The following is a 72089-nucleotide window of genomic DNA, read 5'->3' as shown; positions in this document are numbered from 1 at the left end:
AATGGCAAAACCCAAAGGGCAAAGAATACTTCCACATTGTAATTGGTAATCAGTCCTGAAAAATAGTGTCAAGTGTATGGAAATGGCTGTCACTAAAGGCTGTCATATCTTTAATGTATCTAAATGCAGGAATGGGTTCAAGGCGTTTTTGAAAATGTGACCTGCAATATTTGGGAACAGACCTTTGAAAGAATCTCTATTTTGTTTTTGCTGGTCTTGGTAATGACTTTCAAAAAGAAAAAATTAATTCCACCTACGAACTTGAACTTAATCAGCTGTCTCCCTGCTGGGCATCATAAATGAAAGTGTTTTCATAATGAGAAAACAGATCAAAACATGTTTCACATCTGGCGAGTGCAAATACAAAGAAAACAGTCATTAGAGCTAACAGTAATCTTCTGGGTAAGAAATTTCTTCTTGATGAGGGTAAGTAAGCTTGAAAGTTCACATTTTAAAACTGAAGTGGGCAAATGAAGTGAGAAAAGAGTGGAAGCTGCAACATCTTCTTCCTCTGAGGGTGCCAGGACATACAGAGCTGGCCCCTGACCAGGGCTGAGCTGGCAGCTGGCACAGCACGGAAGGCAATCAACCTCCTTTCTTCCCCTAACCTGAAGTTGTTTAGCAGCCAAACCAACCTACTCACAAGGCAAAGGCAGCCTGGAGAAGGTGTTCTGGCTTAGGGGCAAGAAAACATGTCTGATGCACCCCATTCCCATTCTTTCATTCACATGTCTCCTCTACACATCCCTTTATCAGCCTCAACACGCTCCCTGCGCAGAAGGAAATGTAAGGGCAGCTCTGCCGTGCGAGCAAACTCTCCTTTCAGCCTCCTGTACCCACACAGTTACTGACATGCCTCTTTGAAACATCACAGAAGCACACAGGGATCTTTGGTGAATTTTGAAGAACCCACGCTCATGGATATCTTGGTTTCTCCCTGGCAAAGTTGACTGAACTCTAGGATTTTCTGATTCCTCACCCAACAAATCCAGACTGAATGTTAGGTTTCTTTCTTAGCTCATATTTCCAGAAGTACTTATGCTAATTTACGTCTGCCTATATGTTGAGCCTGGGTGCTTTCAGATGCTGGCTAAAGAACCAAAGCACACGCTTCCTTTCTTCACAGCCCAGCTCCCTACTCTGAAGTTAATTCAGAGCTGACTGAAAGGAAGTCACTGTCCTGCCAGTGCTATTTCAAGTTTAAGGGTGTTCAGGATTTAAACCCAGACCTGAATCCAAACTTCATAAATATCTTCTATCCTTTTTATTGGCTAAATCATAATCTTGGATTCAAAAACCCACAACAATTTCACATTATTCCAAAGGGATTTTATTGAAACATTACAAAACTAGCTCTTGGTATATTTTGGCAAACAGAATAAAGTGGAAGTTCAACCAGTGAATAATTTGTTGTGGGATAGAGAAAGCGGGATGCTGGCAAACAACTCCTTCAGAAATCTTGAAATGTAAAATGGGATTTCTATTGCAACAGGTGTGGGGGGGTGGAAAATTAGGTCAGGCACGTTTTTCTCCTGTGTGCAATCACGGCTGACAAGCATATGTCTCCCAGAAGACTAAGGGAGCCAGATATTGCTCCACTATTGATCTGAGTCTCAGGACTGCTACAGAATTAGTTATTGCCTCGACCACTTTTAGGTCATGGTTCACTTTTAGGCATTGTTCCAGGTTTCTATGGACATATCTGCACTGAAAACACCAATAGAAATGGGAATTACAAACCAGTGGTTTCTCTGGAAATAACTGCATAGAACATAATATAATGCTCTTATCTTTTTTCTACTTCTGTCTGAAGGTTTTATGTCCTTTCTTCATAATGTTGATTCCTAGTTTGTAAAGAACATCCATGCAATTTTCCAATATTTTTATTCTGGTTTAAGTTCATATATTCAATGACCTTATTACAAGCAAAGGCAATAGCTAACAACTGAATATTTTCTTCCATTTAATGGGTTCTTATGTAATTTCCTGCTTCTCATTTTTCACACTATTTCAAAGTATTCTGATGCAGTAACAGTTGTATTTAGCTCAGTTTTTACTATCTCTGTGCCTTCCTAATCTAACACCTGACCTGCCAACAGACCAATTAAGAAAATGATAAAAAATGAGGAATTAAAGGGGAAAAAAGTAGATATGTATATAGTTATCAACTATATTGTAGGGCTCATACTGAACATTTTTATTTCTATTGCTATTCTACCTTGATCTACATTATTACTATTTAACCTAAATGCATCCCATAAGTGTGAGGAAAAAACCCATAGAACCAAGGCAAAAAATAAAACAGCTGGTAAGTGATACCATCTAGTATTATTTTGCCTTCTAGAAGACTGTCTCTCTTGGCTGTAAGGATTAGCTACAGAGAACAGCTCATGTATATAGTTTGAAATATCTAAAGCTAGATGAAATTTAAATTATATTTCCAAAAGCAGCTGAAGGCTCTAATACAGCTCTTCTTCAAAGTAAAAGCTAAATGATCCCACATACTCAGTGAGGAAACACCTAGAGCTACTCAATGGGAAAAATAGTTCAAGTGAGGGTCAGAACCATCCCCAGCTGCTGGGACTTCAAACAATTAATTCATCTTTTGAGGTGCGGTGCCTGACAGCATGAGGGGGAATGGGGGAAGGACGAAGCTTCTTGTTGGTACACTGGCTCAGTGCACCTTCAGCAAACCTGTGGGTAGCTGACCTGCCAAACAACAGGGCTTCAGTCCAAGGACCCTGACAAACTTGAGGCTGGGCCCACTGAAAACCCATGGGGTTCAACAAGGAGAAACAGCAACTTCTGCACCTGTGGCAGAATAAACCCATACTTTAGTTGAGCCCCTGGTGGAAAACACGTGGGGTTTTAATGAATGCAAGGCTGAAACTGGGACAACAGCGAACTCTCATCACAGATAAGGAAAACTAAAACTTCAGGAAGTCATGGCTGGAAGATCATGGGTATTTATGATTGCCCTTTACTCAGTGCCAGTGAGGCTATGCTTGGCATAATCTGTCCAATTTTGTGCTCCCTCCAGTTCAAAAAGTGTGTGAAGAAACTGAATAGGGTCCAGCAAAGAGCTCTCAAGGTAATCATGTGCAGGCTACTAGATATGAAGTAAATGTCATCCTCAGAGATCTTGGAGACTCCACCAGAAAAAAAAACAAAACATGGTTGATGATCTACTGTTGTCATTTGCCCTGCTCCACATAGGAGGTTGTACTTGATGTACTCCTTCCAGGGGTCCCTTCCAACCAACATTTCTGTAATGCTATGATACTGTGACTTTATTTGCCTATGATGCAGGTAGCCTGAACCTTAGGACTTTGATGGCCTCAGGGTATTTGATGACACAGCTCCTAGTTTTTTTTCAAGGAAGTGCTGTTACCCTACTTTCCAAAAAACCCATTGGACCTTGATCAACATGTAACCCCCTTCCGGGAGCACAGAGGCTGGGGTGGGGGGCTGGGGGTGGGGGGGGAAGTGGTAGGGAGGAGAAAAGAGAGAGAGAGTGACAGAACAAGAAGGCACCAAAGCCATACTCCAGTTCTGTGTTTTCAAGGCCTAGATTCATGGGATGAAATGCAAATGGAGAACCTGGAAGAGGAATCTAAACCAGCTGATACCCTGTCCCATTGCAGCTTGGACTGTTCTTCAAAGTGAGCAGTATTAATCACTGCCTGACACTTTCATGACTAAACTCCAATATAAGCATAATTTAAAGTGTATGAAAATATCCCCAAGTTGCTAGTCAGTGGGGGATTGGGGGGTGAAAAAGCTTAAAGGCTGGTGATAGATATATCCTCAGTGGAAAGAATGGAACACTGTAGTTAAAGAGGAAGATGTAATTTTTACATTTGTATTTGTAACGATGGTGGAGATTAGAAAGTGTGAGGCATTGTGACAGATGAGAGAAAGAATAATGAACAGAGAAGACTGGAGGGAAAGAGGCAAAAACAGGTTGGTAAAACTGAAGAAAAAGTGGGATTAAAAAAAAAGACTAAAATTTCAGTGTCATTGGTAGGGAAAGTAGAAGAGAGTGACAATAAGAAAAGGAGAAAAGTTGAGACATCTCCTGGATCTGGACAGATTCTTTAAAAGATAAATCAGGGTTCTTTGCAGAAACAGGGGAAAGCACAAGATGCTTTCTATAACGGAGGTTAAAGGCAGGGAGGTGTGAAGGACCTCAGATATCATCCTGCCAAGAGGCAATGCTTGACTGAAGAATGGCAGAGTAAAAACAGGTGAGAATGAAGTTAGAGTTATGTAATTCTACATGGTCATGAGATATTTTTTTTTTCCAAAGGTGTACATCAACACAAGAACAGAAGCAAAGAAAGAAAATGTTTGAAGATGAGCCAGCAATGGAGATTAGTGAAACAGACAGTGTAAGAGAAGAGATGGGCAGGCAGAAATCATGCCAAAATGGGGAGGAAAAAAAAGCCCAAAAGCATCTTGACAATGAAATCAGCAGAGGAAAGAAAAAGGAGCAGAAGACAGAGGCATTTAAATCCTGGAGAGTGCTCAGATTGCCTGAACGTTATTCCAGACCAATGACCTGAAGGTAGGTTCATTCCCCTGTTCAATCAGTCTTTAACTGTTTTGCTAAATCTGCCAGGACAGAGATCTGCTTCACTCTAACTGAAGTACTGGGATGAAAGCAAAGTGAGGCACAGACAGACGACAGTCCTCCAAAACTACCTATTTCTCTGATCTAAATTGCTGAAAGCAGTCTGGTTTTGAAAACGTTTCTTAAGACGTCTGAAAATCAGACACCGCTGCAACTACAGTGTAGTGTAAACATTCCCAAGATATTTATTAATTATTCAGCTCTAGATTTTCAAGTCTAGCCCCAACACCAGAACTTGTATTACCATAAAACCCAAGTATAAGTGTTAATATAATGGTAATTTGCATACGCTGCTTCTATCTTTGCCAATTAGATCTCTTCTAATCTAATTGGATGAAACTACATATCAACCAATATCTCATTACAGCAACTTCAGCTGTGCCTCCATTTTACACACATTACAGTGATGTGATAACCAACAGCCTTAGAGGGAAGACAGTTGGTATCCTGTCACTAATCCCATGATGCATACTGTAAAAGCATTAATTTGAAATTAGTGAAAGAAGAAAGAAACCACCAAAGTGTTAAAAGATCTTTTATTTTTCATGGTATTAATTATAACTTAATCATTGGCCATAAAATCGGAACTCGAGATGGACAAAACTCCTAATTCCCTAAGTGCAGAGCCAGCATTCCAGTGCCAACCATTGCACATATTCATCTCACCGCATTCCACCCAGAAGTGGAATCCGGTCACTTTACCAAAAATCTTAATTTCAAGTGAAATATATGTATATTTTTTAATATTAAGTTTTAACTGTTCACAACCACAAACTCCCAGATGGTAAGCAGTTGCAAATAGAAAAGGGAAAACTTGCAAGGCATGGAAAAAATGCTCTCTGGTGGAGCTAAAAAAATTATAGGAACTGGCTTGCCTTCGCTATACTTCTTCCAAGATGTGAAAAGAAGCCAATGGATGGCTGCTTGCCATTTGTCATAATGAATTTCAAATATGTCTCCTCATTACCTTTTTTCATTCACTTTCTTTATTCCCCTTTATCTTCTTATCTTTAGCAGCAAAAATCTCTATTTCTTCTAAAGAACTATTATTGCAGAAAGATTTTCCAGGTTTTAGTATGTTGTTGGAATATTATAAACTTGGACCTAGCTCAGGGCTCTGTCATAGCTATGCAGCGCATGCTGACATAAACAGGGCAGAGTCTGGCCCTTTCATTCAAAGGGCCTAAACAGTCTGAACTGTGAGTGTTAAAGATACTGTCACTGTCAGATTATTGAAAACCAGCTCTTTAGCACCAGTCTTCAAAGCTGTATTTGTTTTTGTTATCCAAAGTTTTGACATAGCAAACTTAGAAGACTCTTGCTAAATATAATATTTATATTGTTGTTTAGAAATTATTTATTCTATTCAGGTGCCTGAACAGGGGAGTCTACAGGCCTCCGAGATACTATACAGCATCCCTCCCACAGATTCCAGATGCATTTCCAAAAGGGCACAGGTAGCTCTTATCACTCCTACGTCACATCTGCCAGGCCCTTCTGGGTATCTCGGGTACCCTAAAGAATCTCAGCTGGCACAAGACCTTTATGCTTAGCTAAATGAACTGTGCCCTGATCACATCTCTCCACTGAGTTTTGAAAGCTACTCAGTTGATCGGACATCAGTGTTTTTTTTACCCTGCAGTTGCAAAGCTTCTATGACTATAACCAGTAACAACAAAATCTTGCCTTCCACCACCATGTTTTTAATTCATAATACAATATTACAGGAAGTTAGTGATCGGTTGTTTGAGACTTTCTTTTATAATTCTAATATGGATCCTTTTTCTCCCTCTGTGAAAAGTCAGTTTTCTGAGCTCTTAAAGAGTACAATTCTCTTGTTTTAAAGAGAGCCAAACTGGTTCGACCTGTGTTGACCTTGTGTAAATAGTATCTGGACTGATCATCTGGAATCCCACAATGAAGAGCTCCAAAGGTGAGTAGCAAAACTCCTATATGCAAAAGACTTCACAGAATTATTGTACAGGAACTTTTTAATAAGTAAATTATTACATGGACACACTTAAAGTTCGTTCCAGCCCTTACAGCAAGTGGATTGAATTCTGCACATGCCCTTGTGCAAACAGGATAAAGCTCCCTTTTCTCACCCTATAGGGCAAAGGATATTGGATCTTAAGGCCGTAATAACTCCGTGCATAGAAAACTTATTACAAGCCCTGGGCTGGGGCCAGACATACACATATTTTAGGGAACTCATTCATTTGGAGAGAAAAGAAGGAATGATATCCCTCTCAGATTGAAGTTATAGTTTCTGGGGTTTTTGTTTTCTTTTTCTTTTAATGAATAGCAGCTGTTCAAATGTGCTCAGAAGGTAGAACGCTGAATAAGCTCCAGTGGATGGGATTATTGGGCAAGGATCCGGGGAGAAGGCCAAAGGGGAGCTATAAACAAATATTTAGATAACACAGGTCCCATTGTTGTCAGTAAGGGATGATGGCTCAGCAATTTTGAAAATCAGCAAAGCTTTATTCAGGTGTCTGGGTATGAATTAGGGGTCAAATCTGAGGAACTATACACAGTCCAGAGATAACCGACATAGCTGTTGAAAAAGTAATACAGCTGTATTAATCTGACTTCTCACCTGGGCTATGAGTTCCTGATGATAATAATTCTGATTGCATGGCACTGTTGTAGATATATCCTTCATTTTAAAAAGGAAAACAAAAACCCACACTATTATCCAGGTATTAGTGGTATGTGTGTTTCCAAGGTTTCCTTTTTTTCTGAAAATCCATCTCAAAAATATTGGTGCAGCAGAATGAAGCCCTTTTATCTGATATCAGTGTTGGTCTTCTAAAGTGCATGTCACAACAACCTAATTTTAAATTGGAATGTATTCTCTTGATACTGAAAGGACTTCTCAATAGCTCAGAAAACAATACAGACTGGCTAAAGAGATCTTATTAAGTCTTATTACATTAACACCAGTACTGTGTCTACAATTTTAACCCAAACTTCTCATGCAGCCATCTTTGATGCTATTTACTGACTTCTGTGTATGTGCACGAGTACCCTCTACTGGTGATAAATTTATTCTGGTGCTCAGTGAGGAGGCAGAGGCAAACTGTTAGTAGATGTCTGAATGATGAATACTTCTTTTCTTTTTCCCTTTCTTCTGTTTTCATCAAGAGGTTGTGATCTCTATTCCAGTTACTTGGTAACGTGAGGTGGTTTCTATCTGTCCTACAGTTCATTCAAACTGTACGTAAAACCATGAAGAGTGGAATCGACAGCAACCAGCACGGCTGGAAAAGACATAAAATACTGCACAGATAATCACAGTGAAAATGCAGCATATATAACAGCTCTTTGCTCTCTACATGTTTGCTGTCATCTGTTGTGCTGTTTTCAAGAATGTCAAATGTGAATTGATTGGTAACGTCTTTCCTTGGGGAAGTGAAGCTATGTTTAATGTCTATGGTTCTTATAATTCCGTAGAAGCATCAGTGGTGCCCTGGCAATAGTAAATTCAATTTGAGTTTAATTCCAGTTGAAGAACAAATTAATAGTAACAAAACAAACAATTCCACAAAGAAAATATGGCTAAACTTAGCACTGTGGACAACAAAGCACTGAATTTCTCAAAACGCAGACAGAGCAACTGGCCATATAAGTAATCTAATTTTCCACTTGGAAAAGTCTGGCAAAGTTGTAGTAGATCATGTAATCATTGGATGCCATCAAAAAACCCACCTCTCAATAGTTTAAATGATAATTTTGATCTTAAATACTCCTACATGCATACCCCCCAAAAGTTTCTAGTTAAAGTAAGTGGAATAGAACTTAGTTTAAATTATTTAACTTTAACAATAAAGTTCAAACTACAGTTTACAGAGAATGGAAAAGGAAGAGATTATTACTATCCTGAGACTGAAATGTCCATGCTAATATTTCTGTTTTGACCACTGAATAGAATACTGCACTACAGTAATATTTAACATAGTACAATACTGTGCACAGATCCTACAGTTTCCCATGGCTGAGAATCTCTAAAAATGATAATTCCTTCTTTAGCAATGGCACACAATGACAAAATTTTAAAGCAGGAGGCTGACATGGCTTTTCAGTACCAATGCCAGAGGCTTCTTAGAGTTCACAGCCAGAGCCATGTCACCAGGTTCAGCTCAGCCTAATAAGGCTAAAACACCAAAAAACTGCTGTAGGTGGAGGCAGAGCTAGGCTGGGATGTTGTTTTGTTTGGGTTTGGGGTTTTTTTAGCTTAATTGTTGGGTGTTTATAGGCTGCTGTTTTGTATGAAGGAAATAAATTCAGAAACTTTTCTGGTTTGGATTGCTTTTATTGAGCACATTTTCTATACAATACCAAAGCCCTTAAAGAGTTTTTCTCTATTATGCCTAAACTTGATTACCCATGGACTTCGTCTCCCTTTGTTTTCATACTTGGCCTTGTTACAAAGGATCAAAATTTTATACACCAAGCAAACCTTTGAACAGTAAAAGTAAATTAAGAGACAAAACAACATATTCTGAATGCTTTCTATTTCAATTGTAAAATGAGAAGAATGAGCTTTCCAAAAGAAGAAAAAAAAATAGATCTTTTTTCTTCTGAAAAATACTAAATGGTTTCTAACATCTCTTCTTATCCAACTAAATCAAAATTATCATAATTGATTTCCTCAGCCTAGTTCTTTAAGAAAGTAAGATCTAAATAATCCCCATCTGCATGTCCATCTGACTGTGCCCTGTCTTTCCCTTTTCTTCCCCTCTCCCCTTATCCAGTAACCTATGAAATTCTAAAGCTATTTTAAAAATATCTTAGAGAGGGGTGGAGAATCCAAGATATATTATGTTCTTATATTTGCCATGAAAATAAGATAGTAAGAAGATTAGAGATCTCCATCCAGGTTCCCCCTTAGAGAAAAGGGGAGGCACAGCAGAGGTAGTGGCTGGTTGGCCAGTCAGGACCATGCATCTCAAAACTACTGACTTGGCATGCTGCCTCTTGCTCAGCTAGAGAGAAGAAAAATGTGTTTAGGGGTTATGGTATGAAGCTGAAAGTATTGTGGGGGTGGTTGCTGGGATCACACAAGGAAGTGGAACTTGGTATTGCAAGCTCTAGGACAAGTAGGAGGAATGGCTAGTAAGAGAAGATAATGGTCCCAGAGGGAACCAGGCTTCCTTAGTTCTGCTTCTCAGGCAGTCATCTCTAAGCATGTGCAGGAAAAGAAGGTCATTAGGAGTAGTCAACATGCATTCACCAAGGGGAAATCACGCCTGACCAGCCTAATAGCCTTCTACGATGGAATGACTGGCTGGGTAGATGAGGGGAGAGAGGGGAATGTTGTCTACTTTGACCTCAGCAAGGCTTTTGATACTGTGTCCCATAACATCCTCACAGGTAAGCTCAGGAAGTGTGTGTTAGATGAGTAGACAGTGGGGTGGATCGAGAACTGGCTGAATGGCAGAGCTCAGAGGGTTGTGGTCAGGCGCGCAGAGTCCAGCTGGAGGCCTGTAGCCAGTGGTGTTCCCCAGCGGGCAGCACTGGGTCCAGTCCTGTTCAACTTACTCATCTATGACCCGGATGAAGGGACAGAGCAAGTCTGCTGCTGACACAAAATTGGGAGGAGTGGCTGACACACCAGGAGGCTGCGCTGCCACTCAGTGAGACCTGGAGAGGTTGAACAGTTGAGTGGAGAGGAACTCAATGAAGTTCAACAAAGGCAAGTGTAAGGCCTTGCACCTGGGAAGGAACAACCCCAGGCATCAGTACAGGCTGGGGGCTGACCTGCTGGAAAGCAGCTCTGGGGAGAAGGACCTGGGAGTTCTGGTGGGCAGCATGTTGCCCATGAGCCAGCAGGGTGCCCTTGGGGCCAAGAAGGCCACTGGGATCCTGGGGGGCATTAGAAATACCATGGGCAGCAGATTGATCCTCTACAGCAGTGGGGATCCTCTACCTCTGCTCTGCCCTGGTTAGGCTGCATCTGGAGTTCTGTGTCTAGTGCTGGGCTCCCCAGTTCAAGAGAAACAGGGAACTGCTGGAGATTTTCCAGTGGAGGGCTACAAAGATGCTTAGGGGACTATACCATCTCCCTGATGAGGAAAGGCTGGGAGAGCTGGGCCTGTTCAGCCTGTAGAAGAGAAGACTGAGAGGGGATCTTATCAGTATCTACAAATATTTTAAGGGCAAGTGTCAAAAGAGGATGGGGCCAGGCTCTTTCCAGCGGTGCCCATGACAGGACAAAGGGCAATGGGCATAAACTGCAACACAGAAATACCATCTGAATATGAGGAAAAATGTCTTTACCTTGAGGGTGACAGAGCCGTGGCACAGGCTGCCCAGAGAGTCTGTGGAGTCTCCCTCTCTGGAGACATTCAAAACACACGTGGATGTGATTCTGTGCAACCTGCTCTAGGAGAACCTGCTTTAGCAGGGGGCTGGACCAGGTGATTTCCAGAGTCCCTTCCAATCCTGGCCATTCTGTGATTCTGTGATTGGAAGATATTTTCAGTTGTTTGGGTGTTGCTTAGTATTGTTTTGTGAGGTGTTTTTTTTAATTAGCTTGACTTGATCACATTTATTTTCAAGAATTAATTAAAGATTAAGAATAATCCTTTTTTTATTTTACTTCCAGTTTTGCTTGATTGTGTTCCCCATTAGATCAGTGGGTAGAATATAAGAGACAACCATTTAACATAAGGTGAAGAAATACCCTTTTCTCGCTTTTTTGTGTATAGAGATGACCAGATACAGAAATACATAAGTAGCTTCTCTTTTTCAATGATCATGAATGTTGATTTATTCATACAATTTTACATTCAGCTCTGTGAAGCAAAGTGCACACTGTTTATAAACATGCAGTGCCTAGGTATAAAGCTGCTGAGGCGGTAACAGCCAAATTTTTCAACCTTTCTTTGATGGAATAGAAAGGACATTCTTCCAGAAGTAAGGAACAGAGAAGATAAAGTTAGAAAAGACCCTGGGAGAGAATTTCATTCAATCCACAGTCCAAATTTAATCCCCAAATACACTTAACTCATCGTTTAAAAAATAGGTCTCAAATTGAATTGGTCTCAAAAGCTTTTGGTGATAGATATCCTATTCCACACCCTGAAGCAATCTATCCTACTCTATGTGTTACTTTATTCAGAGAAGAAGAACAGTCTCTTCTTCATGGCTTTCATAGGGTTTAGCAATAAAAATTTCTGAATTTTGAGTATTTGCTTATCTCTCATGTGGGATGTTTAATACCTTCAACATTTCTACTAGAACAAAATGAAAACAGAACCCAGAGAAATCTACAGATAGACAAGAGCACAAAATAACATATAAAAGTGAAGAGGATAAAGACATAAGTTAAATAACTTCCAGGAATATATCTAAGTGCTTCAAATTCTAAGCAGCGTTGCCATTGTGGGCATTTTTTGCACTTAAATTGTGTCTTCAACTGCCTGTGTATTTCAGAGACACATAAGAAAATTATAATCTTAATTAGATCAAGAGTGCATAATGAAAATCAAGTTGCAACTATGAATGCCAGGAAACAACTTGAGATACAGATCACACTGGGATGATTCATTTGACAAGTTATCTAATGTAAGTAAATATTGCTATGTTGCAACAGTCATTTTAAAGAAAATGCAGAGCTGTTAGTTACGGTTGCCTTAGGAAAAATATGTATGAGTGATATTGTATTCATACTCCTACTCACTCTCCCCTTTGTGAAAATATTTACATTGCCTGTTTTGCAGTCTTTGTTCACATGATGTATTTTACTGCATTTTGTTGAAAATCACACATTTTACACAGTATGTGTAATATATATACTTTTATATACAAACATATATATGCATATATAGATTTATATACATAGATATAAATTTACACAGACAGAGAAAGGAAGAAGAAGAGAGAATGTGTGTTACCAAAGCAAAGACAATCAGCTTTTCTGGCTTATGCAATGAAAACAACAGAAACATGTTTTAAGCTCAACATGGCCCAGCAATGTGCACTTGCAGCCCAGAAAGCCAACCACATCCTGGGTTGCATCAAAAGAAACGTGGCCAGCAGGTCAAGGCAGGTGGTTCTTCACCTCTGCTCTCATTGGACCCCACCCAGAGTAGTGTGGCCTCCAGCATAAAAAGGACATGGACCTGTTGTACCGCATCCATTTTGCAATGATTTTGTCTCTTTTCACATGCTTATATTTTATTTACTGTTCAGCTCTTGACCATGCATCCCATGAAAGCTATTTCTCTTTGGTTTCAGGTGCTGCTATGAGTGAATGCAAACAGAGATACAGTAGATAAGATTTTAACACTTGCACTATTACAGTTTTGCATGAGACAAGGGAGGTTTCTTTGCCACTGGTGATGTACAGGGCTAGTAAGGGATAGCTAGGAAGTCATCATGGGGGAAATCCAGAGGTTGCTAGTTCTAGAATCTGTACCACCTTGAAATCATTATTTAGAAAAAAACAAAACCAAAAATATTTAAAATGCTGCATCACTTCTGCTTTTAGCATTTTAGCAGAAACTGTCCATATATCTGAAAAATGTAATTGAACTGTGAGTGACACACAATACTGTTGTGGTCTGAGAGACAGAGAATTCATTTACACTGAAATTTAGCCTTTATCCTGTCCGGTTTCAGTCTCTAACTGAAAATGATACTTTTCTTTATAAATTTTAGGCTGAATTGTCCAGTCCATTTCAGGAGCTGTATGAGAAACAAAGAACCTTTCAACCTGGTCGTTGTACTACATTTGTAAGTGAACAGCATGTAACTCAAATAAGCCTAGTAGCATTTTTATTAGGTTTTATTTGTTCTATGCCTGTTCTGGCTAGTCCAAAAAGAGCTTTATTGAGTTATGAAAAGATGGAAAAGGTTGTGTCATAGTTTCCATTATAGAGCCTATTTTCAGGAGTTTGTAGCAAATTAATAATAAAGTTATAATTCTGTTTACAAATTACACTGCAGTTATTTGTTTTCCTAAATATAATAATCTTCAGAGCAAGTGATAGGATTACTCTAAGATACTGTAAATAAACTATCAAAATTTTCAAAGTTAGTATGCATTTGGATCATTTTAAATGACACAAAATCTTCTACAGGGCATGAACATTAACTTCATTTAATTAAGTAATAATATTTGTACAATCAGCATGCCAAAGTATCTCAGACTGCTCTATTGTGGAGGACCCATGGTCCCTTTCCTTCTAGATGGGTCAAAAATCTATAGACCAAGTCTGCAACATGTCCTCTTGCTTGATGAAAACTGTCCCAAAAAGAAATTAAGGTCACAGCTTAAAAAGAAGCATAAGTAAAAACTGAAAAAGCAAAGGGGAAAACAGCACTTAAAGACCTGCCTCTTATGCCCATAAAATACATTCAAGTTAATATGAGTGCCCCTTTCTAGCAAAGTAATCTTGTTTGAGGAGATCCCCACAGAATATAGGTGGTTTCTGTTGTGACAGACACAAGTCTGCCTCCCCTGGGGACATGTGCCCAGACCGCCCAGTCTTTAACGTGGTTGTATGAATCTGGAAACTAACTGTGTTAGCATAGTGCCAGGCATGAGCTAACATGTACACACTTCTAAATCCAGGTTGTTCGCATCTGGCTGTCCTAGAGCGCAGGCAAAACATGCATAACTGCCTCCAGCTGCTCATATACATACCTTGTAGTTGAATAAATACATTACAGTGAAGGAGGGGGAAAAAAAGGAGAATACACTTTTTGCAGCAAAATGTGGCTGTAACCAATTTGCTTTGATTGGCAGACCCCCATTTCAAAACAGCTACCTAGCCAGGTCATCAGTCTGGCCAATAAAAGTTGCACACCAGGCTATAAGACCAGAAACCTCAAGGGAGCCAGTGTTGCCAGAGACCCAAACCCCAGAAAGGTGATGCACCAAAATCTGCTTCTCATTAAAACCATGCAATATTGCATGCTGCCTGTTTTTACCATTTTTAGGCAAATAGATTAATATATTTAAAGCACCTCCATCTTTCCTGTCTTCCCCAAAACTATATCCTGGAATAGACAGGGTTTAATGTTCGATCTGGCTGCGCCCATTCTGGACTTTCATCTCAGTCTCATTCCTCCTTCTAGGAAGACATTTGGCAGAAAAGTCATCACTGTGTGCTTAATATAACTGAGAATTGAAAAAAATGATTCATTCTGGTTTTCATTTTATTTTCACTTTTGCTTTTGACAGCATCTAGCTTTGCAGATAATCACTATTTCGTGGTGCTCCCTGTTCCTAATTATCAGCTAGAAAAGACAGGCCACTGACAACACTGGTCAAACTGAAAAGTAAACTTTGAAGTCTGCACATGAAGAAAGGAAGGGTGGTGTAGGACAGAGTACAACGGGGCAGGACAGGACAGGGTAGGGAAGGCAAGGCTAGGCAGGGTGAGGCAAGGCAAGGCAAGGCATACCCTGTTCTTTAATGTGGGCTATATTAGATGTCTATTTCAAATATTATCATGATACACCTTCTACCTTCCATTTGCTGTAAAATCTGAATAGCTTCGTTAGTTTCCTTCATATGAAATTCATTTTTATTGAAAAAAGTATTGGCAAGTTCATGGCTATGAATCTGACTTACTTAAGTGGCTGATAATTGTGCCACTAATTTGAGTGGATATAGGGCCAGGTCCTTATTTACATGTGCTCTCTTACGTACTCACTGCATTTAAATTGTAAGTGTCTGTAAATGCCATCTATACACTTGTTTTGAGGGCATTTCAGGAAGCTGTGTCACACTATTGCTTATAAACTGATGCAAAAGCTATACTGCAAGAGTAACAAGGTCAGGAAACAGTAGTAATGTGTACCTAATAAAATCCAGACTGTATTCTAGGGAACTGCTTTTTCTTTGTCAGATTAGTCTTTCCTCACAAGAAAACTAAAAAAAAACACAAAGTGGCCTAACCACAGTGCAGTCCTCAAGGAAGTTATAACACATGGCGTTCATATATCTTGGAAGAAAGCAATGTGTAATTCCACAAGCCTGTGTATCCCGTCTAGATAATTTAACTCTCCATCTGACGATCAAGGAAAGACACCATAAATCACTAAGGTGGTTGTTTGCTTTGTAAGTAGTTAATTTCTGGCACACATCTAGATACCTGGGTGAAAAACCTATTTTATTGAAAATGGATTTTAAACCATTCCCCCAACTATTACATTACATTCCTCTGTTTCTTTCTGTGGGATAATTGTTTTTTCTTTATCTTCCATGCAGTTCTGTGTAATTTTTAAGGCCAGCCTTCATCTAAAACAGGGCATACAGAGAGGTGGCTCATTTGTTTAGATCAAAGCAGAGTATCTCATTTTGCATATAATGTAGATTCTTGCCACAACTATTATCCAGTTGCAATGGGATCCCAAAGCTTTATCTATATGGTTATGCAAAAAGAACTTTTACGATTAAGAATAACTATGACAAGACCTGGGACCCATCCATTTTCAAACACGTCTAGGGGATGCTCCACCAGAGCAGGGGCTCAGAGCACCCACATTGTGCACAGGAAAAGATGACCCCTGGAAATCTATTAGCATAATACACCATTGCATGGCCCAGCATTCCCAGATCCAGTGTACTCACAGCCCAAGAGCAAGAGTTTTATCCACAACCTAAAGTGCCAAGTATGCACAGGCCACAGCAGAGGCTGGCCTGGCCTCTGCTCAGCAGTGCATTGGGGCGCAATCTAAGCTGGGGAATGAACATGGGCTTGCATGTAAATCTCACAGGGAAGATGAGACTAGATTGGAAAAGAAATGTACAGGTTTTACAGCATTGCCCAAGTGCTGGCAGAAGTGGAAACCATGGAAGAAAGAATGCAAAGTTCCAATGTCATGTCATCCAACAGGAAACCATAAGAAAATAACTACCTGATACATGCCCAAAGCTGATTCAGTTCTTCCACAGATTTCGGCAATATTCAATAAATGCACAGTGACATCCTTAAACTTCACAATTCATGACACTCGGCTTATATTTGGTTTCCATTAAATTTATGGACTATTCCTCTTTCCCATGCTGCCATTGCCCTGACAAAAAGCATTAAATATTAAAAAATCACAGCTGCACCTCTGCCGTTTCTTTTTCCTGTGTATGTGTTTCAGAGCAGCTTCCTCCCCTACACTTCCCCATTGCCCAGCTTCTCAGTCAACACACTTTCTGAAAGCATGAATCTAAGCATGAATCTATACCTAACTAGAGAGAAAAAGGTAGAAAGGGCAGTGTCGTGGTGTAACCCCAGCTGTCAACTAAGTACCATGCAGCTGCCTGCTCACTCCCTGTCCCGAGGGATAGGGGGGGAGATTTGGGAAAAAGGCAAACTCATGCGTCGACATAAGAACAATTTCATAATTAAAACAAAATATAATACAACAACAACAACAATAATAATAACTGTAATGAGAAGGAGAGAGAGAAAAAGGAGTAAAATCCAAAAGTGGAAAAAAATACAAGTGATGCACAGCACAGTTGCTCACCACCTGCCGACTGATGCCCAGCCAGTCCCTGAGCAGCGGTCACCAGGTCCCAGCTAACTCCTCCCAGTTATACACTCAGCATGACATCCTATGGTATGGATTATCCTTTTGGCTATTTCAGGTCAGTTTCCCAGGCTGTGCCCCCTCCCAATTTCTCATGCCCCTCAACTGGATCCATATGATCACTCATAATATATAGATCTGTATTAAATGCTGAATTTAATCACTGAGTACATTACACACATGAGAACACTGCAACATGAAGCAATAAAGAAGATCCACAGGGAGAAGATCATTGAACAGATATATCACAAACATGGGTATGTTGACAAGCTTAATCTTGCCAATTAGATCTGAACCATATTCCTTTTTTGAAAGAACAAAACAACAAAAACATAAGATGGGAGCTATTCTGTCATAACAGACACAAAGCCCTGCTGAAGATGAGGCAATTCTGGATGTACTGAAATCATAATTAAGTTTTTGTTGACTTTAATGGGGACAAGATTTCATCAGTAAATGTTCAGAAATCTGTGAGAGTTTAAAAAAAAACAAGACAAGACATTCAGGTTTCTTACATTCTGAGTAATAAATGAGAGCAAGCCATTATGCTAATCAGGTTTGTCTTTTTAAAATACAGTGTTTGTTGCAATCCACTATGTATCCTGTTTAATCTCAAAGATATTTATGATGCTTTTAATTACTTGGACTTTGGTTTTGATTTTGGCTTTTTTCTTGACTGTCAGCTACAGTAGTAATGGGTGCAGACAGCTCCCTCACAGGATGAGGACCTGGAAATAAGGAATGAATGATCTTTTCCATATCACAAATTATTTTAAGTTTTCTAAATATGACAGAGCCTGGCTTTTCAGTTCTTTTTTACAATTCACTTAACAGCATTAAACTTGTTCTCCTAAACTGAAAGTTTTAGTCTTATTTGAGAATAAAGAGTCAAGCAATAGGGACCCTACAGAGGAGTTTAACCTAGCACTGCCACCACCTGAAAACACTGCTTTTATAACAGTCAAACAATATCTGCTGAACAAAAAAATGGTACTTAACATAGCAGGGAAAGGGACTTCCAGGTCCAAGAAAAATATTGAGGATTTTCATAACTTTTTCAGTCCCAACTTAGAGTAGCCAAAAGCTTTATATTGCAGGTGGACTGCCATAGGCCTGGGGAACCTTGGAGCCTTAATTGCTCTGAGAAGCCCCAGAATCAAAAAAACTGACACATTATCAAGTGAGCTGTAAGAAGCCAAGAAGTTTGGGGAGATCAAGACTCTCAAGGTTTCCATGTCCTTGGCTCAGAAATATCCCTCCACATGGTCTGCTGATGATCCTGTAGATTGGACAGGAGGCTCTGCTAAGGAGCCAAGGAGGGAGAATTTCATCGATCAGGCATGAAACTGCAAACAGTTTCACTAAATCAACATTTTTCAGTGAAGCAATAGTCCATTTAAAAAATCAGTCAGTCTGAAAGCTGCCTTCATGCTACAACACAAAAGCATATGGGCACTCAGTGTCCTGCCTCTGCATGCCTCTGTTGTGGTTTAACCCCAGTCAGCAACTAAGCCCCACACAGACGTTTGCTCACTCACTCTCTCTGCATCCACCCCTGGTGGGGATGGGAGAGACACTTGGAAGAGTGAAAGTGAGAAAACTCCTGGGCTGAGATAAAGACAGTTTAATAGGCAAAGCAAAAGCTGCGCACGCAAGCAAAGCAAAACAAGGAATTCATTCAGTGCTTCCCATGGGCAGGCAGGTGTTCAGCCACCTCCAGGAAAGCTGGTCCCCAGCATGCCTGATGGACTCTTGGAAAGACAAATGCCATCACTCCAAACATACCCCCCTTCCTTCTCCTTCCCCCAGCTTTACATGCTGATCATGATGTCATACAGTATGGAATATCCCTTTGGTCAGTTGGGGTCAGCTGTCCTGGCTGTGCCCCCTCTCAACTCCTTGTGCACCCCACAGCCCGCTCACTGGTAGGGTGGGCTGAGGAGCAGAAGAAGCCTTGGCGCTGTGCAAGCACTGCTCAGCAATGGCTAGAACACCCCTGTGTTATCAACACTGTTTCCAGCACAAACCCAAAACACATACCTGTACCAGCTTCTATGAAGAAAATTAACTCTACCAAAACCAAAACCAGCACAACCACTTTCTTCTGCCTTCCTATGCTCTTTTCTCAGTTTGCTGAGTTTACAGTCATAAGGAAATGTACTCACATTTTATTCTCTGTTTATTCTGTGTTTGACTCCTCACTGTCTCTTACTAACCCGTTTAATCCAGTGTTTTGACTGAACATATTCTAGAAACTTAGAATTTTGGTTGTGTTCTAGTGAGGTTCTCAGTTTCAATATCCCTGTAGTATACTATCACCTTACAGTATTGCCTTTACACTTGAAAAATACCTGCTATATCAAGTAGACTTGTGAGATAGTCTATTGGATGTTCAGCTAAGCTAGTATTCAAGAGCTCGTGTTCATTTCTTTGTACTGGCACTGACCTGGTATGTGCCTTGTATTTTGGACATTGGACATATGCAAAATGAAAATACCAGAGACTTTATGAACAGCTTTGAAATTTATGGATGAGAGGTAGTATATAATCCACATTTGTGTGATGAAAATAGTAGTTCTTAAATGTTGTGTGGTTTTGTTGGGTTTTTTTTTATAACTACATTGCAGCAACATGTTATCAAAATCTGAGAAAATGTCAGCCTTTTTGGCATCCATTCACTCAATTGGCAGTATTGTTTGTTTGCTGTTACCTTGGTTGCTGTCATGTTTGCAAGGGCCCTGCAGAACATGGCAAACCTGGTACTAGCTGTTCAAAAACAAAAAGGGGAAATTGTAAAAATGTACAGAACAGAGACAGTGGGTTGTTTTGACATTGATAATGTGCAGTTTTGGCCTTGCTTTAAAGATGTGCAGCTGAAATCCTGCAGCAAAGAGTCAAATAACTTTGAGGGAGTATGAGAAGAAACTAGGATGAGACAGAAACAAAGGAGGAATGTGATCTCACCTCTAGAAGATAAGGAGGCAGTGTGAACAGTAGAGAGTAGCCTATAGTGAACCGCGGTAAGGGAAGTGTTGTATGAATTTGACTGATCACTCGAACCCTATTCATAAGCAGCTTGCTGAGTTAAGAAAAAATGTACAGACTGTAAAGATTGAGAGTGGGTTAATGAACTGGCTTTCAAGCCTTGGGTTAGGGGGCTGGTTACAAACCATAATCAAAGGAGCATTGATGGTATTGACAGTATTGTTAGTCTTAGTATTATTTGTTCCTTGTTTGTTTCAATGTTTACAACGAGTGATGAGTAACTTGATCGAATGCATGTTTAAAACAAACAGGATTTGGGTTGCTCAAAAACAGGAGGGGGGAGATGCAGGAGGGGGCCTGGGAAGCAGGACCACAAGTAACAATCAGTTAGTTGAAAGGAATGTGCTCAAGCTTGTGGGTCACAAGCCCTGGTGGTAAGAGACATGAGAAATTACTGAAGGGTATAGAAACAGGGACTAAGTATCAAGTTGAGACTATACAAGGAATAAGGCGGTGGGTTTGTCAGCTTGCTCAAGGACATGGTGCAAAAACTACAGACATTGGTTTTCTTTAACTATTGCTGAATTGTTAAATAGCTAGCATGAGATCTTTGCGCGAGTTGCCACATAGTTTATAGAATATGCAAGGTTTTGAACCTATCAGAATAAGATGTAACAATTGCTTGTGTGTATATAATTATGCTATTAGGCTAATTAAAGTGACATTTGCTTGCATCAATGCTCTCAATCGCGGCACTACATTATTGGTTTTCATCCTGTACTTCATAAAACTGTGGAGGTATCTAAATTACTCCTATGAAAGCTGTTTATGAACAGCAAATCTATTTCTGGTTGGCCACAATTTCTTTCCGGGTCTCAGAACCTCCATGAGAAAATCATTGTGATTTCAGAACAGGAAAGTATTCAATAACATTGAACAGAAGAAAGAACAATAAAGTGTTAAATAATTCACAGACAACTTCATTCAGTGTCAGGTAGTTTACCAACTTAGAGAAGATCGTTTAATACCTGCATCTTGGAACTTGCATTCCTGTTACAAAGACAACCATGCACCTAAAAAATCACTTATGAAAGAAAATCCACACTTTCAAACATTGATGGGGTGAAGATCCTAGTCCAGAGTGTTGTGTACCCAGTTTTCAAAAAGCCTGAAGACCAAAGATTTCCATAGTTCAAAGTGGATATGAACCTTAGAAAACTGGGTTTAATGTTTATCTGAACACCTAAATGTGACTTAAAAGCTTTGGCCAAATTATTTTCCACTATGGAGATAACATAGCACATCTAACGTCTCATTATTTATTTTAATTTGCCAGAGACTATTTGATCCCTTGGAGGCAGCATGGTACTTCTTTCAGTCACACAAATTAGACAGCGCTCCTGCTAGCCACTACGACTCCAAGCAAAAATCTTTGATAACAGGTCAAAAACCATCAACTCTTTATTCCTTAAAGAGCATGTTCATTAGAAAGAAGCAGTTCTTATGAAGATATTAAAATACTGTGAACCTGTTTGGCAATGGGTACACTTTATAACTGACTTCTACATTTGACAGCGACAGTGCATGATCTCTCTTCACAGCTAAAACTCATCAGGCCCACAGGCAAACCATGGAGTTAATTTCTGCTTGTCATAGATGATCACATCAACTAGAAACAAGGCAAAAGCTAATAAGGCAACAAGTACTGAACAGATACAACCACCCATGTTGGCTGTAGTTGTTATGAACTGGATTCAATTTTCTAAACACCTGAGATACCAGGGCATTAGCCACTAGCCTCCAGTCACCTCTCCAGAAGTCCAGGAGTCTCCTATGTGGCGTCTCAACCAGCCTAGGGAGACTTAGAGGTCATTAGACACCTAGGTCTAAGCAAATGTTTCAGCATATCCTACAGTGAGAAAACCAGAGTAATACAGCATAAGATGGGACTGGGTCTACAGTATGGACTTGACTGAGCTACCCAAAACCCAACCATATTGCCCAGATTGACAGAGGACATTTAATGTGTGAGGTGGAGTTCGTCTTATTTAGCTAGGAATGCTATTATTTGATATCTACAGCTAAGAGTCATCTAGCTTCCTTTGCAAGAAATGGAGAGAAAGAGATACCTTGAGGATGTGATTCATCTCATTTTAAGGGACATTTAACTTCTAGACACCTCAGCCTCTCTGTATCGGCTATCAAGGGAGGCTGGACAATTAGCTGTTATTAGCTATCAAAAGCATTGCTATAAATGGCTTAACCTGGACTTTGCAATTTAGTCTTGATTTCTACTGACTTTGAGGGCTACATAGGGGCCTAAGAAATTAAAGATAAAGCCATGTGCACCAGCTTTTTGTAAATGAAGATATTGCATAGTCATTAGTGCAGTTATGTATGGCATTTACTTATTCCTCCAATGTTCAAAAACCTTTCAGTACCGGAGCAGGGTTTCTTCTGCAAAGTAGAAAGAATTAAAATCTTTCAGCTCTTGCTGCTGTTAGGAAGTTTGGATTTTCAGAAGTAAATGGAAGTTTCATCTTGTTCTTGGTTTGGGTGGTTTGTTGTTTTTTTAGGTTTTGATATGAAAAATCTTAAATTAACTTATGCATTTCACTGGTCCCTGCCATTAATAGTACTGGCTTTTTGGGTGAATACCAGTATTTTCCTATTCCAACATAAAGAATTATGCTCTTTAAATGCGTAACACTCTCAACTGTTTCACTTACTAGTTGCATCCAGGAAATACTTCTTCTACATGCAAATTTAAGGCCAGAAAAATCTTGCCAGCTCAGGTCTCAGTGTCAGAGTCCAATACTAGCTGTCCAGGTTCTCTTAGAAATTTCACTCATAGAGGATGCAGTGTTCAATATCAAATTTACTTACCTGAAAAGAGTTGATATTACATGGGATTTCTGATTTTGTCAGAGTGATACAAAATGTACTGAAAATGATACAGTTCAAGCACAATACCTACATGACTCCCATCAGTGGTCTCTATAATATGCTCACCATCATGACACTGGGCCTCCGCAGCTGCTGAGAAGGAATAAGTGCGTTGAAGCCAGCTCAAGCCCATTCCTCTCTTCAGAATTCTTTGGCTACGTGTCTAGGTTTTATACTCCATGTGGGGCTGAGCTATGTATTCACTCCCCCCACACTGGTCTGGCTAACTCAGGGAGACATTCACACTCTTAATGAACTCCCTGAGCTTGCTCCATGCAACTGTTGATAGCTGTTTATCTAAACCAAAAGCCACCCTCCAGTCCCCTGTTGTGTTGAGACGAAGTCAGCTTCTTTGCAACAGAAACATCAGTCACGCCCTACATTCTTTCCTGAGTTCACAGGGACAATCGTCCTTGCCCATCTCCTCTGAGCCTTATTTCATTTTAAGGGTTTATTGCTCAGTCACACTCAGTAAGACGGCTTCAAAGCATTTTTCTATTATTGCTTCTGTTGCTAGAGGTGATAAAATGCATCAACACCAGAAAATACCTTCTTTGCTCCAGGTGCAACTTAGTGTGCGACAGGAGGAAGCAATTTGGCAGGCCAAGTGGCTTTACCTTCTGCCTGACCAACTCTACTCAACTACCACTGTAAAGAGAAGTGATTCTGATTAGACAGACCTATCTGCATTGCATGTAGGGCTAATTCTGTACCTTTGTCAAAGAGCCAGTGCAATGCCCCTGGGTTGCTTAGGCTCTACAATACATAAAAGGTCTTGGGCAGAGTTTTTGACAAAATTTTCACATTCCCCAAGTGCAGGGAAGTTGCTCTTCCATGCAGTCTTCAAACAAGCTGACACAAGAGAAGCTTGCTGGGGTTGGCTCAGTTTATCTGTAGTGAGCCCAAAAAAACAGAAGCCAATATTCCACCCTATAGCTGGAATCAGCAGTTTATCTGATTAACTGTTTATGGTGTAGCTGGTATGTTTGAGGAAGCTGAATACTCTTCCCTTTTTTTAGGGAAAAACATGTTCACTTGTGCACTGTGGGGCTGCAATTCCTTAGTGCACGCCTGTTATGAAGTAACATACTCTTACTATTTAGAAAGAAACTCAAGTGACCACTTAGGGGTTTTATGGCATTTTTAGCTAAAGATGATGCTATCATTTCACATCACAGTGTGATGATTTCCATTTGCTAGTTAAAGGTATTTTAAATCTTTAAAATATCTGAAAGTATGGATAAAACTCTCAGGACACATCTGTAAGTTCAAAAAGACACATTGAAATCAAACTAGTAATAAATGTTCCTTGTCTGATATCTCAGATGCTAAATTGCATTCTGGAAGCATTTTTTATAACCAAATTCTGAACTCTGAAATAGGGGTTTATAATGGAAACAATTACAAAACCAAAGCCAAATCCCTGCATCTGGATTCAATGGGAGCACCATAAGGCTTGGATGTTCTACATGTAAGTCTATACAAATAAGTATTAAAAACCTCAGTAGTGTAGATGCAGTGGAGGTATACAGTTTTTTTCTTGAGGAAAATAAAAGAAAGAGGTAATAAGCAAGAAATAGTTTCAAATGTATCTACCTTTTCTGTTGAAAAAATATATCTATCTTTTACATTTCAGAATGTATTTCTAAATACAGTGATGTCATACTTTCAACTCAACTCTACATCTGTGCTGATAGATTTAACCCCACTCCTAAATATGGCCTTTAAGTGTCATTTGGGCTTTATTGTAGGAGAAAGCCTGGACTTTGGTTATGTCTGCTTATCAGAGCAGCCATACACTTTGTGTGCTTCTCTTCTACCTGCAGGAAGACAAATCAAACGGGGGGACTTTCCTAGAAGGACCCCTAGGTTGTGCACTACATGGGATTGATATGGAATGGGATCTGTACACTGCTTGAACTTGGACTGCTCTTGTAACAGCACCTTACAGCTAAAAATATAAGTAAAGTAGAGTCTGGTAGCAAAGGGGCCACTCACATTGCTCTTTGCCTCATGTTCATAGAAATAATTTGCTTGCATCCTGGTAGTACAAAATATATGCCTGCAACGTGCTACAAAAATACACAAGTCATCACACATCATAGAGAAACTCTGTTTTCTAATATTCTGGTCCACCGGATTTCATATAGTCATTCTCATCATGCAGATTTGTCTAATGCTGCACTATTACATACACCATAAAACTGAATAAGATAGAGCAAAGCATAATTTAACTCTGCACTTATCTGCCCCACCATGCTGAGCATTAGAAAAACATTTTTTCTTTTTGTTCCCATGCTGTTATGTTATTTACACAGCTCACATACAAAACAATTACAACTGTTCATTCTGTAAGATTATACGTAAGTAAAAAAAAAAAGCTGTTCATTGCTAAAATCCCCTAACCTCTAAAATTAAGCATTGGTTTTGCTGCCTTCCATTCAGTTTTTATAGAGGGCATTAAGATGCCTGTGGCCTACAGGAACCTTTAGAGATGGAGCAAGACATAGCTCACTATTTCTCAGAGTCACTACTCCAGGGTTTGTACTCACAGAATATCATTAATTAGCTGGCAGCAACTATTCAAAGCCTACATCAGTATGGCTACTCTTACCGCTGCAATACATTCAGTGACAATGCACCTGAGTATCAGCTCAGGATTTCAGGCTTGCCTTCAGGCATGTAAAATCCAATGACTCTGAATTGTTTCTCTGTTAGACTTCGAAGCAGAAATACATGTGTGATTGAATATCGAAAGAGGTAGGAGGGGCACTTGTTTAAATCGAGGGAGTGTTTGCAAAAGCAGGGATGGACAAAAATTGGGAGCTGGAAAATGGTTTCTAACTTAATATGCTGGAATAGCTGTCCGGTGAAAGTATAAGCGAAAAGACCGCTGATTAGTTTTGCAAAGGACCTTGTTAGGTTTCTGAAAATGGTTGTACATCAGGACAGCATGTTTTAAAAGGAGACTAAGTTTTCATCGGCCTGAGCATTGTATGTGCTTCTTAGTGAGGTAACAAGAAGTAACTGCAGATTACACCATGTTTCAAGCATATATCAAGAGTGTCAGCAAGACTTGGATCGCACTGCTAAGAGTTGAGTATTTGGGTCTAGGTTTCACTGGCAGAAGGAACTCGCATAGCTGAGCAGCGGATTGGCAGCAGACTTACAAGGAGAGAATTTGTTCTTCAATTTGAAATGTTGTTCTTCAGTATAAAATGAACGACAGTGGTTGAGAAGGTTAAAATTGAGGAAGTGAAGGAACATTTCATAATTTGCAATGCCAAATAATACAGTGCAAACCACAGTCACCCTAGTAAAGTGAAGGACAGTCATGTGGAGAATGTTTACTGCACGCTGCTACAAATCCTTCTTGTATTCTTTCTTTTTTTTTAATACCTTAATAAACTTGAATTCTTGGCTAAGGAAGGAAAACAAATGAAGTAAAGTTCTCATTAAATCTTCTATTTTAAAAAGAGGGCAATATTCTAATTTCCTTGATTAATTCTTTAACTTACAACTTAAAGAAGAAAATGTGGCTGTTAAACTTCATTTTATAGATGTGGAGGTAGCACAGAAAATGCCTGACAACGTTTTCCATGTTGTTACTCCCAAGTTATTAACAGTCTGATAGAAGTATCCTATGCAGTTGAAAGAATAACTTCCTCTTCACACCATTTCACTGGGTAAATAGAAATAAGAGGAAAAAAAAGAGATAACGGCAGTCAGAGGAAACAGCCTACTTCATCTGATTCCTTCCTTCATCCTTTTCCCCACAGTACATCTTTAAATACTTTCACTTGTTAGTACTTTCAGGTGCCACATCACTTGCTTTGTCATTTAGAGCACAAAGGTAAAGCAGCACTGTATATCTCAAGGTAACAAGAGGAATGAACTTGCCCCCTGGGTTTCCATCGAGATCACCCCTCAGATAAACCAGGTGCAAATGGGCTACACTGGTTTGGGGGAAGACAAAAAGCCCTGTGTAGCCTGCAGTGTAGATAACACTTGCCTGTCCTGTGCTCAAAGGTCTCCGGATGCGAGTCCGCCAGGAGGTACGTGATGGGCAGAAGCATCAGCAAGCCTTGTGCTCAAGCAAACAAACCCTGTGGAAAGGCAGACGTGGGATCAAGCTAACACAGCTACACAATCCCCGCCTGGAGCTGGCCTGCAGCCACAGCCAGCGGGCCCCAGCCACCCACCAGACATGCCCAAAGGCACTGGAAGCAAGGACAGTCGTGTGACATCTTTGTTTGCACTGGCAGAAGAAACGGTTCTGTTTGGCCGATGAGAGCAGAGGGCCCACCAAGGCTGTGGCAGACCCGTAACGTGATCTGTTATGTGACTCCCTGCCTTCCCTTGTTGCTTGTGTTTTCTGCTTACCTCAGTGAGTCTTGGCCTATCATTGCTTTTCCTCCCACACTGCTGACCCTCATTTTTCTTCATTTCGCGTTGATCAGCATTTCCTCCAATTACTTTGTGATATAACTTGTCAGGCACTATGGTGCAAACACGTGAAATGTCAAAAGCAAACAAAGAAAATACTGACACTGGCACTAGAATCAGCATGCTCTCCCAATACTCAGCACCTGAAGACAAGTAGAGAACAAGTCACGACAGCACACGGGTATTATTTCTGTAAGTTAACAGTTTGTTTTTCTGCATCATAAAATTGAATGCAGTCCATCAACTTTTCTAGAGCTCCTCATTTTTCTGCTGGAAGTTAAACAAGGCCCTAATTCATCTGCAAAAATTTATTCCCGATTCTCTGCCAAGTGGTAAAAGCAAGAGTTAATTTATTTCCGGGTCCAACAGAAGGCATTTAAAAATGGCTGCTTTCTCACACGTGTACCAGTCACTGGATTTCAGTCTTCTGGGTTCCATCCTTCTGCTCTTCAGGAGACAGCTGGGAAAGTCCACCTGTCCATCAGGTATATTCATTGGTGGGACTGTGACAGTCTACTGCCCTCTTCACTGACCCACAGCAAATAGAAGAATTTGGCTTCAGCTTCAGAAGGTCTGTCCTGTTTAAGAAACAGAAGCTCAGTGCTTGCCCTGCTTCCTCCATGAGGCTGCTTGAGCTTGCCAAGGAAAGCCAAGAGAAAAGCCCAGCTCACCACTGTGAGAAGGATGGTACTGGATGTAGCTAACAGGGTGGGAGGCAAGGCTGAAGGTTTAATGCCACATGCAGCTATTCTTTAAGCACGGACCATAGGGCAGAGCAGAACACTTTGATATGTCAGGAAGCAGAAGCTTGGGCAAGAAGAAGAATGGTTAAGTGACCGAAAACCAACCTCAGACAGGAAGGTCTAAAGGCAAGGAGGAGATGAGTTATCTGAAGGAGGGTATAGAGAAGAGCACTTGCTGAGGGCAGCAGTATGCTGGCACTGCAGCTGCAAGGAGAGAGCAGAACATGTCCTTGTCCTGGGAGATTCAGAGAATAAAGGTCAGTCACTGAATCATGAAGTCATGGGAGGAAAGACACACGAATCTTCCTATGGAAGCAAAACCACATGGATGTATGGATGCCATGTCCCCTGCCTGACACTTAACCACACATTTTAAATAGTGTAAATCAGTAATGACTGCGTGTCGTGGTTTAACCCCAGTGGGCAGCTCAGCCCCACGCAGCCACTCACTCACTCTCCCTCACCCAGAGGTATGGGCATGAGAATCGGAAAGGAATGTAAAACTCGAGGGTTCAGATAAGAACAATTTAATAGGTAAAACAAAAGCTTCATATGCAAACAAAGCAGAGCAAGGAATCCATTCACTACTTCCCATGGGCAGGCAGGAGTTCAGCCATCTCCAGGAAAGCCGGGCTCCATCACATGTAACAGTTACTCGGGAAGATAAATGCCATAATGTCCCATATTTATTTATAATATAGTTTAAAAATTTGCTTTCAAACTTTAGCACATCTTTTTGAATGAAATCTCTTCTCAAATTTCAGATTCCAAGTAATGCAGAATTTACTGCACAGATCTAGCATTCTGGGCTTGTGTACCTTTTTTCCAGTTCTAGTTCTGCAGATTCCTACGTCTGCTTGGTCCTACTACGTGATTGATTTTAATTTCACTAATTTTTGGAATGAACATACCATTACGTACATTAAGTGTAAAGGGCTACCACAAGTATGTCAGCTGTAACTTCTTTTATGTGTCACTGGAGTACTTAAACAGCTCTCCTCCCGGTAACAGAAACTATGTACCTACTACTTCTGTAGCTATGAGCTATGATGAAGAGATATTAGAGCAAACTGACGTCTACCCTAAGGTAGCAGGGTCCTAATGAAAAAGTAAAAATGATAATAGTATTATTTTAACTGCAAGGAGTGGAAAGTAACATCTTAGGGATTGCTTAAATGAATTCACCCTGAAAAACAGTAAAAGTAATAGCAATAGTAATACACTCTTCACAGAGTAGTTTAAGCTTGATAAAGTATCTGGGTAAAGTATTATTAGCTATGAATTAATTAAAAAGTGTGTGTTCTTCATTTTCCAGTTTTGAGCCCTAGCATAGGCCATCTGCAAAAGGTTTTCTGTATTTACTACATGACACTTCGAAAAATGACTAGCATTCAGGCAAGTAACTTCTTCCTACTGTCATTATAGGCTACCAGATTATCTGTGAGGAGGAAATGTTGTCCTCCAATAGACATGAGAACACTGACTACTGCTGTCTTCAGTTAGACCTTAGTGATGTCAGATTCTTCTCAGCTGCATTTAAACCAGCCGTAATTTTCCTGAGATAGGTAAGGGGGATCAGATGATACACTAGTCAAGACTAAATAATTGCACATTGACTAAGGATGCATGGTAGACGTGTTGTCTGTGATGCTGTAGAACTCAAAGAGGTCTACTCTTCGAAGCCAACTGGATTATTTAAAAAAAAAAAAATAATTCAGTTCTCTTCAAACTAAATGACAAATATTTTTTTTTTTCCCAAATTTACATGTTTTGGCTGGGGTGGAGTTAATTTTCTTCAAAGCAGCCCGTACAGTGCTCTATTTCAGGTTTGTGGCCAAAACAGTGTTGATAACACAGGGATGTTTTAGCTAGCGCTGAGCAGCGCTTGCACAGCGCCAAGGCCTTCTCTGCTGCTCACCCCACCACAGCAGTGGGGATGCTGGGGGGGCACAAGGAGTTGTGAGGGGGCACAACCAGGACAGCTGATCCCAACTGACCAAAGGGATATTCTGTACGATATGACACCATGCTCAGCATACAAAGCTGGGGGAAGAAGGAGGCAGGGGGACGTTTGGGATTATGGCATTTGTCTCCCCAAGTAACGGTTACGCATGCTGGAGCCCGGCTTCCCTGGAGGTGGCTGAACACCTGCCTGCCCACGGGGAGCAGTGAATGAATTCCTCGTTTTGCTTTGCTTGCGTGCACGGCTTTTGCTTTGCCTATTAAACTGTCTTTATCTCAGCCCAGGAGTTTACTAACCTTTATCCTTCTGAGTCTCTCCCACATCCCACTGGGTGGGAGTGAGCGAGCGGCTGCGTGGGGCTGAGCTGCCCACTGGGGTTAAACCATGACACAAAAGAAGTTCTCCAGCTAAAAGCATGGATATGAGCTTTTTCTCTGAAACCGAATCTTTATTTGTGCATTTGGAAGAAACAGTTTTTCCAGATCCTGATGCTGACAAAAGCTTATTGCTAACAGTTGAAAAGGTTTCTCCCTGCACCCAACTTTTTTTGAGAATCATACCTCTTACAAGTTTCAAAGCCAAAAATGGTTCATTAACTCAGATTCTGATTTTTTCTATTAGTTTGGTGATGACACACTTGCCACAGCTTTACAGTCTAGAACATAATGCCATTCGCTGTATTTACTGACTTTAGAAATGGAATCTGAAAGCTCCGTGCCAAAACCCAGAGGGATTCTTATGGCTTAAGATGCATCTATGCTGATTTCTGCAACTCTTCTGTGTCTTGAAAGACTAGGTTCTTTGTTTTTCTAGAACAGATAAGGATAACTGCCCCACTGGTTATCTAGAGAACAGAAAATTCTGTGTATCCAAAAACCACACAGTGGAGCTAAGCAGGTGATAGTACATGGTCTTCTGTGGTACATCTGAATGATGCATTTTTCACTGGACCAGAAGTAGGTTTACTTTTGTGTGCTGAAAAAATTGCTAACACAGGAGGGAAACTGAGGAGGGATGTTAATGACATAATGATTCTCAATTGAAGTTTGTTTCTGTGGTGGATTATAAAGGCAAAAGGCAATTTGTGACTGAGTCTACATTCAGTCTGGTTGCTGCCTTTTCCTGTACCGTTGTCATTGCCTCTCCAGTCGAGTTTTGAGAATTTTCTGTTCACGCGCATTTATTTGAGCGACTCTCATCCAGAAAGATGCAGGAGATCAGATACTCACCTCCAGACTGGATACATGTCTCTGCAGCAGCGCTGTGCTAAAGGTCATGGTGAGGCTGGCTGTGCAGTGATGGGACACCTATAGCCCTACGAGAAGAGGAAGAAATCCAGACCGGTTGGTCCAGTTTTGGGGTTACATCCTGGACTCTGTGCGTGTGCGTGCGTGTGCGTGTGAGCGTGTGTGCGTGTGTGTGCGTGTGCGTGTGCGAGCGCACAGCCCCAGCAGCTGCACAGCGGCGCGTTTCAAGAGCGCTGGATCCGCCCAGGTCCCAGAAACAAACTTTCCGCCAGCTCCAGCTCCCGGGCCCAGGCGTGGGCTCCGCTCCCCGCACTGCGGCCGCAGCTCCCGCGGACCCCCCCGCGCCGGCTCCGGCGCGCCCCCCCCCCCCGCCCCCCGGCGCGGGCCCGCCCGCAGCCCCCCCGCGGAGGGGCCGCCCACCCCACAAGAGGAGCCGCTCCGCCGCGCCCTCCCCCTGCACAGCGCCCGACGCGGGGAGGCGGGCGGAGCGGCCGAGCGCGGCGCCCCGGCACCCCGCGCCCTCGTCCCCATGCCGCGGCGGGCGGCGAGAGGCTGCGCCACCAGGCAGCCCGTCAGGCGGCGGGGAGCCGCCGGCAGCGCCCGCCCGCCCGCTCGCCCACGGAGATCCCGCAGCGCCCGGAGAGACGCGCTCGGCTCCCGCCGGGGCTGAGGGATCACGGCGCCGCGGCTTCCCGCGGGGACGTGGGGCACCCGGAGGAGGCGAGCGCGCAGGGAAAGTGACAGTAATTAACAAACCACCACCCCGGACGGTGTCCTGCCCGGCTGCCGCGCACCGCTTATGCTTATTTGGGGGGACCCGACCCGGGCGGCGGATCCCGCAGGATGACGGGGGATGGGGAGTCCTAAGGCGGCGTCGAGGCGGCCCGCCGCGGGCTGCGATGAGCCTGGGCCAGCCGGTGCCGGCGGGGAGGCGGGGAGCCAGGTAGCCGCCGCCCGCCCGCCGCGTCGCCCCGCGCCGCCACCCGCCCGCAGCCCGCCGGGGGCATGGGAGCGGCGGGCGGCGCTCGCTGAGACCGCGCCCGGCGACAGGTAAGGAGCCAGCGCACGGCCGGCCGCGTCTGCCGATGCCCCGTCGGGTGGTGGTGGGGGAGCGGCGCGGCTGCCTGGCTGGCGGCGGGCGGGTGCCCTGCGGGCCGTGCCGCCGTGCGTCGGCGCTCGCCCGCAGCCCGTCCGCTGCCGTTGCTCAGCCCCGCGGGGACACTCTTCCCTAATGGGAAGCATCTGCCCTCCGGTACGGCAAAAAGAAGTGTGTGGGGGGGTGCCGAACCGCACCTCCCCCGCAGCCCCCTCCGCCAGGGCCGCGGCTGGCGTACGGCCCGGCCCGGCCCGGCTCGGCGGGAGGAGCAGGGCGCGCGGGACCCGCTGCCGCCCCCGTCGCGGTCCCCGCGCGGAGCCGTGCAGGCAGCGCCGCCGCCCCAGGCCCCGCCCCGTGCCCCGCCCCGTGCCCCGCCCCGTGCCTCGCCCCAGGCCCCGCCCCGCGCCCCCTCCCGGCAGGCGGCCCCCGGCCCGGCGGCGGCGCCGCAGCCCATCGGCTGGCGCGGTGCGGGGCACTCGAGGGCGCCCCCGGGCGGCGGGGCGGGGGCAGCCGGGACGGGCCCGCCAGGTTTCTCCTCCCAGCCGCCCCGAGGAGCCGCTGCGGCCGCGGCGCTGCAGGCCCCGCCTGGGCCGCCGCTGGCTCTTGCCCCGGCAAGTCGCTGCCATTTTTTCTAAAGCTCAGCGAGCACCTCCCATATGGAAACCTGGTGCCCCCTCCCAAAACTTGTTGAAATGAGTAGGATGTTTTTAAAGGGAGTTTTCATTAAAGTGACCATTAAGGAAAACAGCACCTTAATGTTTTTCAAGAAATTAAAAGCTATTTGTCTTGTAAAAAATGGTAAACGTCTCATTAACTTGACCGCAGATATTTGAGAAACCTCTTCATCCCGATGAGCCTCTCCTTTGAACTGTAATGGTTTGCACATGATGGTCTTAGGAAAAAAATGTGTGTCTCGTTGCTAGCAGATCTGAGAAAATCTGACTTTTATACTAAAAGCAATAAACTAATGGAACTAATAATAGCTAGTGGAACCGAATGTCTTTCCATCGTTGTCACAGTTGTACAAGAGCAGGAATACTACAGTTCTGTTACTAATAGTAGCCTGCATTCTTGTATGGCTTTAATCTAAGAGCTTTCAGATTCTCCTGATGGTAGGGATAAGAATAGGGATGTTTCAAACTCATTTCTCCCAAGTTAGGCTGCTTAATCTGTAATTAGACATCTACATAAATTATTTTTAGAAATGCTTAGTGCTCAAGGTCAGTAACAGCTGTGTTTTCTTGTCTGTTCTAGCACAGTGTGCATCTTTAAATGATTCTCCATGAGTCTAGCCATCCAATTTAGACACACAGTTCTGAAAATCTGAACTTGAGTGTTGATAGCCAAGGAAAGATTATAAATATAAACTTTCTTGTTTACATTTCCTCTGATGTCTGTGCTTATGCTTTTAAATAAGTTGTCAAGTTTTATCAATTCTGTTCATTCATAGTTCCCATTTGGTTAAGATTGCAATGTAAGAGCACATCCAGCATCTTATAGTAATAGGTGGCGAAGGATGACAGAATCCAAGTCCTCCTTTCACTTTCTCTCTCAATTATACTGTTTCCCATATACTTTATGAATGGGATTAATTCAGCCACATTTTACCCTCCTGAAAGTCTGCAGACTGCATAAGAATCAGGCAGCTAGGCTAGGTGAGTTAGCTAATTAGGGACCTAATGAGGTGGAATTGCACTATTTCTAGGTATCTGATCAGGTAGATACCTGCTGTTATTCATCTTCAAGTGAATATGGATAGCCTTTTTTCGTTCATTGACTGTAGAGGGAGCCGTGGCAATTTGCTCGAACTAGATGCTTCCCTTGAAGTTTTCTAATTTTCAGGTGAGACAAGTACTACCCTTGGTGTGTGGAACAAAACTACAAAATCTATTGCCTTAGGGAGACAGCATTACTTTAGTAGAATAGATATTTAGTAGAATAGTAGAAGCAAATTATGGGGGGGAAGTTAACTTTGAAGTAGCAGATGACATGGAAGAAAGAAAACCACTTTCTGGCTGAGCTTTGCCATGAGTCTACAGGCTCTCTGGGGTGCTGCAGAACATCGCTAGGTATATAGAAGTTTTTACAAGGATTAAAGAAATCATCGTTTCTTCTCTATTTCTTCTCTCCCACGCCCCGTGTCCCCGGGGCGACGCAGCAGGAGCGAGGCGAGGGGAGGCGACAAGATGGGGCAGCGGGCGGTGGCGCGGGCGCTCTCCGTGGTGCTGATCGTGGGGCTGGCGCTGCCGCCCGGCGCCCTGGGCTGCCCCCACCCCTGCGCCTGCTACCTCCCCACCGAGGTCCACTGCACCTTCCGCTCCTTGGCAGCCGTGCCGGCGAGGATTTCTAGACATGTGGAAAGAATCAATTTCGGGTTCGTATAGCAGTCTGTAGCAAAGAGTTTTATGTCCTTGGTGCATGAGCCCGGAACGCTTCGCACGCGTGCAGTGTGCCGGGATCTCTGTGTACTTTTCAAGCAGTATTGCAGAGGCAGGTGGTTACTTGCAAGCACTGTGTTTCCAAAAGCTACAATTACTGACATGGAGAAAGTTTTAGTGTAGCCCTCATCTTTCAAAGAAAAGTTACTGTTATTTTCAAGTAAATATTTTTATCGTGGTGTCAGTTCTTCATGGCAAATAGGACAAGTAGTCTTTCATAGTTTATCAAGAAAAAAAATGTTTTAAACCTACTATGGGATTTCTACTAAATGCTGAATTTTATACCTGATGTAAAAAATTGTAGTAGCAGTAAACTTCTATAATGTAGCCAGGTAGCATTTTGGAGAACAATGAGATATGGCATATTTTAAAGCAATGCAGTAAAACCAAAGTTAATCCATTGTCTTTGGAGTGGGTTTGTTTTGTTTTGTTTCCCAAGGAAATTAAGTGTAATATAAGCGTCTTTGGTGAGAGATTGCTCAGGCTCCAACTCACTTTCCTCTGCCAGGGTATTGCCAACTCACATCAATCTGTCGGATTGTGAGACAGGAAGGCAGGGACAGCTGGTAGGCTGCATATCATAACAGTGCTGTGTAGGGTCACTATGTGACATGGCATGGTGCAAGAGTTGCAGTCCTCTTCCGCTTGATAGCAGAGCTGCCTCACTACCTGGTATGAACTTACCCCGACTGCCTCAAGGCCTGTAAGCTGCAACTGATCATGCAATGACTGACTGTAAGGACCTTCATTTTTTTTTGTTGTTGTTTTTCCACAGTTAAAATTTCTATCCAGCAGCATTTTGTCCACCTAAAGACTAATTTTAGTCTCAAAATGCCCTTGTACTCAGTAAATCTGTATTAAAGCAATCTGTACTTTCATGCCATTTCTGACTTAAAAATGCCTCCCTCTCACCTCAAAACCACACATATTCACAGTCAACTCTCCCCCTGTACATCAACATTCTATGGCAAAACGTTCTATACCTAAATTGCTTTTGAAAATGGAATGTAGGCTTCTAAGTTTTGGCTGTTTTTATAATAAAAGTACATTATTTGATACTGCTAACATAAAAGCCCTTTCTTGTCCGTCTTTTTGTCACTACAGATGACATTTTCTGACTTGTGTCTCTTCCCAGGAAGAAACAGTCTTAACTATCTGTTGTTTCATTTCTTTCATTTTGGAAAAGGGCTTTTACCATATTTCTATTTTAAGGTGCTGTATATTTACAGGGTAAAGTTTATTTTCCTAACTGGAACTAACTTAGCAAAAAATTATTTGGAGAAGTTCATATTTTTTTAGAAAGGGTAATGTTTAAATAAATGGTTTTAATAAGACTGCGGTAAGCTTAGTAGATCTGTAGTAGGACTAAAAATATCAAAACAGTAGTCTAAATTTTTAGCAAATTCAGAATGTTCAGATAGATAACATGGTGAGGATCTAAAAGTATTTCCTCCATATTCAAAGTATTTTTATTTCTCACTGTCTCCTCCCCTCCTCTCTAGAAAGTGTTGAAAAATAGGAAAAATGTTTAAAATTCTATGCTTAATTTAGAGACTTCATGCCCAGATTAGCTCATATGTTTAATTTTATGTGTACATATGGAAAACCCAAATGTAGAGCTACACCACCAAACTTATGACTTCCACATTAGCAAATAAAACCTGATTTATTTGTCCAAAGTGAAACTGAATTATTTTCAAAAAGTAGATTTTCTGTATTCCTTCTCTAAAAGCAGTTTCTGGGCTCAAATTGTATAATTGGAAGGTCAGTTCCTAGATCTTATGTAATTAGCTGATGCAATTACTTGTTGCAACAGTAAGTGAAGCAGGATGTGAGTTCTTGCTTTTCTCTTGCGCTGTTTGGGAGATATCCATTTTTAATGTCCTCTCTCCAAATCTTTATTCATTTATTGTTAGATGCTGTTTTGGCAACACTGTAGCTTTTCCAGTTTGCCAGGCTCCATAGCATCATTGGTTGGCTTCAGGCCATTAATTTATTACCATTCCATAAACTGAGCTGCATGGAAAAACATACTGACAGCTACTAGAACTTAAATGCCTATTTATTACTCCTACTCCTAAATTATGGCTGAAGTGCCACAAATGGAGTGAAAAGAAATCTTAATGTAAACATGAACTAAGTATACTTGGCCTTGTAAAAATGTTTCAGTAACTTTTGGCCCTTTGACAATGTATTAGGATCTCTCCAGTTTTTCCTGAAAGTTGTTATACTAATTCTACATTTGCAGTCCATGATAGTCAGTGCATAAAATGTAACTGCACATGTGATTTTTTTCCAGGTTTAACAGTATACAGTCTATATATGAAAACTCCTTTGCAGGACTTACAAAACTGGAATTGCTCATGATACATGGAAATGACATTCAGCATATACCTAATGGTGCTTTGAAAGATCTTGTGTCTCTACAGGTAATGCTAAAGTCTTTCTAAATTTTATAAGTTCTAAATTCTATGAATAACAGAAGACAAAAATAAGCATTTTTTGTAATGTCTTTCTTAGGATTAAGGTACCATTTTCCTCCCAAATACACTGAAGATCTATTAACTATGCCTATGTCATGCTTGGTAATGCTAACTAATACTCAGTTGTATTCTCCCTCTTTGACCAACATATCATTTTTCTGTGGTGCAAAGGACATTTGAATGTGGGAGGAAAACTTTTGCTTGCTTGCTATTCTGTTTGGATGTAGATCAAAACCCAAAATTAATCACAGGGGGGTTTTGTTGTGTTTTTTTTTTCTTTTTTAGGTTTTCAAAATTAGTTACAACAAATTGAAAGTCATAACTGGCCAAACTCTCAAAGGACTTTCAAGCTTAATGAGACTGCACATGGACCACAACAGAATTGAGTTTATTCATCCAAATGCTTTTAATGGATTAACTTCTCTGAGGCTGGTCCACTTAGAAGGAAATTTGCTCCAGCAGCTTCACCCCAACACCTTTTCAACATTTATGGTCCTTGATTATTTCAAACTGTCAACAATAAGACATCTCTACCTATCTGAAAATGCTCTTAGGACCTTGCCTGCAGGCATATTTCAAGGCATGCCACTGCTGGAAAATCTTTACCTTCATGGGAATCCGTGGGCCTGTGACTGTAGTTTAAAGTGGTTCCTTGGATGGAATAAAGTTTCTGGAGGTAAGAACAAAAATACCAATGCTTTTTCAATTCATAATGTTAGATTTTTTCATTCTCATGTTCTGTGTATGGATGGTTTTGTTATTTCCTCAATATTATTACTTATGTGATGTCTATATGCACTATTACGTCCTGTTGCCATTCTATAAATGCATGTATTTAAAAAACAGTGTAAAAAGGAAGCAGCTGTGTGTCACTAGCTAAAAATTTGTATTCAACAACAGCCATTACATTCAAGATGGAAAAAGCAATAGTGAAGTTTATCATTGGAAGAAAGAGATCTGTTATAACCTTTTAGTCTGTTTGTTTGTGCAGCGGTGCACCTTTGACTAAGGGCTGGCAATTGTCCCCAACTAACAAAGCTAGTAACTATGTGCTCTCATAGGAGATGGGAACATTAGATATGAGCTTGTTCAGCTAATGAAGGAATGTTAATCACGTTTCCAGACTCTTGGGTGAGTCCTTTAACTTTGATGCTATTAATGTTAAGTCTGTTATGGAATCATAGAGTCGTAGAATCATAGCATCATAGAATGATTTGGGTTGGAGGAGACCTTAAAGATCATCTAGTTCCAACTCCTTCCACTAGACCACATTGCTCAAAGCCCCATCCAACCTGGTCTTGAACACTTCCAGGGATGGGGCATCCACAACTTCTCTGGGCAACCCATTCCAGTGCCTCACCACCCTCATAGTGAAGAATATCTTCCTTATATCTAATCTAAATCTACCTTCTTTCAGTTTAAAGCCAGTACCCCTTGTCCTGTCACTACATGGCCTTGTAAAAAGTCCCTGTCCAGCTTTCCTGTGGGCCCCTTTAGGTACTGGAAGGCTGCTGTAAGGTCTCCCCAGAGCCTTGTCTTCTCCAGGCTGAAAAATCCCAACTCTGTCTGTTTTCATAAGAGAGATGCTCCAATACTCTGATTATCTTTGTGGCCCTCCTCTGGACTCTCTCTAAAGGTCCATGCCCTTTTTAGATTTGGAGCCCCAAAGCTGGGTGCAGCACTCCAGGTGGAGTCTCACAAGAGTGGAGCGTGAGAATCACCTCCCTCTACCTGCTGGCCATGCTTCTTTTGATGCAGCCCAGGATTCGGTTGGCCCTCTGGGCTGCAAGCGCACATTTTCAAGCCATGTTGTGCTTTTTCTCCAGCAAAACTCCCAAGTCATTCTCCTCAGGGCTGCTCTCAATCCATTCTCCACCCAGCCTGTATTTGTGCTTGGGATTGCCTTGACCCAAGTGCAGAACTGTCCTGTTTTCGGCTGGGACAGAGTTAGTTTTCTTCTTAGTAGCTGGTACAGTGCTATATTTTTTCTTTGGTATGAGAACCATGTTGATAGCACACTGATGGTTTTGGTTGTTGCTGGATGATGTTTGTACTAAGTCAAGGACTTCTCAGTTTCTTGGTTCCTGCCAGTGAGGGGGCTGGAGGGGCACGGGAAATTGGGAGGGGACACAGCCAGGGCAGCTGACCTGAACTAGCCAGAGAGGTGTTCCATACCATATGACATCATGCTGAGTATAATACATAATCTGAGGGAAGAAGGAGGTGGCACATCCGCAATTATGGCAGTCATCTTCCCAAGTAACCATTACGTGTGATGGAGCCAGGCTTTCCTGGGGATGGCTGAACTCCTGCCTGCCCATGGGAAGTGGTGAATGAACTCCTTTTTTTTCTTTGCTTGCGTGTGCAGCTTTTGTTTTACCTCTTGAACTGTCTTTACCTCAACCCACGAGTTTTCTCACTTTTACTATTCTGATCTTCTGCCCCATCTCACGTTGGGGGCAGTGAGTGAGAGGCTGCGTGGGGCTTGGTTGCCAGCCGAAGTTAAACCATGACAAGGACCTTGCACTTGGCCATGTTGAACTTCATGAGGTTTATATGGGCCCACTTCTCAAGCCTGTCAAGGTCCCTCTAATATGCATCCTTCATGTGTATCTGTGTTTCTTCATTGACCACAACTTCCTTTTGTGACAGAGCAAATCTCTTTTTAAGTATTATCAGAGAACACCTACAATCTTGCAATGTTTTTCCCTAGACTAACTGGTCTACCTTTGCTCAGGCTTAGGTGTGTTGTAAGTATCACACAGTTTAGGCTGGAACACTTCTGGTCATGTGCAGAAGCAAAATACTAGAAACAAAAAAAAAACGCAGAACAGTTTTATAATCCCTTTATATCAGGAATACACTAAATAAAGGAGGTTTTGAATGTCAGTTTTAAATTTTGCCATCTGAGTTCACTGGTGTCCCATCTCAGGTAACTAAGTGCTTACTGTGGTAAGCCAGAGGGACTGGTGTTACATCAGAGTTGCCACTAAAATATTAGGAGGGAATTCTCATTTAATTGCAGCTGAAGATGTGGTTGAGTCACAAAGTTTATATAATGATCTGGAGCATTTATGGTGGATGATGATGGGTCTTGTCATCTTAGAATATGTAAGTCATTGTAGTTTTGTACTTGGCTATAGGACAATACTTTTTAAGAGCGTGTGATACTTGACTGTGTAATGTAAGTGTTCCTGCCTGAACTGATACTTGAGACATCCAACTTTCATCTTATATTTCGCTAAATTACATTTTAATATTCTTATATACTCTCTTGTTCCAAGTATGTATGTGCATTAGTTGTACTCAAGTTGCATTGAAAGTTACAACAATGAAATATTAGATGAACTTTCTTTCCTTGTATAGTGTTGGTTTGTTAAACATTTTTATTCAATTAGATTCCCTTTTTGCACTAAAACAGTAGTGATTATTGGAAAGAGAATTTATTCATGCCATTTTCATGTATGACAGATTTTGTATCTTTATATAACTATAACATTAACTTCTTTGGGAATTCTGTCCAGATAGAGTTATTAAATTTCTTCAGACCAGTGTGGCCACTGCCAAGTTGATTGTGGGCCAGTTCTGCCATGAAGCATGCTTTCCTTATCTTTGAAACATCATATTTAAATCTGCAAATGATAGACTGGTTGAGTTAAATATTCTGTTTGTAGTAACTTCTCAAGAAAATTGATTTGTCAGAGTAGCAAAGCATCTTTTTCAATTAAAAAATGGTATGAAATTTTGCCACTCTCTTCCCTTTCTCCTAGCATTTTGTCTTATAACCCACCCATATATTGTCCTTTCATTCCAAGATCCCTCATTCCTCAGGAGCGATTAGCATGACACTTATTCCTAGAATAACTGGAATTCATTTTATTTACAACATGTTTCCAAATTAAATATGTAAGGCAACATTACCATTCTAGTGAGCAGAACAATGTAATAAATATATGACTGTTATTTTGCAGACAAGAGTCTTTCTGGCATTGAAGGAGAGAGGAGTCAAGGCTGTCATTTCCTGTTTTAGCACTCCTTGTCTGTTTTGGTGTTTATTTTATCAATACAGAGCTTACAGTTATTTCAGAGGTCAAGAAGAAGTGGCACTTTCATATTATTTTCTTCCTGCTGATGAATAGCTTGTAAGTGCAGGAACTAGTCAACAGATTTTGGTAGCTAAAGTAGAATGTTTTGTGTATTGCCAGTACTGTTGTTAATGAATAGAGAAAAATAAAAGCTTCCTGAATTATTTAATGAGGAAGTCCAGCATTTCTCAGGTAAATGCTGCATGTTTGAAAGCTGAGAGGATCCAGTCCTTTTCACGTCAGGTCCACAAGTTAGACAGGTAGGCTGTCACTGCACAGATGCAAACTTTTTGACACAACATAGGTTTTTACCAACTTACTTAAAAAATGTTGCTCTGAACACTTCAGTTCCTAGGCATTTTATTCAGAGGCAGTGAATCTAATTTTCAGAAGGGTGGAGTATTCAGTCCTCTCATTAAAGTCAGAAGATAATGTGGTCAGTTTTGGAATCAGGCACCCATTTAATGGTAAAACAGGGAGGTGCCGTTTTAAAAGCCTTTCCTTATGTGTGTTCTGCCATAAAATGTTCCTCATGTGGTCCATTTCACACTTTTGAGAGTTCTGTAATTCTAGAGTAGAGATCTTCAGCTTATGTATCCTTTGTTTTCCCTTTTTTATTTATTTTTGTTTCTTTTTTTTTCCTTGCAGGTGTTTTAAAGTGCAAAAAGGACAAAGCCTATGAGGGAGGACAGCTCTGTCCTAAGTGCCACAGCCCGAAACAGCTGCAGAAAGAAGATATTCAAAACTTGAAAGATATTTCCTGTAGAAAACCTGTCATTCAGTCCTCACTGAGGCAGAATAGCAGTACTCAAGATGAAGAAAGTGGTGACAGTTATGAACTCCCTCTGGAAGAGCTTCAGTCCTCTCCATGGAACATTGTTCTAAATATGACTGATGAGCATGGCAATGTAGTCCACCTGAACTGTGAAATCAAAAAACCAACAGGCTCTACCAAAATTCAGTGGAATCAAATCCAGACTCAGGAGATTGATATAAATGCTACAATTTCACTGGATTTTGAATGTCCAATGAATCGAGAAAACTATGAAAAACTATGGAAGCTTATTGCTTATTACAGTGAGGTACCTGTCAAATTAGAGAGGGAAGTTATGCTTAGCAAAAAGCCTAAAATAAGCTATCAGTACAGGCAAGGCTCAGATTATGATGCTTTTTACTACACGGGTGTAAAAGCTCAAATACTGGCTGAGCCTTCCTGGGTGATGCAACCTCTTATAAATATCCAATTAAACAGACGCCAGAGTACAGGGAAAAAAGTGGTGCTATCTTTTTTTACTGTGTTTTCTCAGACGATTCTTACCAAAGACACTGGGCAGCAGAGAAGCTGGGTAATGATAGAGCAAAACCAGAGCACAAGGACAGCACAGAGTGTGGTGGAAGGTTCAGAATGTCAGCTGAGCTGCAACGTGAAAGCCTCTGAAACCCCCTACATCCAGTGGCTCTTTCCAGATGGGACTAAATTGCAGGCACCGTCTAATCAGAAAGACAGTAGATTTTCCATTCTCAGTAGTGGCCAGCTAATAATCAAAGCAGTGAGTTACACTGATGGTGGTTTGTACCACTGCATTGCCCAAGTGAGAGATGATATGGACATAATGGCTTACAGACTTCTAGTGCAGCCTCCAGCTGTTCAGGTAGCTGATTCAGATACAGTGAGAGTTGAAAAAAATGTTGGTGATCCAATAGTTTTGCCATGCAATGCAGTTGCCATCCCAGAGCCACAGTTGAGCTGGATTCTTCCAAACAGCCAGGTACTTAATGATTTATCAAACTCTTCAAAAGGATATATGTTGGACAATGGTACTTTGCTTATTCCAAAAAGCCACGTTAGGGATAGTGGCCATTACAGATGTGTGGCTGTCAATCAGCAGGGATCAGATCAATTTGTTGTAAGGGTCACAGTAAATAAAATGGTGTCTGACAGGTCATTTAAAAGGATAAAACTAAAAAAACGCCCCGGCTCAAAAAGTTTGTCAAGAACAAGGGGGCGAGTCATAGACGATGGAGAGGGATCAGGGGCAGGAGCAGTAGAGGAGTTACCACAGAGAAAGAACCATCTGAAAGACTGGGAAATATCCTTTAAACAAAAAAGTGATCAGGTGCCAGAGGCTCAGATTAAAAAGGGTAAGAAGAAAGGCAGAAGGAAAATGAAAATATGGAAAAGTACTGATAGAACCCAAGACAGCAATGTTGCAGAAGGCCGGAGGGTATTTGAATCTCGAAGGAGAATTAATGTGGCAAGCAAGCAGATTAATCCACAGCATTGGGCTGATATTTTGGCAAAGGTCCGTGGGAAGAATCTTCCTAGAACAACAGCTACAGCCATTTCTTTAACAACTGCACTGCCATCAGTCATGCAAAAAACTACTGCAGTCCCTCATCCTGTAGCCAGCCCCCCACCTTCAGAAACAGCAGCTGATATGGTAGATTCCTCTGCTGATGCATCACCTGTGGGTGAAGACGAGCTGTTCTCAGTCACTGTTTCCCACAACACTAAAGCATCTTCAGCCCAGTCCATGTTAACAAGGTCAGAAACTGAACCCTTCTCTGACCACAGGGCTTTAGGAACACCTGCAAGTATATACTCTGCAGAAACTGCTGTATCAGGTCCATATGTGACTCCTGTCTCTGTAACTGTGCAACCCCAAGGCCAGCAGCGTCTTGACGTCAGGACTGATAATTCAGTTGTAGCCAAAGAAAATACCCATGTTTTCACTGAAGAAACTCTATCCAGAGAAATTGTAACAAACTTCCCTAATATTCAGAGTAATTCAGTCACAGTGGGAAATGTAGAAAGAACTGTATCTTCTACATCAGAGGAAAATTCTGCTTTTGCTGAGCTACCACTTGATGCTACTGTCCTAGCTGAATCTCAGCCTGTGGATCTTCACAGCGCCTCGGAGACAAGTGTGAAGTTAAATGAAGTGGACCCAGTAAGCACTGACACCATAATTTTAACACCTTCTCGGTTGGATGGGGCAATCCCAGCAGATTCTGTAGGCACTACTGCCATTTCTTCATCTGTTTCACTTTCTACAGAAAGGAGCAATGACTTGATACACCAGTACAAAGAAGTATCCACAGGTCAGACAAAAATGCCAAACTTAAGTACAGGTTTTCCAGCTGTCATACCTGTCAGAGTTCAAAGCAAGGAAGAACCTGAGACCCACGGGAATACAGTGACTCAAGAAAGCATGTCCAGCAGTTATGTGGAGAGTCTTCAGGGAGGAGAACATAGGAACCTGGCTACTCCAAAACCAGATCCCACATTCATTTTGCATAGTACTAATGCTCCTCATAAAACAACAGAGGGGATAAAACCTGCTTCTTCCATCAGTAGATTGACCACTCTGGCCACAACAACTTCCTATAGAAAGACTATGCCCTCACCTATTACTCAGCATGCTAGAAAAAGGCCTTATGGGAGAAGGAGATTGAGGCCAAACAGAATTCGACAAAGGCCAAGGCCCTTCCCCGCTGTTGTTTTAACCATGGAGCCTATTGTTCCAAGGACACCTGAAGTTGAAGCTGTGACCAAAACTTCTTCTACCACTCCTGAAAGCCCTGATCTTAAAAATAATGTCAAAATGCAGACTAAGGAAGAGGAGCATACAGAATTCACTGCTTCGTTAGTTACTGATCCAGTTGTCTTAGAGAAAATTACCAAAATCAGAGAAGTGGTCACAACTTCCTTCTTTAGGCCTACTGCTTCTCCACCTGAGGCAAAACATGTGACACTCTCTACTGCTCCTGAAACCTTTCCACTTCCAGTTACTGCACCTATCACAATTTTATCATCATATGTTGTACATGTCACAGTTCCCACAAAAGAAACAAACACACACCTTGAACTAGAGCAAAGCAAAGTGCCAACATACCACTCATTAGGCCATATATCTGAGGAGAAGGGCAAGAAAGCAGTTTCTACAACTATGGATAGTAAAGCAGAACAATCAAGCACAACAACTTCTCCTGAGCCTATGAACAGCTTGATACCATCTACAAAACCAGAATCTCAAGAAAAGCCTATCCAATTTGACTCAGAAGTCATAGCTAATGAAACAACCTTTAGAACATTCCAACTGATATATCCCACTGTGACTGATCTAAGTATTCCTGTGGGCACTGTGGAAGTTTTTAAGAACCGCTCAGTTTCAAATGAGCCATGGAAGCTCACAGTATCTTTAGAAACACCAGCAATAACTGAGCCACCTCAGCAACGTGAGATAAATACTTTGTCCTCCTCCTTCAGCACAACAGAAACTCAGACTTTCTCTCTTAGAGAAACAAAGAAATCTGTTGCTTCTCAGACTGGGACAAAGACATCTTCCTTGGATAAAAAGGAAGTTGTGTCACATGTATTTCATCATGATCCCACTTTGCAGACAACTGTAAAGCCTCCGACTACATCCACTACCTTTATTCCATTTATAAAACTTCCCACTCTTCCCCCTTCCATTTCAGGTGCTTCACATCCTTCTCTTCGTTATACCACTGAGGAAAGCAATGCCTTCAATCAAGACAGGTTCCCAGAAGCAAAACAAGTTGAAGCAGATGGTGACAAAATGGTGGTGAGCTCAAGACACAGTGTACACCCTACTCCTTCCTCCAGCCAAAACAGGATTAGCATAGAGTCAAAAGAGGAGCAATTCAAAGAACTGTATAATAGCAAGTCAAACAACAGTTTACTGCTAAATCCAAACCTTCCCCATCCACCTGCTGGAATGATACCAGTCCTAAACCAAAGACTGCCTGTTGTGCCTCCAAAGCATGTTCCAGTAAGAGGCACAGTGAAGCCTCCATATGTTGTAACACAAGGTTCATTTCGCTATTTTATAACACACCAGCCTCTTCACTACACAAACAAACCAGAGATAACAGCATATGCAGCACACACCATCCAGGACAAAAAATCTTCTGCCCCTCAAACAACTACCCCAACACAAACCTCTCCATTTCACAGAACAAATTCGTTCACTGCAAATAAGTTCAGTAATCAGGGTCAGAACAGATACAATATTAATTCAAGATATTTTGGAAATAATTATGTTCCAGATAACAGAGGCACAGCAGGGAGACTACCAAGTCAAGGGATGCCCTATTATCCCAGTTCCAGAATGCCATTCCTTTTCAACAGAACAAGGATATTCCCTCACATAAGTATGCATCCTAAACCAGTGGTCCCTAGTCAACTTGTCCCAAAAGACACAAATGAGAAGGTTGCCCAGGTCTCCCCTACTAGGATTACAGTGCAGAAAGCTACAGCTATTCCAGCGCCTCCAATGCCACATGCTACAACCACCATATCACCATCACCAGTGATTTTGAAGATTATCCCTCCAACCTCTCTCTCTCAGCACGTAAAACCACACATATCCGCTACAGTTCATCCTTTTAAAAATGTCCACCATCGTCATCAAAAAATTCCAGCTGTGCCTTATGTGGGAGGCATTTTGCCACACAATTCAACTGTAATTCAACCTTCCACTAATTTCAAGGTACATGGAGAAAGACCCAAAATTATCATGAAAGGATCTCAGAGCATATCCATCCTTGCTGAAACAGATGCTTTTATCCCTTGTGATGCAGTAGGAGAACCCAAGCCTTTTATTACTTGGACAAAAGTCTCTACAGGTGAGCCACAGAAAATGTGTTCCTTCCACATGACTTTTAAGGTTACAAATACTTGGACCGTTGCATAGAAATTCAACGTGATGCAGGAATAGTCCAAAACACTGAAGAATAATGTCTGTGTCTTAATCATTATAGATAAAATGTCACTATTAGCAACTAATCATTCCAGATAAAAATAACTTTGTAGTAGTTGCTGTTGTAAAAGAAAACCTGTGCAATGTAATGAGTTTATTTTTTTGAAGAGGGAATAGCAGCCAACTCTGATTATTCACAGCAGTTAGAATTTATGATGACAACACTTATAAGTATGGGGGGGTTTAACATTGCTGCCTTAAATATTAATGTGTGTCATCTCCATAAGCAAAAGGAAAAGAGAAAGTATGTAAAGATTTAAGAGGAAACCTAAAGCATAAAGCCCTTGAAAGTTCCCACACTGTACATGCTTGCAGGCTGGTATGGTTAGTTCTGCAATAGAAACAAGACCAATTTGAGCTATGGAGAGTGTCAGAAGATGCCATGTGATACATCTGAAGTTGTAGTTGGTGTTAAGTAAATCAAAATCTTACATAAGACTTTTTCAGTGCAATGCATGTCTTAAACCCTATGACTTCCCATTTCTTTCTTTCCTCTCACCTTCTCAGGAGCTCTAATGACAGCCAACACCAGGTTACAAAGGTTTGAAGTCTGGAAAAATGGTACCCTCCTTATCCGCAATGTTCAGCTTCAGGATCACGGACAGTATTTGTGCACAGCTCAGAACCTGCATGGCGTAGATAAAATGACCATTGTGCTCACAGTTGTAGCCCACCAGCCCAAGATTTTACTTTCCCGCTATCGAGATGTCACAGTCTATTTTGGAGAGACCATAGCAATGGAATGTCAGGCTAGTGGGACTCCAAGTCCACATATCTCATGGATTTTCCCAGATAGGAAGATTTTGCAGACAGTCACTACTACAGAAGGCAGGATAATGCTTCATGAAAATCGAACCTTGTCTATCAAGCAAGCAACTTTTTCAGACCGAGGAGTTTACAAATGTGTAGCAAGCAATGCTGCAGGAGCTGATAGCATTGCAGTGAGGCTACACATTGCAGCCTTACCCCCCATCATTCAGCAGGATAAGCAAGAGAACATTTCTTTGCCCCTTGGCAGCAGTATTAACATCCACTGCACGGCCAAAGCAGCACCTTCTCCCAGCATCCGCTGGGTGGTCTTTGATGGCACACAAATCCGACCTTCTCAGTTTGTCAATGGTAATTTATTTGTTTTTCCCAATGGAACTCTTTATATTCGCAACATCTCCCCCAAGGATAGTGGGACCTATGAGTGCATTGCTGCTAACATGGTGGGAGCTGCCAGGAGAACAATACAACTCCATGTGAAGAAGCATGCATCTAATGCTAAGATCACTGGGAGCTCTCCTCAAAGAACAGATGTAACATATGGCAGCATCCTGCATTTGGACTGCAGTGCTTCCGGTGACCCCTGGCCTCGGATATTATGGAGGTTGCCTTCCAAAAGGATGATTGATTCTCTACACAGGTAAATTACGATTTGAGGTGTCACAGGTAAATTACAGTTTAGGTGAACTTAGGCAAAAGACCATTCATATCTGTACAAGTTTCATTCTTGATTTCTGTGAGTTTTGAATGAGACCTCCAAACCTTAAGAAATTATATCAAAAGATAGCCAAGTCAGAATTTAGCATAATTTTCTTGAAAACAATAGTACTCTTGAAAAGTTAATTTCAAGTGTTTAGGATAATCTGCCATTATCTGTCTTTTGCAGCCACTTGTAAATGTAGTAAAAAGTCCAATGGCAAATGTTAAGATATACAGCTTGTGTACTGCTTGTTCCAACGTGCTTAGTCTGCATGGAGTTGAATAGGTGCTTGCTTCACTTTTCCCCAAGAGAAATGGGATCACTGAATTTTGTTTATCTATCTGTTGTACAAATTGTTATACACAGTAAATATGGGGCAAAGAAAACATCTTATAATCATTTAAGTAAGCATGATCATCTTAACATTGTTGTAGAAATAAAAATTACCTTGCAATAAGGTCTGTGCAAACCCAGTTGCATATAAATGCCTAAACCAGTACCTTCTTCAATGTTCACATTATCAAGTAAAATATCACCTCCCCAAACCTGCAATAACTGTCCTAAGAACTTGCTGCAAACAGAATTTCTGCTTTAGAAATTATTCATTACTCACTCTTTGAGAACTATAGACAGATGAGAAATGTACTGAAATTGAAAGGCACAATTGCCAGCAACCTTCTTAATAGCTGAACATAGTCATCATTTTTCTCATATTGGCAAAAAATATATTTATGTAGCCTGTAGAGAGCACAAAACCCAGAATTGCTTTTATGTCCCATAGTGATAGCAACAAAACATTGCAGTTTTTTCATTTTCCCTCAGGATCTTTCTGTGGGCTGTTTTTCAAATACAGGAGATCTTTGTTGGGGAGAAAACTGGGGCTACTGAGGAAATTAGTTTTGACAACAATACACTATAGTGGTGTGGAAAGGAATAATACCTTTTTAGCACATTGAAAATCTTCTTTTCCATATTTCAAAGCTTAGCAATATTTTGCTTCTTTCTGATTGTTCTAAGGGTTTAAAATGTTATACCTGTGCCAGGGGAAGTTGTTCATCTTGATTTGTTTTTAGCTAAGGACCCAAGTGCCAGACTCTGTAGTTATGGTCCATATAGGTTTGTGTGCAGTATATCATTCAGAGAGTCCGTATTTGAATGTTACAGAATACTGGACATGCAGTCAGAAGAGTCAAAAATACCGTCATTTGGTATTTAATAGTTGTTTAATGGTCAAAACCACCACTAAAGTCATTGAACAGAACAGAATTGCTTGGTTACAAGTGAGACAAATTATTTTTTTTCCATGTGATTTTTGGTGGTGGATATTTTGAACATTTCAGACCATCTAATTATCAAAAATAGTAATGCTCCTCTCCTTTTTTTTGGTATTGTTATTAGCTTCTTTCCTCAGGTTTGTCTCAATAATTAATACCTAAAATGTGATTTTGCAGCTCATGTTCTGTTCTTTTTTCTTTCCTTACAGTAGCTTGGAGGCTAGAATCAAAGTATTCAGCAACGGGACTCTGGTTGTCCATTCAGTTACAGATAAAGATGCAGGAGACTATTTGTGTGTGGCCCGCAATAAGATTGGGGATGACTATGTGGTCCTCAAAGTGAATGTGATGATGAAACCAGCAAAAATAGAACATAAGAATGAGAATAACCACAAGGTCAAGTATGGAGGGGACCTGAAAGTTGACTGTGTAGCCACAGGTCTGCCAAATCCTGAGATCTCCTGGGGTCTCCCAGATGGCAGCATGATCAATACCTTCATGCAGTCAGACGACAGTGGCAGCCGGACAAAGCGATATGTGGTCTTCAATAATGGAACCCTGTATTTCAATGATGTTGGACTGAGAGAAGAAGGGGACTACACCTGTTATGCTGAGAACCAGATTGGGAAGGATGAGATGAAGGTGCGGGTCAAAGTAGTGGCCGAGCCTGCAACTATCAAGAACAAAACATACGTCATTATTAATGTACCCTATGGTGATGTCGTCACAGTAGCATGTGAAGCCAAAGGAGAACCCACTCCCAAAGTGACCTGGCTCTCCCCAACCAACAGGCCCATTCCTGCCCTGTCTGACAAATACCAGATATACAGGGATGGCACCCTCCTCATCCAAAAGGCCCAAAGGTCTGACAGTGGTAACTATACTTGCGTAGTGCGGAACAGCGCTGGAGAAGATCGGAAAACCATCTGGATCCACGTTAATGTTCAGCCTCCCAGAATCAATGGTCATCTCAGTGCAATAACATCTGTGAGGGAGACAGCCATCAGGGACAGCCGGAAACTTATTGACTGCAAAGCTGAAGGCATCCCTGCTCCCCGGGTCTTATGGGCTTTTCCAGAAGGAGTAATCCTGCCAGCTCCCTACTATGGGAACAGGATCACTGTGCATCGCAATGGTACATTGGACATCAGAGGGGTGAGGGAGACAGATGCAGTGCAGCTCATATGCATCGGACGGAACGAAGGAGGGGAAGCAAGACTGATTGTGCAGCTCCTCATCACAGACCATTTGGAGAAACCCTCCTTCAGAGACCCTGTCAATGAAAGGATCACTGCCATTGCTGGTCACAGCATCAACCTGAACTGCTCAGTCCAGGGAAACCCCAAGCCCAGCACAAGCTGGATCCTTCCCAACGGCACCGAAGTGCTGAGTGGCAACCGTCTGCAGAGGTTTTACCATAAGAGGGATGGGATCTTACACATCAGCAACCTCTCTGCTGGGGATGCTGGGACTTACCGCTGTACAGCCAGAAACCCGGGAGGTTATGTGGAACGAGTAGTCTTCCTGAAGGTGGGACTCAGGCCAGAAATCAGCAACCAGTACAACAACCTGGTGAGCATCATCAATGGAGAAACTCTGCAGCTCCATTGCATCACCCAGCCCAACCAGCGGGCGCAGATCTCCTGGACTCTGCCCAGTGGAATGGTTCTGGATGCCCCCCAAGCTGTGGGTCGCTTTTCCCTGGTGGAGAATGGCTCACTGACAGTGCATGAGGCTTCTGTATTTGACAGGGGCACTTACCTGTGCAAGGTGTCCACAGAGTATGGCACTTCTGTTATGAATGTGCCTGTCATTGTGATAGCCTATCCTCCCCGGATCACCAGTGAGCCAGCACCTGTCATTTATGCCAGGCCTGGAAATTCAGTAAAACTGAATTGCATGGCCATTGGGATTCCTAAAGCAGAAATAACATGGGAGCTTCCAGACAAATCACATCTGACAACAGGAGCTCAATCCCGTCTATATGGAAACAAATTCCTCCACCCTCAGGGGTCATTAGTCATCCAGCAGTCTACTCAAAGGGATGCAGGCTTCTATAAATGCACTGCTAAAAATATACTAGGCAGTGATTCAAAAACAACCTACATACACATATTCTAACACTAAAACAAATGCCTTTGGCTGAATACTGGTGTTCAAGTCACTGCCAAGCGAGTGCAGCAAGGAGAGTACTGCTTGCAACAAAGCCAGGAAGGCTGAGGGCAGGAAAGAAAAAGAATTAATCCTATTCTCATGCAAAGTGCATTGCTTTTGTACTCCATATGGTAGTAAGTCCCTGTAATAAAAGGAGGCAGTAGACATACTGAAACTGAGAAGACTAACACATTGGAAAAGGTCTTTAAATTGTTAGGACTGTAGTGTGGTTTTTCATGCTATCCAACAGCATCTGAGTCCTAAAGTGCTCTGTCCTTGTCAATAGTCCAAAGCTATTCCTTGTTCTAACAAGCACCTTAAAAGTACCAAAGAAGTATTAACTGTTAATAAATGAGCTGCAGTGATAGAAGTGCTTTAGTAAAACATAATTTTCCTTATACCCTGCAGCGCTTTTACATAATCTAGTCTTATAGAATATGATTACTAACCTTTCTGTCCATTCTTCTATCAGCTCTTAAAAATCAGACTAACTTAGCAAATAAGAGTGATCTATTTTAATAAAAGTACATGCAGACATTAGTTACCTTAACATATGAACAAACCTTTTCCAGATACTAAGGATGTTACAGTCAAATCATTCATTATATATTTTATATATATTTTTAAATCAGACTATGAGACTAAAAAGAGTAACAATGAACTTGGTCTCATTTTATAAATTATTGGTCTTTACAAGACTCTGAAACGTTACAGTGTTTTATAATATTAAGGTCAATATACTGTACATTTTATAATAAAAAAATATTTTCCAAAAATTGTGTTCACTGTGATTTTCATTCTGGTTTTAGAAAATAAGGAACTCCAAACAGTTAGAGTATGAAGTTCAGTCAAAAAACAGAAGTCAGTCAGTTACATATGCTCTTTATCTTTTTAAACATGATTTCCTAATAAAAACTTAACACTTTCATTTTGTATATTTCAGGTTACATTACAATTTCAATACCTTTTCTGCAATCAAGGATGGTTTATTGGATAATGTACATAATTTTGATAAGATGTATTGATCATGCTATAGAAATAATTGCTACAAGATGCTGAATATGCCCATGTTTCAGCAAATAACTCCAATCAGAATTCTTCAAATGTTAACTCACCTATAAAACACATAAATTCTCTGAGATACTCCTGAATTCTTAAAGTTCTGATTGTTCATAAGACTTATGTTCATGTTTTCAGACTATGATGAGAATAAAAGCTTTATTTTTATTTTCTCTATTGATCAAAACATAGCAGAAAGTAAAGAGTTATTCTAATATTTAGATTTTGTAAAAACTGTAAACTAAAGTTTTCCTCACTCCACAAATTTATCTAGTTTAGGAAAATTGTAAGGTGTTGTGAAGTACGTATTTATCATCGTGGTAAACAGAACTAAGCTAAAAAAGTAAAAAGTATTTGATTAGAACAAAGATGTTGAATTAAAGGATAAGGACAAGGACATTGCTGAAGATACAAGGGGCATAATTTATGTGATAGCATATTTTATGAAACTTATTTTTTACCAAGTCAGTGCAGGCTAAAAGTTTGTAGTTGCTACACAAACATTTAATAAAGCTGCAGTAATGTTACTGGCCTAATTGAATAGCACTTAATTATGTCTTAGTTTCTTTTTTATGGTTTAGACCCTTGGGCCCTAAATCAGCAAATCTGTGTTCAAGGTGAAACGTGTGCCTAAATATCTGGCAGGGATGTGGCTGTTTGTGAGAGAGAAGAAAGGAACAAGTATTCAAGATTTTTAACTAGGGTGCTCATGTGGTCTTTTCTAATCTGGCTATTTTCCTTGGACATGTCACAGATTAGATATGTCTGTAGTTCCTTTACTTCTAGTACTTTTTTTTATTTTATAGAAGCTCTTGGAATATGATAATAAGATTTTTAATAATAACACATCTTTTAAAAGAGTCTGAAGTCAGCATTTTAGTATTGGAGTAGGAGTCAAGCACTTCTATTCATTTGTCAGTCCAGTCTTCAGTTAACACTTACGTGAATTTAGAGATATTCTTGGATGCTGAATGACTTCTATATATTTCCATTAAGCAGAATTATTTTTTTTATGTTAAGAGAAGAAAATATAATCCAAAATCAAACATTTGATCTGTTGGGATCAGAATAAGCATCTGATAATATTTATTCATCAGTCCAGAATTTCCACTGCTGCCAATGGAAGTTTTGGAGGCACAAGAAATAAAAGGTTTGGCTCAAGACCTTTTCTTAATTCAAGTAAAGACTTGCATGCTTGCAAAATCCCCTCAGATTTGGACTTAACATTTTTCTATGTCTTATACTTTCCATGATGTTTGCCTTTACCCCTTTTATGAAAACATACTTCCAGTGAGAGGCCTATAAAATATAATTTTCTTCCAAAATAAATTAAACTACAGCTTAACAAATACCAGTGGAACACTTCTTACATTCAGGCAATGTTTGGCCCTATGTCCTCTCTGTCATATTCTCTCTCTACTGAGATACCTGTTGTCCAGGATATCAGTCCTGAGTTCCTTTTGTAGAAATACAGAAGTTCATGGGGAAACTAAGTCTGTTCCAGGACTTCTGTTCTTAGGCACGAATCTACATGTCACTTCACGTGCTGAATCGTGTCAATTGAAGGCAGTCACAGGACACTGAATTTAAATCATAACTTCTTCCTTTATTCCTAAGTAATTCTCTGCAAGTTGTGTTAAATAAATAAATGACAATTTCACATTACTTCAAGGACACAACACTTCATTAATTAGATTTATTTCAGAAGTCTTCATTCATCTTTCAGACCAAGCAGGAGCCATGCATTCAAAGACAATGGAGCTTGTACCTATTCTGATTTTGAGAGGTGCTGGGAAATGAAGTGCTTGCCCTTGGTTTGAGAAGGTTTCAAAATTTTCACTTGGTCAATCAAAGCAGGTCCTGGATAGTTTCCATGGGAAGGAAAACTTGCCATTCCTTGCTTTTTTCTTTGAAAATGGAGAAAAAAAAATGTTTGATGTCTTTTTTTGAGAAGCAGAGTAACAAGATGTCTCATCACAACTGCACAGATTGCAAATGGCAGGAATTTTGTATACGTTTTTTGCTTTTGCTTCACAAAAAGAGGTTCACTGTGACCACGTCACTAACACAACCAACTGCTAATAATAAACATAGGGGTAGGAATATAGGTCAGAAAAGAAAAAAGCAGAGTATTCATGTCACCAAGGTCTGGTAAAATTCCTAAAACACCAGCCAGTTCACTTATGCGTTTTAGTGATTATCTTCAAAAGCTCATGAAGGCCAACTGAGGCACAAGAAGACTGAAAAAATGCTAAAGCTGTAGTTGAGGAAACATAAAACAGCCAGACCCTGGTATCAAGAGAGGTACTTTGTTTAATTCATTGCTAAACAATCAATCTAAAAGCATCTCTAGAATAACACAGTGATAAGAAGGAGCTGCTCTGGAAGTTTCCACAACAAATTGTATAATAGCAAACTAGTCACCTTCTCAGAAAAGTAATTAGTCCAGAGTACGGGAAGAGAGAATTGGAATGGTATATCTTACTTTAGCAGAACTTTTTGCATAGTCACACAGTATGTTCTCATGTCCAAACCAAAGAAATGTGATTTATTTATTATAAAGTGGGAGAACAGGTGTTTTCAAAACAGTTAAAGGGAAGCTTGGTGAACTGGTTGTCAATTAACAGGACATATCAACTGAATCCAGTTTAGGCCTGGTACCATTTCCACATTTTCATTAATGGTTATCAGGTATAGAGAAGACACTGAAAATGTCAGTATGGAAAAGACACAGAGGAAAAACTGAAAGAGATTAAAGCACACAGGACCAAATTGCAATTCAGACTGATATTTCTAGATTGGTGAAATGAGTGGAAATTAAAAAAAAAGTATTCAGTACATACAAATGCAAGAACTATATTCAAAAGGAAGAAACTGACTACGCATGCAGCAAGTAATTAGTGAAGAAGGACTTGGAGTAACTTAACAACATGATGCCATTTTAAACTGAACATCATCACTTTGACATCTATTCACAAGGACTGTGTGAAGCAACATAATGGAAATACCATGGATAATTACTCTCTTTGCAGCCAGGCCCAAACACAAAGAAATTAGAAAGGATGCAAGAAGGTGCTTTAGGGAAGATAATCTATAAGAGTAAGTTTAAAGTTGGGGTTGTCTGCCTAAGAAAAAAAGGCCAAATATTAAAAAAAAACAGTTAATCTAACGTGTAGGAAGTCCTTACAGAGGCAGTAGTCAGTTGTTTTTCAGGTAGGTTAGTGTGAGAAATAATAGTGTAACTTACTCCAAGCAAGCTCTAGGCTAGATACTAAGAAAACTTTGTAACTGTAAGAACAGTTGAACAATGTATTATTTTTTCCTTGAGAAGCTTTTCAAATTGCCATCTTTGGAGAAAGTTCAAAACAGTTTTTGGAAGAAGGGTTCACCGGAGTCAAGAAGACGCTCAATATGAGTTATGCATCTTCCTCAACTTTATTAGTTTCTAACACTGCTTATATAGAACCGATACACATGCATATTCGTAAAGCAGAAATATAATTGCTTAGTAGTCACTAAACGCGCGCGGTTCCCACACCCCTAATTATCATGACTAAAATAAGCATTCTATCCATGCAGCTAATTGAGTTGCTGTGCTTCAGCCTTGTAGTTTGTTACTCCCTATTTTCCTATACCGGGCCCTATCTTGCTTGGCCCTGCACCTGCTTTCCCAGCAGCTGTAGCTTGTTACAGCCACGGCCTGTTGGCACAACATAATTACTTGGTCTCAGGATTCAAGAATAGCTCAAGGCTACCTTTCTTGTTAACTTCATCACAGCAACTTCGGTACAATTCTGATTACAGGCCTATTCTAATACCAGGCCTGGATTGTGCAGATCTTCAGAGATTCTAAAGCCATGCTTCTGCAGCCATTCTTCTGCAACAGTTTGGTCTGATAACTGGTCACAGGTTGTCGAGATCCTTGTCTAAGAAATTGACAAATCTTGAGGTTCCCTCAACATCTACATTCCTATATTCCCTAGATTTTCCAAGGACTATGGTAAATGTTAATTCTATACACCAGTAATAGAAAGATTTGTTTGCTACTTTAAATCTATGCTTGTGATTTTTATCTACATCATCTTCATGATAATCTGAACTCCAATTCTTAACTTTTTATTACATGACAGGTATGGACACCTGAAAATTGTAGACACATGACAACTATGTCCACTGTGACCACATCTTTATGGTGGAAAATTCATGGAGGGATTTCTAGAAGCAGCTATGTCACAGATCCCTTTATTATTTAAGGAGTGTAATTTACAAAGGCATCTCACACCAGACCATTCACAGAGTTGCACAGAGCAGCAATAAGAACTGCAAGGAGTTTAGGTATTTATTTTACCCAACCTGGGTTTTATTTTTCCATATGTTTTCAAATAAGTATTCACCCTCTTTCAATGTAGCCAGCTAGTATGAAAATATCCTAAAAGCTGTACAAACACATGTATAGCTTGTACTCTCATTCCCTTTATTTTATTGTCTGCAACTTGAATTTTGAATGATGAAATACAGTGTAAGTCTTCACAGAGAACAATTAACACTCCATTAATCATTCCTTAAACATGTTTCCTGAAAATTATAAACAATAAGACAGAAGCCATTGCACACAGTGGGGAAATGCATGAAGAAGATCTTGGAGGATTATCATCTTGTGGTAGAAATAGGGGCTTGTTAGATCTGTTGCCATTTCTTGATATGTAAATCTGAAGGTTGGTTTGTGTGCCCTAAAGATTTGTGTAATTTTTGCAGCTATTCTTGTTGGCCTAACAAAAGGTATTATATTTCTCTGAAAAAATTTTCTTGCTGCTTCAGTCCAGTAATGCCAGCACTGAACAGTTAGCATGGATGTTAGTAACTTTGGTAAATATCTGGGTTAGAATCTCATCTGCCATAAATTGGCTAAGTCTGGCCAAAGAGCCACCCAAAATATTCACCCATTCTGTGAGCATCCCCACCTCTTCTTTTGGAGGGAAGTTGAGTTTCATAGGTGATGTAAGAGCAAGAGAAAGAGAGTGCAAGCAATAGAAAGCATGGCAGTAACTGAGGATGTTCCTGTTTTTCAAGAGTCTTTTGCACATGGGAAGTTCTGACTCTCTACTTTTTCTTTTGAATAAACAATCTTTTCCTTGCCTGGGAGGTAGACATCTCATGTTTCTTTCCTTCCCATAGGCAAGACCCACTGTTACTCTTCATATAGTGAGTGATGCACCTGACACCTGGGGTTAGTGCGACAGGGAAGATGCTATGACATTGGATGGCAGCTGTGTAGCACCTACTAAGCACTTCTTTGAATGTGGGGCCTCCATAAAGGGAAATGCACGCTGGCAGCAATACTGTGCTATGGCTTCTTCCCTACTCCATGACCCCATTTGTCAAGCACAGCTGGCCATAATATCAAAGAATTCACAGACTGGCCACATCTGATGTGCCAGACCACTGAGTGGGAAAGAGGCATTAATACATGATGTCTCCCAGCTGCCAGGGACTGGAGATGGCAGCCAGTAGTGCAGGTCTTGATAGGTGTGGGAGTGGAATGTCATGAGATGGATAGTCAGGTTATAAAATGAAAAGAATAAATGGTGCTGTCAATTACCTCCTGTGGTGCTCTGTATCACTCAAAGCATACCTGACATCATATGCATGTTCCATAACCCCTGAATTAACAACACATGCATGGGCTTCACCGTTACCTTTACTCCTAGCATCAAAAAATCATTAAGGATCTGACTGAAAACTAGTTTTTTTTTCCTTGTTTCTACCACAGATGGTCAATGGTATACTCATCAACTAAGAGCTGCTCTGTACTTTTCTGGAATGTTACAATTCCAGCTTCTCTGGAATGTTACAATAACAAACCAAATGAGCAACATTTTCATAAACTCCTGTATACCAACCTGGGAAAAGAGAACTAGTAATTACGGATGACAAATGCACGCACTTCCTGTAGAGCTAGCATGCAAACTTCCCACTGAAATCCATAGGAAAGTGCTTGGACTCAAAATTGTCTATAAAAAGAAATCCTTAACAGTTTCCTAACTGAATCATCATTTTTGGTATAGTGGGCCTTGGAACTGTTAAGGAAATTGAAAATCTGAATATTTTGAAAGCAAAGGAAAAATATGGCAATTGGGACTTGGATATTTCATACAAGGGACATTTCTTGTGTAAAATGGAGGTTAACATTTAATAGTATTCTTTTAGAGAGCTAATACCTTGTTGAAGTCTCTTCACACTGTGCAGGACAGATACTACCCTGTTCATTTGTTTATATAAATCCTGCTGGTCTCTTGCTTAAAATCTGAATAGAAGTCTTACTAGGCAGTCATAGTGGCAGTATTACTGTGCCATTATTACAGCATCCATGGAAGGTGTGTTTACATAAATAAATATACATATTTATGAAAAAATGTAACAAGCATCATAATATATTCTTAGTAAAGTATTGTAACCAGCAACATTGACATAATTAAAATATATTTCTAGTCATCTTTAGGTCTCACATCTGTAACTCAATATGGTGTGTGCGTGAAGAAGATTGCTTACAGTGTAGTCAGGCAAGGTGGGTTGAGCTGATCTATTACTAGATTGCTGCTACAAAAAAACCCCATGCTCTGCTTTCCCTGTTCCAGCAGTAAATTTCCCCTAGATCCCTTTACACCAGCTCTTTTGTTAATATAGGCTCCCTCTCAGCCAGTTCAACTCATTAATTTCCTAAAAAACTAATGGTGGGGTGGGGGGGGGTGGGGAGGGGCTTGGAGATTGTGGAGTATATAGTTTTCTGCCTGGTTAGTGAGCTGAACTGGCTCATCCAGGTTACTAGTGAAAGGCCCACAAGCAAGAAAACAAATATGCAGTGATTTGCAGTGAAGGGAAGCAGCATCATCCCTTCCAACAGCAGTAAACTGTTATGCTTGCCCTGACATTTCATCTGACTTTGCCCTATGAGTAACTAGGAAAAAAAATCTCTTAGAATATATTGAAATTTTTGTATTATACCTAAACTAGTCAATATATATGTTTTTCCACAGTCTTCTGAATGCTTTCCTGAAGCATATGTAAGTGTATATTTCTAACTCTATGTGGTGATGCTGACCAGAAGACCACTGTAGATGGAGGAGTCACTGACCCACATCACAGCTACCCCTGGCAGGTGCAGGCTCATGCAACACTCTGCTGCACATACAGTGTGGCCTTCAGACCCATCTTGTGCTGCTCACATCCCTCCACTGTAGGATAAATTTGGCCAGTAACTGTAACAGAGGAGCCTGCAGGCAGCTCCCACTCAATACCAGTGACTACGCCACCTCCATGGCCTTGCCTTTACCTGACAGTGTAGCAACAAGTTCACACATGCATATCTTCTTTGTTTGACAGTAGCAATGATGACTAGAGTTGTTTTCTTCTAAAAAATAGCTCAAATGACCAAACTGGGGCAACCCTACCGTGGATGGGCATTGCACAGCGTTCTGCATCCTGATTAGAGGCCCATTTGGTACTGCATGACTCCGGGTTTCCAGCACCTGAAGGGAAGCAAGGTTATCTATACCACCCTTTCCTTCTTTATAGTGCTAGCTCTAATAAATGCCACTGTAAGGTATACTTTACAGAGTGCCTTTCTCACTGCAAAGCACAGTGTATTTATTCCTCTTGATAACATGAAAGCTGTACAGTCTAATAATCATTCTAGTGAAGAAGTGTTACCTTTATAAAAGACAGATTTGGTAAGAAAAAGAATAATCAGGCAAATTCTCTTTTACAATGGTTTTCATTGTTTTTCACAAACCATGACTTAATTGCACATTCTCTAGACTATAAAGGAGGAACTCTCTGAACCAAATTGGTAGCAGCTTTCCAAGGCCAGAGGAATTTATGCTGATTTTTCCCTGTATTCTGGATGACTTGAAGACACTTGCCCTCAAACAGACCACAACCCAGCATTTCTCATAACCTTGCACAGCAAAAGAAACATTTATCTATACCCTAGTCACCTCAGCATACTGAACACACAATTATGCTTAATAATGGCTATGAAGCTAACAATAATAAGAAAAACAAGTGTCTCAAGAAAATTCCTTTTCCCCTCATTAATGAACATTTTGCGTACCCTGGGAAGCACTGTAAGACACACACTTAAAACAAAGGTCTGTGTGGCCCCATGAACTTATGCTGTGTGTCATGCTGTTTCGTTAATCATAGTGTTTTGACTCATATAAATGGTTTCTTGCTGTGTCAAGAGAAAGCCATGTAAAGGGTTAAATGGAGAGGAGACATAAGTCTTTAGATACATGACCCCACAACATTAAAATTATGTGCAATAAAAGGCTTGGGGGACTGAGTTTTGAGTTTTCTTTATTGTGAACTTTTTTGGTATTTCAGACTTCATTTTGAATGTATTTCAGCTATGGGGTGCCAAGCCTTTAAAACAAAATGTATCCCGTTAATGGTTTCCTCTTACATCTTTCAGTTCCATTCTTAAACTGCTGTACAACGTTTAAGAGTTTTCAGCTTATGCAGCTCAACTTTTAGAAAAGTACAATTATTAGGATAAAAATAGTCCTAGTGATTCATGCAACATGTCAGCGAATCTGAGGGAGATTCCTAGCTCATAAAAAGCAAAACAAATAAGAAACAGGCTCTTTTTTGCATAATCACACACAGCAAATGCTGAAAGGCTTAATATTTGTTAGTTAAAGGGGTCAAAAGACTTTTTTTCCCTCTCTGATTAACCTCACATAAAACAAGGGTAATACATGTATACATAACATACAAAAGTTTAAGAAGCAAAACTACTTGATCATGGGAGACTTAGTTAGCAAAGACTGTCTTGAGCCCTTCCTCATTAGAGATTTCTTCATCTTGGCTGATGTAACCTGTCAGCCAAATTCAATTACTGAAGACCAGAACTGTGCTTCCTGACACTGTATGGTTTTCCACCAAACTGAGGAAAACAAAAATCAGCAGTAATTAGAGATGTCAGACAATCTCTGAAAACAAAATATAGCTCAGAATAATTTCTTATTCTCAGTCATACTGCTTTTGCCACCCTTGCTACTAGCTTTCTGTAAAATTCAATTGAAGTTGATAAACCTACATATGCAGCAAGGTATTACTAAATATAGACAGAAATGTGATAATCTGGTTCTGGGTATGGGAGAACAAAATGGCTAAGGTCTATTTCCCATTCAGCAAGAACCAAATGGATTGTGCCATCCCCATTGTTATAGCTGTTCTCTAAGTGCCTTTGGGGAAAAAAAAAAAAAAAAAAAAAAAAAAAAAGGAGGAGGTAAGAAGCTGTTGCTTATGGCCATATTCTAATAACCTGGGTCATAGTGACTTACTCCCAAAGTAATCCTATGTCATGCTATTCAGCATGGCTGTCTGTATCATAATCTGCTTTCAATCTTCATCCAGATAGAAGCCTCAGGACTAAACCGTTACATCAAGTTAGTTATAAATTAAAGATAGCATTCTACACATATCCATTTTCTCCAAAGGTGCAGACCCTGATATGTGTGCATGTGTTTGTATGACTCTCTCTCTTTAGATAGGTATGTATGTGTGTGTGTGTCTTTTTGCATGTGTATACTTTCTGTGGTTTTACACATATATTCTCTTTGTGTATATATGTATGTATAGATGTGCATACATACATTTTTGTTTACACTCTGCCCTTATCTTGTGGATTAATGAAGAGGATAAATTGTAAAGACACACTGATTAAAATACAGTTTGTCCAGATTTATTTGCCCTGATAAGAAAAAAAATGTTCTTTTCCTTGACTGAAAAGCATGAAGTACTGTACAGTCCTACAGAATGAAATCTCAGATTTGAGGAAGACCAGCCAGTGTTCCAAACTGTTAGAATACCACACTTGCCTTAGGCTAGTGGAAGGAGCACTTTTTGTTATTTTGGAAGTACCTAGATAGTCCATGTCACTCAGGGGCTCAGTTATTGTTTTTTCTGGTAAAGGAGTATCTTCCAGTACATCTTTGAATTTCCCCTCTTTATCCCTCTCAGCCAGCATGAGATGCTTTGGAAATTAATGACCCAGCTGCAGATGCTACAGTGAAACAGTAAATTTTGCAGTTTTTATCATGTCAGGAAAACTCTCAGCTCTGGAAGTCTTTTATCTTATGTTCTGCCAGCATGATCCAGAGAAGAGACTAGCAGTAGCTAGCAGTAACTAGCATCTGATAATGTTACTTGAATGAGATTTACAACCTACAGAAAGAAAATAGATATTTTTTTTCTTAAATCCATCTTGATTTTCCTTGGCTTAGTAATGATAGAAATGAGCTGGGGAGGATCACACTGTACATTTGAAAATACATATTTTAAAAGGGCATTGATGAAGTTTTCAATTGTTTTCTTGGTCTTGCCATTTTTCTCTTAGAAATGTAAAGCTTCCCATTTTCCAGACTGCCAAAATCTGTATCTAACACAGCAAGGGAGAAACAGTGTCTGTTCTCAGGCATGCATGGCTGGTGGTGGATATTTATACAGCACTTCCTACCTAACCTTTCCCTCTATTTTTTACTAATCTGCAAGACATGCTGAGAAAGATAAAAAGCAAGATTACAAGATACAACAGGCAAGACATGCAGAAGTAATCAAAAGAATTATTGCTGTTACAACAGGCTGATGAGAATAGAGGCAAGTGAATAAATACTGCTTTGTTTTGTGTTGGTGTAATCCTATTGACTTTGGTGATATTACACAGCTGAAAATTAGGAAAGATTTTAGCCTGTGGTCTCATTTGACACATAGACATAGTACACTCAAACCTTGACAATGACTATTTGGTGAAGAAAAGTTAAGAGGATGCAGATATAAGCTAGCAAATTCGTTTTTTTGGAGGTTACTTTATTAGTATTAGTATTAGTAATAGTATTAGTATTAGTATTAGTATGGCATCAAGACTATTCTAGGTTTTAGTTCAGGAAACATAAAACATTCATTATGTTTGGCACATATTTTCAAATCACAGGACAGTAGCTAGCAGATCTTTGTGTAAGAATAGTACATGAAAAACAAGCACTGAAAATGTTGGAAAGAATTATAAGAAAAACATAACTGAACATACAAAGTGAATAAGAATAGCACCAGAAACCACTGGATTGTTTAAGTCAAGTTAAATTTTGGAAGATTTATTTGCACAGTAGTTCAAATGTGAACTGCCTAAACTGCCTGAACTTGTTTGTGTCTGATTATTTTATTTCATGTGTCTATTAAATTAGAATAACACTCAGACACTGAGTCTTATTTCTACATTAGCTTCATAAAGTCCCTGAAAGGGTTTAAGTATGAAACCATCAACTAAGTGATCCAGCAACTCCAGCCTTTGCATTTTGGGACGGGCAGGGGTATGGGATTGTGTTACAGGCATAGCAAACAGTAATGTCCAAATTAAGATTTCCTAAGTCAGTGCAAACATTGAAAGCCTCAGTTTGCAGATATTTATAATTTCACTAAACTAATTGTTTGGATTGAAATTTTCCATGCTTGTCCTTTGCTTCTGATTCATGATTTATGTTTTTATTTTTTTTCTTTGTAATTCTTAAAAGTTATTGCTGAAAATGGCTCAGTTTTTTCCAAAAACAAAATTAAGGAAAAAAAATCTGCCAATATTGCAATCATTTTCCAACTATTTCATTGAAGCATTTGGTGAAGACCATGATGTTTGGAAGAACATAATTCTAGGATTCTAGGATCAAAGAGGGGAGGGGTGTGTGTTCTGTTTTATATCCCAGTCTCAGTTGGCTCCTTCTTCCCCCAAGTGATGTGCGTAAGGGTAGAACAACACACTGGATAATATGACTCCCACCATGAAAATGCTGTGAACTAAATTCTCAGTGCTGCTCCCACATCCTGTAAGGATTCCAGATTCCAACTTGTGGAACAAGAACCTAAAATTAAGTTGCCACACGTTTGGCATGAACTTAGATGTTCAGCATCTTTCAGAATAGGCTAGGCTTCTTCACTGTGCCCAAATAAACCTCAAGTCAAATTGAATAATGATTTGATTTGCTTACAAAGTATTGCAAACTTTGAAAATGCTGAACTAGATTATAAGGAAAGGAAAAAATACCCAAACAACAACAAAAAAAACCCCACCAAAACATCCACATGGGAAATCAAGATGAATCCATGATACCAAAGGAATGTATTTTTAAAATGTCTTGACTCTGACAAATGTAGTTATATTGAAATCAACATTAAGTACATTGCTGGTTCGGACGTCACCATGTGAAAAAAAAAAAAAAAAAAAAAAAAGCAAACAAATTTCTAAGTAAAACATAAAGACAGGCAATTACCAGAAGACCATAACCTTCCAAAAAGTGTCTCACATCTACATGCAAATGAAGACACATGTGATTCAATAATTTTACTTACAACTGTTCTGGGAACCTCAGCCTGGGACACCAAGAAGATAAAATGGGGGCCTTAGGTCCCCAGGTAGTGTGCTAATTAGTCATAACCCCATATAGCCGTATTGTGAAATTCTGGGTAAGCATGATATGCTTAGAGAGCTTACTAAATGTTTTCAGACATTTGAGAAATAATTATCTTGGCAGAATAGCTCTTTTAGATGGTTTTATGTCTCCTTTCAGGAAAATGTAACCAAATACATGGCAATTGAGATCTTCCCCCTCTGCTCCAGTGTGATTTTGAGTGAGACTGAGGGTTTGGAATTGAAATAGAACTGCTAGAGTGATCAAATCCCTCCTGCTTTATAATACAATGTGTGATTGAAAAAGAAACGCATTGTCTAGACTTACCTGCTGGGATTCACTGCAGTGAAACTCAAGGTTCTGGTCTCCTGGTCTTCCAATTTAGACATCTGTTGGAGCACGTCAGGGATCCCTGGAAGCTCACATGCCCAGGCCTCTTTTCCATAAAACAGAAAATTTAATATGGAGCAGAAACGTGGCTAACATGCCGATATCTTGCCTTGATACGAATACAGGATATGGGAATTTGGAACCCTTCCTGGGCTCAGTAATGTAAATAAATGTGTTCATTCTCAAACAGACTAAGAAGAAAACATTGTTGCTTTAGGATCTTTCTGGGTTCTTGGTTTTTTTCTTTCTTGATCTAAGATAGGGCCTGCTGACAGGCAAACACAGTAAGGTAGGAAGGATATCTGCTTCCAGAGATTAAGTTTACTAGATGATGACTACAATAGTAGCCATACATTTGATTTCCTTTCTTTCAGAGTTGTCTGCAGTGAAATATAGCTGGAATTTAGCTGCCATTTACCTGAAGTGTAAAAAATGGGTGCGTGTTTTATGCCCAGATGAGTATCTAAATAAGCAGATGGACATACCAGAGAACAAAAACCTGAAAAGAATATAATTATGTAATTTTGTCCTTATTCTTTAGGTGGTTTACATAGTGGCATGGAATCAAATGAAATATATATTTGTATGACAAAAAAAGCCTTTATATTTCACATTGTTTAGAGATTCTTTGGAATAAGAGAAGTATTAAATGTATTTACCAAAATAAAGCAGCCCTAAACCAAAATGTGCTCGTATGTACTAGCAATGAGAACAAAGTTGGAAAATAACTCATGAGTGTATTAATAGAGTACATAGGTCATCACTGCCTTTGATTACCATTTTTTTTCTAATTCAGACTTTTTTATTTAGCCATGATATTGTTAGTGCTTCCTGTTTCTCACCACATTGCATTTCTGTATGTTTCAGAATCTGCTTCTGCAAGGTAACAGTTATTGGCAAGACATTATGCTGATTTATACTGACATTACACTGGCATTAGATCCGCTCACTGTCTATTGCCAAAACTCTACTTCAGAAATGCAGGTACCCAAAAGTGAATCTAAGATTCAAGACATGTATCATGACCTCAGGAAAAGCTTTTGTACTTAATGTATCTTTCAGATGTTCTGAATGTATTAGTTGGCATTATAAAATGTATTCTCCCTTACTGTCAACCTTGTCTTGCATTTGGCAATAGACTTTTATGGCTACACCACCATTCCCTCTAAGCACTGTCTAAAACTGGACAAAAAATATATATAGTTTGGGGTAATATGAGGACAACTCATGTTAACTGGAAAAATTAAACACTTCTGAGTACATCTATCACATTATTTTAAAATTTCTCATGACAGAGGATTTCAAGATGTATTAAAGATATTGAGTACCTTCCTTCTCAATTCAAGACATCTCTAAAGTGTATCAGTTTATCAGAGGGAATAATTCACATTGGTCCCACCATTGTATTGCCATTCTCAGCTCTCGATTTGTACTTGCCTAAGAGGTCTTCTGAATTCAAAAATGTTCTGTATAAGGGGGGTTGTGTGGGCACAGGGCACAGAGCTGGTAAGATTCCCTTATGTTTTCTTTACGAGGACCGTAAGAAATATACTTTTTGTGTTTTTTCACTGGAAGGAGTTAGAACTATTAGGGATAGCTTGTATTCCAGTTGCTATGTGCCGGATTCAATCTGTATGGCTTTCTGAGATTCTGCTTTAAACAATTAAACACCAGAGTACCAAAGTTTCTTTCAGTTCTGTATCAATATTGATCAGTTTATACCTAGGAAGGTATTTTGCCACCTCTTTTAAACAAAAATAACCTCAAGCACTATGGACCTGTTCAGACTTCACCTTGTAGGGATTCTTTAACTGTGTTCAGATGCAGCTGAAATCTGTGTGCCTGCATGTGTCTTCCTGTTGTTTATGCTTTCCTTTCACTTTGGGATATTTTTACAGTGCTTCATAATGTTAACCTAAATAGTGGTTCTTAAATTACTACAACTTTTAAAATGTGTGAACATATATCTTGCAACACAAGACTCTTTCTAACCTTACTTTCTTCGGTATTTGCATTACTAAGACTTAGGGTTTCCTGTCTCCCCAGTCAGTCAAATTATGTTTTCTGGGATTCCTGATGGCATACTTCTAATGTAGATTTTCAGTTTGATATCTTAGCCATATAGTAATAAAAAGTTTTTGAATGGGGACAGCAATTACTGAACCTGGGCTTGCATTCTCACCAACTGATTTTAAAAGAATACTCAATAAAAGAAATATTGCTGATGAAGGTCGTAATGCAGGCCACTTGTATTTTCCTTTGAGGTCTTGGTATCTTTGGGACTTGAATGTAACTGCCCAGCTTACCAGCACTGAGACGATGCTAGACACAGGCAGCCAGAGGCTGAAATGACATGACACTGCTCTCAAAGTGTGGTCTCACATGAATACTTAAAACATGCGTTTGTTTATATTATATAGCTTCCTGGGCATTTGTCACCTTAGCAGTCTAGTCCTGCTGTCAGCAGTTTTGAAGTATTTGTTATTTTATACACTGTGGACTCCTCTGTGCTCATCCTCCCTTTATTTTCAGTTGAAAGAATCCTTAGAGCTATCATTTAAACTTGTTTTGATTTCTCCTACTGTATCTGCTGAAACTGCATGACATTTCTTAGCCAGTTGGTTTTGTTTACTGCTATAAAAATGTCCCTGACATTATATGTCAAGGGGATTGATATATTTTTTTAACAAAACCTTTTTCTCCTTTCACAATATAAGATTTTTAATAATGAATATAGCCATTGGTATGTTTTCTTCTTATATGAACAAGAATATATTATATAAAAACATATCAGGGTTTAAAATGCTACCACAAAAGTAACCAGAACATGTGGTGTTCAACCACAGCAATAAGGAAGGGTCCTTTCTTCAGTTGTCTGGGGTTTTGTCTTCAGTCTAGTTCTTGGAAAATAATTCAGTTTATTGTTCTTGGGAAAAAATATTTTATTTATTCATAACTTTAAGTAGGTGTGCCTAGTCAACCACTGTCGAGGGAAGAGGGTACCCACACCTAAGCGCTTTGCTGGACTGGGGCCTTAACCATTTTTCAAGCCATCTGCCAGGGCTGTGTGTAGTACACAGCGATGGCATAGCCTTCTTCACCTGAACTATCCTTTCCTGACTTGAATAAAATCCCTCCCTTTCCAGCTTTTCTTGGCAGACAGTCAAACTTTTTGGTTCTTAGCTTTGTGAATCTCTCACAGGAAAACTAATGCACTCCCCAGAATCTTTCTGCTTGGGTTGTGTCAGGTTTTGTTATCATTTTGTTATCATTAATTAGTCCAATAGTTTTAATAAGCCTGCAGTAATTCTTTGAGCTTTGTTTCTTATCACTCCAAAATAAAAAGCAGATTTGGTGAAGGAAATCAGATATTTTTTAATTAAAAGAGAAAGACCTTCTAAAGTAAACCCAGGCAACATCAGAGGTAGCTTAATTCTTTACTAAACTGATACAGTTTTTCCTATAAAGGCAAACTTTCTCAAAACTGCAAACTAGATCTTTTGAAGGACTTAGCACATAGTCCTCGCTCATATTTTACATTACTTCAGGGCTAGGCTGCAGCTGGAAGGATGAAAAATTTGATACCAAAATCCATATCTGATTAGTGTTTCAGAAACCAGGTTTCCCTAGCTGAAATTCTGTTCAGAGAAAACTCAACATAAGCAATGCTGTGCAGTTGCAGTCTGTCTCAATCCTATTCCCAAATTAAAACCCAATGTGCTTGCTCTGTGGACAAATACTCATTGATGTCTACACAAAGCTTAAGAAAAAGAGAGAGATGGATCAACATGGTATTCTTGCATCTGTCTTCCCTGCTCTCCTCCTCCATCTAGTCCCCAACCAAAACATCTGTAGTTAATATTTTCATAGAGGGAATTCTCCATCTCACAAATACGATGCTTGAGTCAGTTGCTCTCTTCCAAAAAAGGATTAAAACTATAGCTTACAGAAGTGCTCTGATTCAGGTCTTCTAGGGAAACGTGACTTTCTGTGTCCCTCTTATAGCTACTGTACCTCAAATTAAGAAAATTAGATATTTATGGAATCACAGATAGACCAAGTCCAAGTGCTCTATCTTATAACATGGACCGCTCTCCCTGTTCAACCGGATTTTGCTCCTATTGTCCTAGGGAGAGGTTGTTTCAGTATCTAAATCCTCTGATGGTTAAATGGCTGCTAATATCTAATCCTTTATCAGTTTATACATAATTTTCTCTTTGCAAGATTATCCTTTACAAAATTCATGTTAGGGATGATTTAAAAATGTAAATCTGTTCATCTCCAATCTTTCCTCTGAAAAACCTTAGGCTTTCAAAGGGACAACTCAATTTGTTTTTTCACAGTTTTCGTTCCCTGAACTTTTATTTCCCCCAAAAGAAGCTTTCTTTTCCGAGCAGTTTGCTTCCCCTGCCCCACCTCAGTTTAATAGGACCCTTTCGTATTCCTAAATTCTTTCCTCCATTACCTTTTAAGACAGTTCTGTCAATAACTCTTCCCTACCAAATTTTTCCTGTGATTTAAATACAACTTCAAATAAAAGTTTGTTAAGTTTGGGGTTTTTTTTCTTTTTTTAAGTCACTGGTACACAAACTGTGACTTATCCCATACAGCTCCCTAATTTTTTTGTTCTAGTTGATTCTATTGATTAGCTCTCACAGCTTACTAAGGCTTATTTTTTTCAAAAAACATTGAATGTTAGATTATTTATACTGAATTATTTTCATTATAGAATGTTAATTTTTTCTTAATAGTGACTATTGAATCTTAGATACATTTGTATTGGGGGGGGGCGTGGGCTGTTTTGTTTAATTACTTCTGGGGTTTTTTTCTATTTAAACTCTGTTGGCTTGCTATGGCCCCATCCAAAATTATTTTCTACATACAGTTTCTATAAATGTCTTCACTACTTTTCAACAAATCTTATATAGCTTTATTTCTTCCCAGCTGTATAACTGATTAAGGTATTTATTTCCTTCTCAGACATCCTACCATTACTTGTATCATCTGTTCTGAGAAATTAGTGTGTTCTATAACTGCATAATTCTCAATAGCACTTCTCTAATAATAGTTGACAATCACATTGAATTCCAGCCCAGGGGAGGTAAAGCAAATTCCCATATCAAGCTTCATTTTTACACAGCTTTGAGCCAACTAGTTTAGTTTTCCATATTATCTAACACCCCTATTTGAGACTGTCATGACATAAATGTAATTTTTTATATTTTTTATCTTTTTTGAGAAGTTCTTGTGACATGTTCAATAAAGGCTGAACCTACACTGACTTAATTTTGTTGGTTTTAGTTTTATATCCTGAAGTATCTAAGACAGACACTACTCTGATTCTTCTATAAATATCCCTTCATCAAAAGCCCTGGGAATTTTTTTTTAAAGGAGGTAGCTCCCATAAACTGTGTATTCTTTTCCTTATTATGGTTTTGGCATAAATTTTGCATCCTTGCTCCCTTCTATGCTTTCCTTTCAAATGTAGATTATGCTTTATTTTTTTCTTGCTCAAGATATCCTATATATCAGCCTCTCTCCCCTTGGGGCCCAGTCTCTAGTATCTTCATGCCACAGCTCTTCCTGCTTTCTTATGGCAGTAGATGCTCTCTGTATCGCTTTAGCTCTGCATCTTTCATTGCCTTTCTGTATTCCCCAGTGTACCAGATCTTTTCTGCCACTCAGTTCCCCACCTTGAGTTCCAGTGCCCTGATGCTCCTATGCTTACATTATATCAGTGTGCTTGTTCAAATAACATAACCTCCTGCTCATCTCATTCATGAGATGTCTGCAAATCCTCCTGGCCATCTCATTCACCAGACTTCTTTCAATTCTGACTCATTTTTCAGATGTCTTTATTCCATATGCTCTGTCAATGAAGCAAAACAT

At 40.3% G+C, this 72089-nt stretch overlaps 1 protein-coding gene and 1 long non-coding RNA gene across 3 annotated transcripts in view; one reads left to right on the top strand and one right to left on the bottom strand.

Moving 5' to 3' along the window:
- Window positions 1-31977: 31977 nt before the first annotated feature.
- Window positions 31978-53228, top strand: MXRA5 (matrix remodeling associated 5). 2 transcript variants are annotated; one of them, XM_055802622.1, is made up of 7 exons: window positions 31978-32559; window positions 34764-34979; window positions 37343-37472; window positions 37812-38202; window positions 42260-47263; window positions 47905-48805; window positions 50352-53228. In XM_055802622.1, exons 1-7 carry the CDS (start codon window positions 32363-32365, stop codon window positions 52258-52260), a joined length of 8748 nt encoding a protein of 2915 aa, XP_055658597.1. In that variant the 5' UTR covers window positions 31978-32362; the 3' UTR covers window positions 52261-53228. The 2 variants fall into 2 exon arrangements, with proteins under 2 accessions (XP_055658597.1, XP_055658596.1); XM_055802621.1 differs by having other exon boundaries at window positions 50349-53228.
- Window positions 53229-72072: 18844 nt separating this feature from the next.
- Window positions 72073-72089, bottom strand: part of LOC129784347 (uncharacterized) — a 10915-nt gene continuing 10898 nt past the window's right edge. Inside the window, exon 4 of the long non-coding RNA XR_008746993.1 lies at window positions 72073-72089. This exon is cut by the window's right edge and continues 108 nt beyond it. This is a non-coding gene — a long non-coding RNA (uncharacterized LOC129784347).

This window comes from Falco peregrinus, chromosome 4 (genome assembly GCF_023634155.1).
Source record: "Falco peregrinus isolate bFalPer1 chromosome 4, bFalPer1.pri, whole genome shotgun sequence".
Classification (NCBI taxonomy): domain Eukaryota; kingdom Metazoa; phylum Chordata; class Aves; order Falconiformes; family Falconidae; genus Falco; species Falco peregrinus.
The sequence above is the reverse complement of the archived record's forward strand: the minus strand, read 5'-3'. Positions and strand labels throughout refer to the sequence as shown.

Coding starts and splice junctions, on each gene's coding strand:
- MXRA5 (XM_055802621.1), top strand. CDS start 32,363: ATGGGGAGTCCTAAGGCGGCGTCGAGGCGGCCCGCCGCGGGCTGCGAT. Junction 38,203..42,259: donor ATGGAATAAAGTTTCTGGAG/GTAAGAACAAAA, acceptor TTTTCCTTGCAG/GTGTTTTAAAGTGCAAAAAG. Junction 48,806..50,348: donor ATGATTGATTCTCTACACAG/GTAAATTACGAT, acceptor CTTTCCTTACAG/TAGCTTGGAGGCTAGAATCA.